The 72,089-nt window shown below is 41.5% G+C and overlaps 1 protein-coding gene across 1 annotated transcript; it reads left to right on the forward strand.

Annotated features, from left to right (window-relative positions):
* Positions 1-290: 290 nt before the first annotated feature.
* WDFY1 (WD repeat and FYVE domain containing 1) lies at positions 291-52,607 on the forward strand. Its single transcript, XM_069466875.1, has 12 exons — positions 291-450; positions 22,584-22,651; positions 27,519-27,592; positions 30,333-30,387; positions 33,451-33,601; positions 35,487-35,599; positions 37,529-37,655; positions 39,115-39,220; positions 45,295-45,396; positions 47,252-47,382; positions 48,380-48,488; positions 49,256-52,607. The coding sequence occupies exons 1-12, from the start codon at positions 314-316 to the stop codon at positions 49,313-49,315; spliced, it is 1,233 nt and encodes a 410-aa protein (XP_069322976.1). The 5' UTR covers positions 291-313; the 3' UTR covers positions 49,316-52,607.
* Positions 52,608-72,089: the final 19,482 nt, after the last annotated feature.

The raw sequence follows: 72,089 nt of genomic DNA on the forward strand, positions 1-72,089 counted from the left end.
ACTAACCCACCAACTGCTCTCCAACTGCTCAGTCCATTCCTGGGTGGAGGACTTTCCTTTTTGTCTTCATCCCCATTTCTGGGCGGGCGCCCTCTGTCGTCCTCTGCCGGCCGCAGAGTTTCAGCGTGCGCGGCTTCCCCAGGCAATACGGGCCGGGCGGCGGCAGCACTCGGGAGCTTACGGCGGCGCGGCGCCCACGCGGCCCCGGCGGCGGGGGGGAAACCGGCACGTCCCCGCCCGCCCGGCCGTCAGCTGATGGGCCTCCCGCCCGGGAGGCCGCCGCCGCCGCCGCCGCCGCCGCCGCCGCGCGAACATGGCGGCCGAGATCCACTCCAGGCCGCAGAGCAGCCGCCCGGTGCTGCTGAGCAAGATCGAGGGGCACCAGGACGCCGTCACTGCCGCGCTGCTCATTCCCAAGGAGGACGGAGTGATCACAGCCAGCGAGGACAGGTAGGGCCGGCAGGTCGGACGTGAGGCCGACGCACAGCGGGGGCGGCCCGCGTACGCAGTGATTGGGTCTGGGGGTGGTGGGGTCCGCGGCCCCGGCCCTTCCGCTTCGGGATGGGGGGGCCGGCGTCCCCGGGATGCGCGACCCGACGGCCCCGCCGCGCCCCTTGTGTCCGCTGGGCTCCCTGATCCCGCCCATGGGTCTTCCCGTCTCGATTCCAGCCGCACCTCTCCGACCCGGGACCCCGTCCCCGCCGCGCCCCTCTACCCCGGGATCATCGTCCCAGCCGCGTTCCTGCAGCCTGGGACCCCATCCCGCCGCTTCTTCCAGCCGGGGACCGTCGTCCCACCGCGCCCCTGCAGCCCGGGACCCCGTCCCCTCTGAGCCATTCCAGTCCGGGACCTTTGCCCCGGTCTGTCCTTTGCGGATTTCTTCTGGCGCTCAGGTGTTTCTTGGCCTTCCCTCCCGGGCCACTTCCCAAGTCGTCTTCTCTGGAAGCCCCTATGACTGGCGGCTGGTCACCGCGGGTCCTGGTACCCAGGATTTACCCCTTGCAGGGAACCTCCAGGGTCTTTCGCTCTCTTCCTTCCCGTTTATTCAGGGGTTTGCACCTCTCTTTCGCACAACACTGGGCCTCTAGATCAGTTATTTTTGCCACAGCTGTTAGAACCGCCTGAACTCTTATTTACTAGTTTTTTGGAAAAGCGATTGATTTTTAAAAAAGACTTAGATGCGTTTATTTTAAAAGGAAATTGTATTTGTGTCTCCACCATTAGGAAAACTAATATTACTTACCATAAACTAGTAACTAAAACATGTTTATCTGTATTCACATAAAGTCTTCTCTTGTACTAAGACGCCTGGCATTGGAAGGCCACTGAACTTTGGGAAACACCGATTTGGTCCAGTGTTCTCATTTTACCCAAGAGGAAACTGAGGCTCGTGGAGGTGAAGCTACTTACTTGAAGTCCCAGAGACACTGGTGAAGCCAGAAATGCAAACCGGGACTGCCCACCAGCTCTCTGGTCTTCCAGGGCTGTGTAATTGGATTGAAGCAATATTGTTTTAAAACTTTAGAATCTTTAAAATCCTGAAGGTTTAAAACTTAATGCCTTTCCAGTGGGAATTTGGAGGAAATGACTGATGTTTATTGAGTGGAACAGTGTTTTGTTGGGATCATGAGTAGTCTTAAATAGTGATATTCCAAAAGTCTAAAGGGTTTTTGGAAGTTGGAAGGTTCTGCTGTTCTCTTGAAGCTGAAGGCACGGTCCAGCCTTTTGTCGTCATGCCTTTTGAAGCAAGTAACACTGAGGGCCTGTCTTGAATGGGAAAAGAAAACCTGAAGCCCCCAGCGCCTGTTTGACCTTTGGATTTTACTTTTGAGTGAACTTATGCCTTTTCCCTCTATTAGGTAATGAGCTTACTGTGAGCAGCCAGTGGCCTGTCCCTGCTGCTTGACATGTAGGTGACCTCAAACTAGGTGGGGAGTGATGGGTAGGACCTGGGCCTGGGTGTGTGAAGCAGGAAGGGAGTGGGAGAGACAGGAGTGCCTGAGACTTAGGGAGAAGATGGGAGTGTCAAAAAGGCAAAGGACAGAATAACGATATGAACACAGATGGAGGCGACACTCTTTAAAAGTTAGCAGTCTTTATTCAGTAAAATATTTTGTTCATGACTCATGCGTGTTGGGTAAATTGCTGAATATCTGAGATTACTGGCCAGGAGCAGTGCTGATAAATGTTTTATGGAAAGTGATTACTAAGCTGCTCTGGGACTGAAACGTTCTGGGGAGCCTCGGATCAGCTTGTTTTTGCTCTTGTGCATCGCTGAGACTGCTGGCCGGGTGCATGACTGGAGTGGGTGAGGGTTGACACCTCAGGTTTCTAATTTGTGTTTCAGGCCCATGGAACTTCCTTGAAGGTAGGACTACCTTTTTAGTATGTGCCACACTTCATGAGATTTAATGAAAGCACATGGCTGTGGGGGTTTGTTTTCACACTGTCATAAATGATGTGTCATACTCATTCAGGCACTTGCTAATTCACTCATTTAGAAATACTGTATTTATGGAGAGCCAGGCCCTGAGAATACAAAAGGCATCAGAAGCCACAGTACCTGCCCTCATGTAACTTCTGATTCCTTGATTTTTATGGCCCGTGACCTGATGACACCAACATATATGTCTGAGGCAGTAGAACACTGACCTCCCTTATTCACTCAAGTATTTATCAGACACTTAACCATGTGCAGGGCCTTTGCTAGATCTGTTGGGTAGAAAGACAGCTGACACCTAAACCACCCTTTCCTGGGGGCTGGACAGTCTAGTGACGAGATGGCCTTATGCACTCAGCTTCCAGGGGTGCTGGGAAGACACAGGAGGAGGATTGGGCTGAGACCGGGGTTCAAGGACAGTTGCCTGGAGGAGGTCATTGGACCGTGTCTTTCTAGATACAGGAGTGGTCCGTAGAAGGAAGGAGGGATGCACATTCGTATTGCAGACAGAGGAAGAGATAGGGGATTTAAAGGGGTAAAGAACCATAAGTATTTGTAGGTGACGGGAGCAAAAGTTGTGTTTGTGGCCATGGCAGGGGAGAGGACTGACAGCTGGAAGGGCCAGTGTCCAGTTTTGGAAAGGCCTTCTCTGTGTGCCACTTTTAGGAATTTGGACTTTATTTTGTAGGCAATGAGGGACCATCAAAGAGTTCAAAGCAAGCAGATGACATGATCAGAATTTGTACTTTAGAAATAACAATAGCTGATCTCTTGAGAGCCCTTTCTTTCTACCAGTACAGTCTCGGACCTATGTGTGTTACTGCAACCAGTCCTTCCCTCCCCGCCATAGGTGGGTACATTCATCTTCCCTTATCAGCAGTTCCAAAATTCAGTACATTCTCAAAGTCAAAAGTGTGTGTGTGTGTGTGTGTGTGTGTGTGTAAATTGGACCTGCAAACTCATCTGGTGCTAAAATTTGACCTGAATGGATGAGACTATTTATAATCTTTATCACTTGCAGTGTGAGTATTCCTCTGTTTCACTGTAGAAATAATAGTGCATTTCATTGCAGATGCTGTCCTAGGTCTTGCTGGGGGTATTATGGAACAAATGGTATGTGCATCACATTGTAATGGCTGTTTGGCAGGTCAGAAAACGGATGCAAAAAAGATGAAGTAAGATCACATAGCCCAAGATCACATAGCTATTAAGTGATAGGACTGACATTTGAACCCAGGGCTGATTCTGAGGTCCTGGTTCTTTCTGCCATGCACCTGGTTTTTCTATACATTTAGAGAAACTGAGTCTGGGCAGTATCAGTCAATAGTTTACTCTGGCAGCAAGTGTAAAATGCTGGGATTCTACCTTTTGCCATGAATCAATTATCCTTCCTTTCTTTCTAGTAGTTTTTGGGGTTTAAAAAAAATGGCTTATACCTTCTCTGTATGATTTTTGCTTTAATGCTCAGAAAAATAATTTTTAACATTTAAAGTAGGGTCCCGCTGAAGTTAATTCATTTTGTAAAAGCCAAAAGCAGTGAAAACTAGCTGGGAGCATTTTCAGAGGAAAAGTGAAAGATATGAAGGTGTTCCTGACGTTAGTGTTCACTTAAGTTTAGGACAGTGATTCTTGACTGGGGGTGATTTTGCCCCCCAGGGGATATTTTGCAATATCTGGAGACAGTTTTGATTGTCACAAATGGGGAATGGGTGCCACTGGCATCTGGGTAGAGGCCAGGGATGCTGTTCAGCATCCTGTAATGCCCCCACAGCGGAGGATTATTGGGCCCCAAGTGTCAATAGTGCTGAGCTTGAAAAACCCCAGTCCAGGTGTAGTATTTGTTTATCTGGTCTCTCTAGAACATGGGTTCCCTGGGCATTCATCAGAATCACCTGGAGGTTTTGTTGAACCCAGGGATTGCTGGGCCCCACCTCCAGTGTTTCTGATTTGGAAGGACAGGTGGGGCCTGAGAGTATGCATTTTTGCCAAGTTTTCAGGTGACGTTGATGCCGATGCTGCAGGTCCGGGGACCACACTTTGCGAAGCCCTGCTCTGCAAGAAGGGAGGGGTATTTATCACTGTGCCTGCCTGTGTAGATCCACCGGGAAAGAATACTATTTATATTTTGTCCTCTTTTTGGTCAGCTTCTGGGATACATATACCTGGGGTCATTCACACATACCCACCTACTTCTGTATAAGCAAACTACATATGACAGAGCTAAATGCAGTCAAAGAGTGTTAAGCAATGTGAAATATCAAACCTTAATTTCGTTACACCTGGAGTCACAGTTAATTAGTGATTTGGGCAGTCTGCGTAGGGGACTGGTTAGAAACCTTCATGGGTTAATGTGTCACGAACGATTAATAGAGAATGATGTCACTCCTTGCACAAAGTCATTTGTATTTTGTTGGAGTAATGAATATCTTGGGCTTTTTAATTTAAACTTAAATTAGTGTTTAAGCGTGAACTAAAAGTACCATTTTTAACTTTAGTTTAAACTGCCTGAACTTTGGAACTAAGAATTTGAACTTTGGAATTTGAGCAAAGTATAAGAATGATAAATTCACGAAGTTCCTATAAAATTGTTGCATCCATAAAGTAGGACTATCTTTCTATTCAGGAAATTGTAAGAAAAAAAATGCCTCCAGTAGCAAGTTTAAGAATTTGAACTACACTGGGGACTTTTCTGGTGGGGGAAACAGAAAATGAGACTCCATTTTTAGAACCCAGCTGAAATGTGATTTGACAGCAGAAACTGACAGGTTTGCTTTTTGGACTCCTCTGCTGTGGACTGCACTGAGAATTTGGAGAGTTGATTGAATGACAGGATTTTTAAAAGGTAAAAACTTTATTAGAAACCCTTATAAATAAGTTAAGGCTGTAGGCCTACTGTCTTCATTTTTGAAAAATAGAGTTAGGAGATGAACATGCTTATACTGTTGCCTCAGGGGCCTGTAGGCCGAGATCGGTTACTGTAGGAAACTCAATTTTGTTTGGCCTAAGTCAAACAAAGACAGCGCTCATGTGTTTTAAACTATTTTAAGATGTTGTACTTAGGTTGGGAAGTAGTAAAGATATTAATAGAAAGCCAACTTTTAAATATTTTTTTAGCATCTTCCATTTTTTATTATGCCAGGTATTTAATATATTTGTTTCCTCTTAGACATTTCTAAGTATATTAATATGGTTTGGGGGAACATTTGTAGATTTACTAATTGTTCATGTGGAAAAAAATCCTAAATAAATGACTTGATTTTTAAGTGTTATGCTTAAGAGGAAACCTGGCATAGCTGAAAGTTGTTTATGCAGAAAACCAGGGTGTTAACTGTTGTATTTTAGTTGTCGTGCAGTGTCTAAAAGTAGATTCTTCAATTTGTGTTGTAAAGTAAACACAAAACTTTATAGGAGTTATAAAGAAGGGAGAAGGCAGGAAGCCTGGGTGGAAATGTGCTTATTCCTCTATTGTTAGATGGGCGCTTCGTTGATACAGTCATTTTCTGTTAATAGCATAGTTTTAAGAACAGAGACTTTGGAGCCAGAATGCCAGTCGTGTGACCTTGGACAAGTTACTTAACCTCTCTGAATCATAGTTTTCACATCCGAAAAATAGTGATAATAGTAGTACCTACCTCACAGGAGTCTTTGAGGTTTAGGTGAGTTAAAGCACATAGAACAGGCCAGGCGCGAGGTGGCTCACATCTATAATCCTAACAGTCTGGGAGGTCGAGGCGGGAGGATCGCTTGAGGTCAGGAGTTTGAGACCAGCCTGAGCAAGAATGAGACCCTGTCTCTACAAAAACTAGAAAAATTAGACCAGGAGCACACACCTGTAGTCCCAGCTACTCGGGAGGCTGAGGCAGGAGGATCTCTTGAGCCCAGGAGTTTGAGGTTGCAGTGAGCTATGGTGAAGCCACTGCAGTCTAGCCCATGCAACTGAGTGAAAGAAACTCTGTCTCAAAAAAAAAAAAAGCACATAGAAGTGTCTGGCACACAGAAAGCACTAAAGCACTATACAAGTGTCAGCTATTAATATTTGCAGTCCCATTTATTTCGCATTTAATTTCTTTAGTCTCATTAAAAGCTAAAGATGTTTCTACTTTATGTGCATGTGTGTGCATGCATATGCGTGTGCATGTGTGAGAATAAAATAAAAATTTTCCTGCTTAAAAATAGGGGAATACCAATTTGGGTGTTACTTACAATCCTGAATTCTTATAACTGTCTTTGAGTCATGCCTTTTCTCTATTTCCATATTTGGTTACTTACAAGTTATGTCAGTCATACTGGTTTCCCTTATAAATCTTTCCCCTGCTGTTTTAGGGGTCCTCAAGACCGGGTTCATTGATTCACTAGAAGGCCTGACACCATAGAGTCATGTGCATGACCGTGATGTATTGCTGCCAAAGGAAACAAAACAAAATCAGGATGTGAGGTGAAATCCAGAGGAAACCAGGCACAAGCTTCCAAGAATCCCGTCCATGTGGAGTCCCAGAGGATATGCCTACTTCAGATTGAATTATGACAGCCTGTGGGAGATTATATCAGGGAAGCCCATTAGAGACTCGTTATGTGAAGTTAGAGACTGGTCACGTAGGGACCCTCAGCCTAGCATGTGCCCAAATTCCAGACTCCCAGAGGAAGGTAGGTGGTCAGCCTTAACCGCATATTAAGCACAGGGAGCCATTAGCCATTCTTACTAGTTAGGGAATGGGGAAACCCTCCGGATGGCCAAGGTCCCAGGCACCAGCCAAGGGCCAACCTTGCAAGCAGGACTTTTTAAGGACAGTGTCAGGCCTGCCATGGTGACTCTTTTCTGCACACCTGCCCATAATTACCTTAGAGCTTGTCCTCATCTTTTAAATCTCGTCTTCTAACGCCTATTAACTGGCTTCCCTGAGTCTAGGCATGTCCTGCTTGACTCTGTCCTGCCAAGCTCATATCTTCAACACCGCTTTTATCGTGTCTTGCTACTGCTCGTGACCTTTCACTGACTGCTTATTTCATCATGTCTGTAAAAGGACTTTGGGGACCCTGTAACTGGTCCCTGGCCAGCTTTACTTCCACCTTTATTTTCAGTGGTTCTTTCATGTGCAGTAGAGCCAACATGCGCTCTGTCCTCTTCACACGTCATACATTTCCCATCTGGGCACCTTTGCTTCTGGGCCTCCCCTCACCAGGCACCTCCCTTCCCCTTTCTCCCAGAGAACCCTCCTTTGCCTTCTAGGTCCACTTCAGGTTCGACCTCCTCCATTGCATCATTCCTTCCCAGCCCGTGGTTCTCTGAGCTTCCTTCAGCACTTGTAGTGTCTTACTGATTATGCTTAGTTAATTACAATCAGGTATTAGTTACCATTGCTTCGTGTTTTTTTATTTCAGAGTATTAAAGGGGTACAAATGTTTTTGTTACATGGATAGCTTTTATAATGCCTAAGTCGGGACTGTAAGTGTGCCCATCATCTGAATAGTCTTCATTGTACCTGTTAGGTAGGTCTTCACCCTCCTGTCCTCTCCCACCCCCTTCTTGATTTCCAATGACTTTTACTCCTCTCTGTGTCCATGTGTGCCCGTCAATTAGTCCCGAATTACTAGAGAGTACATGTAGTGTTTGTTTTTCCATTCTTGAGATGCTTCACTTAGGATAATGGCCTCCAGTTCCATCCAAATTGCTGCAAAAGACATTAATTCATGTCTTTTTATGGCTGAGTGTACTCCATGGTGTGTGTAGTGTGTGTGTGTGTGTGTGTGTGTATAAATGTACACACATACACACACACACACCCCTCCCACACATTTTGTTAATTCACTCATGAAGTGATGGGCACTTGGGTTGATCCCACATCTTTGCAATTGTGAATTGTGCTGCAAAAAACATTTGAGTGCACGTGTCTTTTTGATAAAATGACTTCTTTTCCTTTGGATAGATACCCAGTAATGGGATTGCTGGATCGAATGGTAGGTCTACTTTTAGTTCTTCAAGAATTTTCTGTGTTGTTTTCCATGGAGGTTGTAGTAATTTGCAGTCCTACCAACAGTGTATAAGTGTTCCTTCCTCTCTGTACCCACACCAGCATCTATTGTTTTTGGACTTTTTAGTAATAGCCATTCTGACATGGGTAAGGTAATATCTCATTGTGGTTTTAATTTGCATTTCCCTGATGATTAGTGACATTGAGCATTTTTTCATATGTTTGTTGGCCATTTGTCTATCTTCTTTTGAAAAGCTTCTATTCATGCCTTTTGCCCACTTCTTAATGGGGTTGTTTGTTTTTTTCTTGATGATTGGTTTGAGTCCTTTGTAGATTCTGGATATTAGCCCCTTTTCAGATGATAGATTGCGACTAATCAGCCTAAGCAAAGAATTTGTGACTAAGACCCCAAAGGCAATTACAACAACAGCAAAAATAAATAAATGGGACTTGGTTAAATTTAAAACCTTCTGCACAGCGAAGGAAATAATCACCAGAGCAAATAGACAACCTACAGAATGGGAGAAAATATTTGCATACTGTTGCTTCATGTTTATTCATCTTATCTTTCTACATAGTTTGTACCCCCACGTGGTAGGTCACGTAGCACGTACTGCATAGCTACTAGCCCTGGTTGATTGATGAAGACGTAGCCCCTTCTGTGCAAGAGGTGTGCTGACCCCACATGGTTAGCTTTAATAATCTGTAGTTCTTTCATAGGAAGCAAGTTGTAATGTAATGAATCATCTGTTTCCAGAATTTAGGTATTCATCTTCCTTCTCTATAATATATGCTTAGCGGATCTGAGAGTGGTTAAGATACTGTGAACACATATATACCGATTTAATGATATCTTTTTGTCATACTTCATAGTGAAATAATCTTTTTAACTATTCATTTTTCTTTAACCACATACTATTTCATGCAGAACAGTTCCTTTTGAGGTCAACATGAATCTCTGGTAGACCATTCGCAGAGAAGTTTCAGGTACAAGGTCACCTGTCTGGATTTTTTCCTCTTTCCTTCTCATCCTCTTTATGTTTGATTTAACTTGTCTTTCATCAGTAGAGCCCAAATTGCAAAAGCTAATGGGGAGTTGGGATGCTTGGAGTGAAATCTGTGTTGATGGGGGCATGTTTGGTTTCTGGAAAATACCACGTAGTATGGAATTCCTGGGATAATTGCAGTACCCCAAAGAAGCTTCTCACTGCTGTGCTGTTCTCTCTCCTTGGAGCACTCTTCTGTGTATTGTGTGCTTGACTAACTCCTTTCCATCCATCGGGACTCGTTTGACATACCATCACTTCCTGAGCAGTCTTTGCCAACTCCTCCAATCCACCGTACCTCCATCACCACTTCCTAACGTGAACACACTCTTCTGCTGTTCCCACAGCTCTTACCACATTATCATTATCACTCGTTTACAGTTTGTCTTCATTAATTAAATAGTGACCCTTTAAAATTTTTCCAACACCTAAAACAATGTAAAGCTTTTAGTAGTGTCTCAATTGTTAGTTGATTGAATCTGCAAACGAAGCCTGTTAGGAATAACTAAGTATGGAACAAAATTTTAAAATAGGCTACTGTTCCTTACTACCTCAAACTCTGCTTCTTTTGGGTTTGTTTAACCTTGTGTTTTAAGACTTCTAGGCTATGGATAGAGTTGAGACTTTTTTTTAACATAAGAAAAAGTGTTGCCTGGACCCTCTGTGGACTGCGGCTCTAGTGAGCTGTCTGCTTTTCCATGGTTGGGATAGTGTTAGCCTTCTTGGTGGCACGGGGGCCACAAAAAATCATTTGGATGCTAACAGTGGAAAATTGCAGCAGGAATGCTTTCTTGAATCAAAAAGAAAACATCTGCAGGTAGAAGAGCAGCCATCTGGCTTCTGGAGAGGCGTTGCTCATTTAAGGGGTGGTGCAGGTGCCCGGGTCACCCGGTGGCCTTCCTGCCTGGATCAGTCAAGAGCTGCCGTGACGACATCAGCTCTGACTCATCTTGGTCACAGACCCCTGAAGCTGTCCGGGATTCCTTCCCTAGATTGTGGGAGGGGATGGAATTTTTATTTTTCTCAGCTAATCTAATTCTCCTCTATAAAAAAAGGCTGGTTTCTCTGGCTTTTAATTTAGAGAATCAATTCAGTAACAATCCAGTATTTCCCTCTCTGTTACCAAAGGACTTCTTGCTGCGGCAGGAACGAAGAGGGCAGAGTTCCGGAGATTTGATTGGAAGGAAATTGCTATTTATTTCATAAAAACAGATTGTACTGATGACCATATTGTTCCCTCTCCCTTTCAGGCAAACATCTTAATGTTATAGAAACCAACTAGGGTGTGAGAATTATACATTTTTGTCCTTATCCGCTGGAGGTACTGTCAGACTAAGAAAAAATGTCGTTTGCTTTAGGTGACAGAAATGTTTGGAGATTTACCAGAATATAAAATAGTATCAGCATCCCCAAGAGTGACCAGAAAATGAGATTTCCCCCAAATTATTATTTTCTCAGAGATTAAAAGAAATCAGGACCCTGGGCATAATTTATAACTGAGTATACTCTGAACTTCTCATTTTAATTGAATAATTTCTGCATATCAGTTTCAAATTTAAAGATGGTTAAATTGCATTACTTTAGCTGTTTTGGGGGTGATTGGGGTATTTTTTGAGAAAATTTTAAGAAGATAACTAAATTTTAGAAGTGCTGCTATTTCATAATAGGTGAAACTCGTCCTTGCGATCTTACAGAAATACTTGTGTGCTATTTGAGTCTATGTATCAAAGTGTAGGTATGATTTTCAAGGTAATTATACGGTAATACATAGTGGGAAATATGTATTGAACCTAAATGTGTGTCCTTGTGTAATTATAGGTTTAAAAATATTAATCACGATTTCTACAAGATGTCTCCTGGTTTGAGAGTTAGTGCTTTTTAGAAGAAAAATCATACTTTGAATCTGTCTTTGTTCCTACTGCATTGTAGCTTAAATAGATAAGGCTTTATAGACTTGCTGATTCCCTAAAGTATATTTTAACCTTGCTTTTAATTAGCTCGTTGAGAGAGTCCAACAAGGAGACTGGAAGAAATAAAAAGTCCCTCTACCTATTCTGATCATCAGGCATATGTTTCAGCAGATCAGAGATTAATCTCTCTGGAATAAAAACTTTATTCTTAATCAGTATGTGGTCTTAAATCTACTTTTCATATATCTACTGTAGGAAGGTAAAATATAAAGAATCATTACTCTTGGCAGACAGAAGACAAATATTTTTGTACAATATTTAAGAGTAATAACTTCATTTTTGCTTTTTTAGTGACTTCTTCAATTTCTAAGGATTCAAATTAGCACCTGTGCAAAATAGAGATCTTATATTTCAATTTAGAGTTGACGTGATTTGTACTAAGTGCTTTGAAATCTTTGGCACTCATTAAATGCCAAATGCTCTTTTTATTTTTAATTTTAACCTTAGATTCCTAAGCATTCTTGAAGATATCAGTTAGCTCCGGCTATATAACAAACCACCTCAAAGCTCAGTGGCTCGAAGCAGCAGGTTTTGGTCATCGTTCATGAGCCTTCCATCAGCTGGGCGGTCCTTCCGGCCTCCACCAGGCTCACGTCTGGGAGTGAGCTAGCTACAGGCTGGCCAAGGGTGGCTTCAGCTGGGACAGGTGGGCTGTCGTCAATCCTCCTGCACCCTGGCCCCTCTGGCCCGTGTGATGTGGCCTCCACGAGAGCGGGTAGAGCAGACAGGGCCTCTGGACTCAGCTGGTGCTCTGCCGAGCCAGCCGTGTTGTGTTGGAGAAATAGATTCCATCTCTTGACAGTAAGAACTTCAAAGTCGCATTGTAGAGGGCGTGGAGTCAGGGAGGGACAAAGAATTGGGCACTTTTTTTTTTTTTTTTTTGCAGTTTATCTGCCACAAGCATTTACATATTGTATTGCATGCTGTAGCTAGATTCAACTAAATATAAACCTTGAGGTAGTGAGAGATTCTGTTAGAATCACCATTCTTATTTAGCACAAAAGTCAGGATTTCTTTGAACTAGGTGAGAGCTTTAGAGTTAGACGTAGACTTTCCCATACTTTAGATTTATTTAGGGAAGAAAAGTTGGTGGGGAACCTTGGGGCCACATGTGGCCTTCTGGATTCATAAGTGTAGCCTTTGACTGCATCCAAATTTTACAGAGCATATTCATTTAATAAAGGGATTTGTTCTGTGAAGTTTGGATCTGGTTGAGGGGCCACACTTGGGAATCCAGAGGCCACATGTGGCCTTGAGGCTGCAGGTTCCTTATTACTTTGGAGGGTAAAGTGTGGATTTTTTTGAAAAGCCTTTTAAAAAAAAATTGTTATTATTTACTATATAAAGCTACCTTACTTTGAATTATTTACTTTTGTAATATTTTGAAAGGTGAATTTTCATCATCTTCTGGTAAGATAGAAATAAAGTTGGACAAAACAACTCCATGAAGTCGGGCAGTCTGACGCAGCACTGATGTTGGTTTGCATGATTTTAGGATTGCGTCTCTCCTTGCTTCTGCCTCCTTGAGTATTGGGTGGAGGCAGAAGTGTCAGTCATCTTTGCCGTGAGGATATGGCATCTCATTCTCAACAGACCGCAGACTTTTCCTGGGTCTTGATGTGTGTCCAGGAAGTAGCCTTGTGTGTGTCACTACAGTTCACTGCTGTGAACTTACCAGACGTTAAGCAGGACCCATGTGGATGAAAGAGGCACAGTTTGTTGCCTTGTAACTTTCAGGCCTGGGAGCCCCATGCCTTTCGGTGGCGACTTCTCCTTCCCTGCCTTTCCGCATCTGATTTCCTTGCCAGCTCTCCTGGCCCTGCCCTCTGCTCACTGTCCTTTGGGACTAGTACTGTCAAGGCCCCAGTCTACCCAGGCACCTCTAGCCTGATGTCCAGGCCTGTGTCTCCTTGTCGGCATGAGGGCTCCCTCACCCCCTGCACTGACCCCCATGGATGTACCAGATCCCCTCGGAGACTCGCAGGAGGCAGATCGTGTGCAGACTCTAAGCCCAACCCAAGGCACGAGTCCACACTGAAGGCCAGCACAGACCGCAGAGAGCATTCTCCATGATGAACAAACGAAGCCTCTAGAATCAGCCTTATTAAGAAAAGGAAAGTGGCTCCAACGTATTTGAAATCACCTCTGATTCTAGTGTCTCTGCTTATACAAGAGCTTAAGACTTGACTCATGGCTGGGCTTGGTAGCTCACATCTGTGATCCCAGCACTTTGGGAAATTGAGGCAGGAGGAGCGCTTGAGGCCAGGAGTTGGAGACCTCATCTCTACAAAAAGATGAGAAAAATTAGCTGGGTGTGGTGGCAAGTGTCTGTAGACCCAACTACTCAGAGGGCTGAGGCAGGAGGATCACTGGAGCCCAGGCATTTGAGGCTACAGTGAGCTGCGATGGGGCCACTGCACTCTAGCCTGGGTGACAGAGAGATTCTGTCTCTAAAAAAGTACTTGACTCCTGTTTTACTCCAGAGCCTCATTTGCTCTCAGTGGGGACAGTGACTTAATGGACACATTCTTAGGGAGTGGAACATTTTCACGTTTAGAATTTTAGGTAGCCATACTTGAAAACCAGACAAAGTAAGTCCCTGAGTGCCTGAGGGCTCATTTTGAGGTGTTTCATTGTTGGCTTGCTGGGGCGGTCGTTGGTCCCTGCTGTTCTCCATCCTTCAGCCGCCTCCTCTGTCCTCTGGGGCCCTCGGAGGAGCCCAGGTCATTGTCTCCCTTGCAGGTGTGTTCCCTTCTCACCTTCCTCCCGGCCCCTAACAGCCTCCCCACCTGCCCTGCCCAGCCTCATGCAGCGTTGTCACATAATCTAGTTATGTAATTTTATACAAGCGTAGCTTGTTTTATCGTGCTTTACTTTATTGTGCTTCACAGATGCGTTTTTTACACATTGAAGGTTTACGGCAACCCTTCTGTCAGTCGTCTCTCAGCGCTGTTTTTCCAACAGCATGTGCTCACTTCCCATGTCTGTGTCACGTTTTGGTAATTCTTGCACTATTTCAAACTTTTTCATTATTGTTATGTCTGTTACGGTGATCTGTGATCAGTGACGTTACTATTGTGTCATAGTTGTTTCAGGGTGCTACACACCGTGCCAGAATAAAATGGTCTACTTAAATTGATAAATGCGTGTGTGTTCTGGCTGCTCCACCAACTGGCCTTTCCCCCATCTCTCTCCATCTCCTTGGGCCTCCCTGGTCCCTGAGACACAATAATATTGAAATTAGGCCAGTTAGTGGCCCTACAGTGGCCTCTCAGTGTTCAGGTGAGAGGAAGAGTCACATGTCTTTCACTTTAAATCACAAGCTAGAAATGATTAAGCTTTGAACCTGAAGGCATGTTCAAAGCCGAGATAGGCTGAAAGCTGGGCCTCTTGTGCCAGACAGTTGGCCAAATTGTGAATGCAAAGGAAAAGTTCTTGAAAAAAATTAAAAGTGCTGCTCCAGCCATAAACATGCGAATAATAAGAAAGCAAAGCAGCCTTATTGCTGACATGGAGAAAGTTTTAGTGTCTTGGATAGAAGATCAAACCAGCCACAACATTGCCTTAAGCCAAACAGTAATCAAGAGCAAGGCCCTAGCTGTCTTCAGTTCTGTGAAGGCTGTGAGAGGTGAGGAGGCTGCAGAAGAAAAGTTTGAAAGTAGCAGAGGTTGGTTTATGAGGTTTAAGGAAAGAAGCCATCTCCATAACATAAAAGTGCGAGTTAAAGCAGCAGCAAGTTATGCAGAAGGTCTAGCTAAGATCATTGATGAAGGTAGCTAAACAACAGATGTTCAATGTAGATGAAACAGCCCTCTATTGGAAGAAGATGCCATCTAGAACTTTCATAGCTGGAGAGGAGAAGTCAATGCCTGACTTCAACGCACAGGCTGACTCTCTTATTAGGGGCTACTACAGCTGGCGACTTTAAGTTGAAGCCAGTGCTCACTTACCATTCCAAAAATCCTGGGACCCTTTGGAATGATGTTAAATCTACTCTGCCTGTGCTCAGTAAATGGAACAACAAAGCCTGGATGACAGCACATCTGTGTACAGCATGGTTTACTGAATATTTTAAGCCCACTGTTGAAACCTACTACTCACAAAAAGAGATTCCTTTCAAAATATTACTGATGAATGTGTTTTTCATGCCTAACACAACATCCATACCGCAGCTCATGGATCAAGGAGTCATTTCAACTTTCAAGTCTTATTATTTAAGAAATACATTTTGTAAGGCTATAGCTGCTGCCATAGATAGTGATTCCTCTGATGGATCTTGGCAAAGTAAATTGAAAATCTTCTGGAAAGGATTCACCATTTTAGAGGCCATTAAGAACATGCATGGGCCGGACGCGGTGGCTCACGCCTGTAATCCTAGCACTCTGGGAGGCCGAGGTGGGTGGATCGCTCGAGGTCAGGAGTTCGAGACCAGCCTGAGCAAGAGCGAGACCCCATCTCTACTAAAAATAGAAAGAAATTATCTGGCCAACTAAAATATACATAGAAAAAATTAGCCGGGCGTGGTGGCGCATGCCTGTAGTCCCAGCTACTCGGGAGGCTGAGGCAGTAGGATCGCTTAAGCCCAGGAGTTTGAGGTTGCTGTGAGCTAGGCTGACGCCATGGCACTCACTCTAGCCCGGGCAACAAAGCGAGACTTTGTCTCAAAAAAAAAAAAAGAACATGCATGATTTGTGGAAGGAGATCAAAATATCAACATTAACAGGAGTCTGGAAGAAGTTGATTCCCACCCTCATCAATGACATCGAGAGGGTCAAGACTTCAGTGGAGGAAGCCACTGCAGATGTGGTAGAAATAGCAAGAGAACTAGAATGAGAAGTGGAGCCTGAAGATGTGACTGAACTGCTACGATTTCCTGATAGAATTGAACAGATGTAGAGTTGCTTCTTATGGGTAAATGAAGAAAGTGGTCTCTTGAGATGGGATCTACTCCTGGTGAAGATGCTGTGAACATTGTTGAAATGACAACAAAGGATTTAAAATATTACATAACCTTAGTTGATAAAGCAGCAACAGGGTAAGAGTGGATTAACTCGAATTTTGAAAGAAGTTCTTCTCTGGGTAAAATGGTATCAGACAGCATTATATAATACAGAGAAATCTTTTGTGAAAGGAAGAGTCAATTGATGCAGCAAACTTCATTGTTGTCTTATTTTAAAAAATTGCCACAGCACCCGAACCTCTAGCAGCCACCACTGTGATCAGTCAGCACCATTACCATGGAGGCAAGACCCTCCAGCAGCCAAAAGATTAGGACTCGCTTAAGGCTCAGATGATTGTTAGCATTTTTTAGCAATGAGGTATTTTTAAACTAAGCTATGTACATTTCTTTAGACGTATACTACTGCACACTTAATAGACTGAAGCATAGTGTAAACATAACTTTAATATGCACTGGGAAACCAAAAAATTTATGTGATTTGCTTTATTGCAACATTCACATTATTGCAGTGGTCTGGAACCGGACCCACAATATGTCCGAGGAATCCCTATATTATACTTTAAAAATAAACAAACTGAGTATTTCATTTTCTCAGGGTTCCAGGTCTTAACTATTTTTAAGGACTATATAAGGTATTCAATTACTATATCATTAACCCATTTCATTATTTAACGTTTTTTCCTAATTCTTACTTCTTGGATAATGTTCATATGAACCTTTTAAATGTGTAGTTCTTATTTGCTTTCTATTAAATAATTTCTTTAGAACCAATTGCCAAGCCTGGAATTCCTGAATCGAGGTTTGTCATTATTATTTTTGCCATTACAGTTACACAAACATACAGGCAGGTATGTTTCTCACTATGTGGACCAAAATTCTCGTTAAATAGTTAGTACTAATTTACGGTGTTGACAGAAAATTTTGAGAGCCCTAGAAATGGCATTTTGTTATTGTTCTCACTTGTTCCTTTGCTTATCCCTGCATAGCAATACATTTTAAACACATTTTAATGAGAAATATTTGAAGAAATACCATCCAATTTTGGCATTTTATTTATTTGGAAAATAGGTGAATATTCTACAGTACTAAGAATGATAGACAAAGGTGATGATAGTGGTGTACGTACTGTAGTCATGTATATATAATGTTACAGGCATATGTAGATACCTTTTCTAATCTGTCCGTGGAATATATTGCAACTATATGTAAGTCCCTGCTTCTCTAACTAGAAGGGCAAAGGAGAGGTATTGTAGCAACCCTTCACAGGAATAGTAGCGTGGGGATGTTTGAAAAGCATTTATGTAGGCTCTGAAATAAATGACACATTTCCTTTGTAAGTACCTTTTTGGAAAAATATCAAACTATTGTTTTAAAACAATTTAAACATAGAACTTGGAAAAGAATGAGCATGTTTCCAAGGTTGTGGTTTTAAGGAAAGGTTTTTTTTTTTTTTCCAGATTGACATGGTCTTGGAATATAAAAGAAAACTCAGGCGCTAGAAGAATAGGTAGAATAAGCAGCAGAAAAACATAAAATGAGTTTAGGTATGTGGGTGTAAATTTGTCAAAATATTAAAGGGAAAATTAAGCTGTTTTATTTCATCTTCAGGGAGAGAGTGACTTAGACATTCATCTAGGCATAAAATATTGTGACTTATGTAAAAATAAAACCATCTGATCTTGACATGAGTGATTAGATGGTTTATTAATATCATTCTAGAGGTTTAGTTTGCTCCTATTAAATGTTATGAAACTGTATTATGATGTTGCTTTCAACTTACTGAATAGGAGATTTTACTTCCAATGTGCTGACTAGTAAATTTTTTAGTATGGAATTTGCTGATTTTTAAATAAGTAGCCCTACTTAAACCTATTTTTACAACCGTTTGTTAAATTAATAAGAAATATTTTGGACATAATACATATTGCTCATAGAAATTAGGCAACTCTGTTTAATACTTAGGTTCTTGGGAGTGCGAGAGCGTTAAGGGTTAAACTTAATATTGGTTTGATTTAATCTTAGAAGTGGAAGATTTTAGCAGTGTGTAAGGAAGGGGCAGGTTCTGGCTTGGAAAGAGAAGGAAGGGAATTCTGGATGGAGGTGTGAATACAGAGGTAGAGTCAGCTATCGAGGTGAAGTGCCTAATTTGGAAGCGGATGCCCAAACAAGGATGGCCTGGGTGTCATAAACAGTTTTCAAAGGAAACACCCTAAGAGATCAGTTAGTTAGTTGTGTCCTAGGATGGGTCCAATTTGTACAGACCAAATTGTTTGCTGATGTTTTAATACTGTGTTAGAAAATGCTGGAGTCTGGGTAGGTTCCATTTTGACCTTGAGCTAGTTTAAATTTCATTTTGAAGCTGTATGAAATTAGAGTTAGACTTTTCCAGGTTACATGATTGGTTGGAAGAGACAACCTTAAGATTTCCTTCTCATGACAGAGTTCTCTGATATCTGAATATTACCTCTCTTTTCAAGAGTACAGAGGGAAGAGCATGTGCCACAAATCCTCTGAGCCACCTGTACAGTCATGACCCCAAGACATTTGGGATTGATTGGAAGAGTTTTAGAATGCATCAGCATTCTGTACTTCCTTAGACCTAAAAGCCCTGACATCTAGGTAGCTGGCAGATTTAATCCCGTTGTGATCCCATACAAATGAAACCAGTAAGCCTGAAGTGGCCCTGCGTCAAGCTGTGATCTTCATGTGCCTTGGCCTTTGTTACGTGCATTTGGAAGTGTAGGAGAACTTTTAGACAGATTAATACTTAGCTGGGAGTTGCCCTTTCACTTATTGCAGCTCTTTTGGTTTCATTCCCTATGTTGGAATATATCCGTAAGCATTCTGATTTAAGTAAGGTGGAATATAGTCAACATACTAATAACATATTAAGAGTTCAAGCCCAAGGATCACCGTATAAGCTTCCATTGACTCTTTCGGATGAAGGAATTGTGCTGAAATGTAATCTGCACAGAAAACTTCTGTCTAGACAGAAGAGTTCTTGGTAGGGTGGGGAGGGAGGGAGGCTTAGGGCATAACCTGCACTGGGCATATTTGGGGACATGAGGATGACGGCTCGCTGGGACGTAGGGTTGGGGTTGGGGAGTCATAGGGAATAAGTGTCGGTTGAACCCGGATTTGAGGTAACCACTGGCAGATTCTGAGCACAGGAACAGTGTGATGCAAGTGGCTGGTGGGAGCTGTAGCTGACGGTTGACATGCTGGAGGTGGGGCCAGAGGGAGGAAAGACTCCACTAGGCACCGTGAGAGGAGGCTGACTGCGGTGGGAGTGATGAGGACCGGAACCATGCTGGTCATGCTAACGATGACAAATGAGGGCCACTGTGGCATTTAGAAATTAGTGTTTACTACTTAGAAATAAACAGCAGTGCCATTATCACACCTAAAGAAATAAACAATAACTTTCTAATCAGTGTTCATATTTCCAATTGTTTTCTAATGATACACCTATATTTCATAGCTTGAATTAGGATCTAAATAAGTCAACACATTGTAATTGCCTGATACTGCCCTAAAACCTTTTTCACCGGGGGCTTGTCCTTCATCTCTATTTTTTCCCTTGCAAATTATTTGTAGAAGAAACTGAGTCGTTTATCTATGGACTTCCGTACAGTCTTAATTTTGCTGAACGTACTCCTGTGGTAGTGTTTAATATGTTTCTCTGTATTTTCTGTAAATCAGTAGGTGGATCTAGAGGCCTGATGAAGTTGTATTAGCCCTAAGGCTTGTATCCAATTCACACACAAAATAGCATTAATCTCACTGTGATGCTAGATCAAGATCATCTTATTTATTTGAATGAATGAAGGTCAACTATTAGTTTTAATTTTCTTTTAATCATGAACAGTAATCCATATGGATCTTAGGTAGAGTTGGACAAGTTCTAACAGATGCATACACCCATGGTGACCAACTCCCAGAGCCTTGCCATTCCCCTAGAAAGTTCCCTTACATCCCTTTACGTCCTGTCCTCTGTCCTCAGAAACAACCACTGTTCTGATTTTTATCCCTGGTCTTTGACCGGTTTTACTTGTCTTTTTTTTTTTTTTTTTTTATTTCTGCATCAGTGATTTTAATAAAGGAAAATATGCTTCTGAGAGAAAATAGCTAAGCTCACTGGTCTGTGGTCATTTAAACAAAGCAAAGTGATGTTTAGTTGAGGGTGAGTATTCCAAGTTTTGAGAGCATCTCCTCGTCCGTGCAGCTCAGCGACTCTCTGTTTTAGGCAGAGATAAGCCTTGCTCTTCTTGTTTCCTGTGAGGAGAGACATATCCACCGAGGCAAGAGGCCAAACTTCCTTTTTTCACAAGATGGTTTTACTTGGAGCTTCGTTTTCTTCTTGTTAGGAGCATGCACAACCGTGCCTAGTGAGACTGTTTCATTGCAGAGATTTTGCTGCGGCCAGTGTGTGCACACACAGAAGGGTGCTTTTCATCTTGAAAAGAAAGAATGTGGCCCTGGAGATTAACACAGTTGTGTAGGTTCTACCACATCCTTCTCTTGGACATTGACATACATCCGTCCCTTCCTGGGACGTGAGTTCTTACGTGTTGCTTAAGATAGTCTCTCCGTGTGCATGTCTTCTGGAATGCCTCACGTGTTACTCCCCCCCTTAGGGGTTTCTCTCACATGTTTCAGAAATTCCGTCCATGTTTTTGCCGCAAAGGAACATCTCCTTTGACATGTACTGTGTAGCCCTCGTGGGCCTTGCCGAGTCGCTCCAGCCTGCTGGAGGTCGGGAGGGCAGAGTGCTTCCCACGTCCTTCCTGACACCGGGTTAGTGGTTCCTCGGTGCGCTGGCACTGGTGGATTTGCAGCTGCTGCTGTTTCTTAAGGCCTCTTATAACCTTCAAATTGCACACGTACTGTTTTTGCTGATTTTCATGTTTGCATTCACAATGTCTCTTCAGGTTTGATTTTGTATTGAATTTTTGATCATAGCCACTAGCTGCACAAAGAAATGGCTTTTCTCTGGTGTGAATAGGGATGTAGAGACTCAAGTCAGGCAGTCCCTGGTGAAGGCAGTGCCACACCCTTGAGAGTCACAAACAAACGGGCTCTCTCCCTTGGGCTTGCCCAGGTGTGCATCTAGCTTCCAGGCCTTGGACTTGTGTGTGGGGAGGTGGTTACCTCCTCCATGAAGGCCACGATGGTCGGGGCGACAGGGAGGACACAGCCAGGGTGCCCAGGTGCAGAGCCACAGCCTCGAGGCCCACCAACCAGCTTTACTTGTTTTGACCTTCAAAAAAAAAATGGAAATGTGTAATATCAACATGTCTTGTATGTATTTTAAAGTCTTCATGTATTTTAAAGTTGTAAACAATTATGCAGCACCTACCATGTGCCAGAATCTGTGTTGCCATTAACAACATAAAAACACGACCGAGTTGCCGGTGGGGATGACAAGCTAGTTGTGAGGATCTTCGGGGGCTGAGCGGGGCAAGTCCCAGGGAAGTCCGTGCACATCCTGGGGGTGCAGGGGGGGAAGAGGCCGGGCTCAGAGTGGCCTGTAGCGCTCAGGGGTGGGCGGCATAGTGCTCCCATTGTCCTTCCAACGTAGTAAACCCAGAGATTAAACTCTGGCTATTTTGATCGCTTGTCATTTTCCTGCACATGCACAGGATTTCCTCATCGCCCTGTGCGTGTTCTGATGAAAGAGGGGCCCCGGGACCTGGTGTGGAATGATTTCCTCCCGCGGGTGGAAGACTGAGACCGGGGTCGAGCCGTGCCGTGTGCTCGCTTCCTTGCGGACGCCCCTCTGCATCAGCAGATTCTTTCCACTTACAGCCGCTGCCGTCCTCGGTGGGCTCAGGTCAAACGACCAAGCTCACGCAATTTGTCTTTACGAAAAAAAGCAATTAATGGTCCTCAGTTTTCTTTGTATGTCATTATATAATGAGCATTTCCATCTTATTAAAATTATTTGAAATCTTGACTCCTAGGTACTATATAACTTACCATATACCATTATGCTGTATGTAACTATATGTGTTTATATAGTATATATTATATGCTATATACTGTATATATATGTGTACACATACATGTATTTGTCCAATTGATTAACTTTTTAAGGTCAGCTAGGAAATAGTATTGAAAGTTTTTTTTAAAAATTCAGTTTTCCTGGAACACAAAAGAAGATAAAATTGCTATCAACTACTCTTTTCTTCTTTTCAGAACCATCCGAGTCTGGCTGAAAAGAGACAGCGGTCAGTACTGGCCCAGCATCTACCACACCATGGCCTGTAAGTAGCTGAGCTGCTCCACGTGAAGAAGATGCCCCAGTGTTGCTGATGATTTCCTCACCAAAGTGTCTGGTTAAAATCGCCACTGGATTTCAAAATGAGCATCTCAGTTGCCCAATACCCCGACAGGCTCTAATACGCTGCAGGAAAACTCCTTTTCTTTTGCACAGGAAGTTGGGTCTACTGGCTTAACTGTAGCCGACTTGAGCAAAACTAAGGAAAAAAATAAAAAAGGAAGAGGCACGTTCCTCCCTGGTTTTCCTTTGTCCATTTGGCTGACTTACGTTAGTAGTAAGTTTGTAGTTAGCAGCGGCTGATGTTAACACTGAAAAGGGACCCTGTACCCTCCATAGCTTTGACCAGGCCCTTGCCCAGCGTTTTCAGAGAGCTCCGAATCCTGCTGAGAGATGTGCTCTAAGGTACGACACATTCTAAATAGAGAATTTCTCACTCCGGTATGTTCTAAAAATAAATCTGGACAATAAAGCTTCACATTGAGACTTTAAAACAGCCCTGGGTTGTAGTGACATAAGATTACACATAAATTCTAGCACTTCCTGCACATCTAAGTGGCGTTACCGTCCTTCTCTCTTCTCTTCTTTAGCTTTTCTTGAAAAGAAAGCCCTGCAGAGAATGCCTGGGTATCTCGCAAGCCTGAACGGGGGTTGAATGCTGCCATCCCAGGCAGCCATGCTGAAGGTCCGTAGCTGCTAGTTTCCTGGAGCTTTTGTTCCTTAATGAGGGATTTTCCTCAGTTTAGTGTTTCAATGCTCAGAGGACTCCCTAGGAAAAGAAAAAAGGCTTTGGTGTGCGCTTGATGGTTTGTTACTGAAGACCATTATAAAGTTTTCCAAAGAAGAGCTCCTGACAGTTGTTTCAGATGCTGTTGCCACTGTTCCCAGCTTTCTTACAGATATTCCAGAGCTTAATCAGTCTGCGTGTTTCTTCTAAGCACCGCTCTTGTCGGTTAGCGCTTCCTCATTTGCGCATATGTTCCATTATGTATGCGGCGTTTAGCTTCTGTAATAATTTTCACAAAACATTAGTACTTTATTAGGAATTTTTATTTGTTCTACTTTCTACCAACAGCATAGGCAGGCTAGTCAACTTCTCTGTCTTGCTAATCATTCAATGAAAATGAATGATTTTTGGAGCACTGGTGTGAAGATAACTAACTATTATAAAAGGAACAATAAAACTTCACAATACATAGCACATTTGACGATTACTTAAAAACCTGACCATAATTCACTGTGCCAAGCAGAAGCATCTCCTTGTTGCCCATGTTGGCACGTACTGTGAGTGTATAACCTTGGTTCCTCATACTGAATTCTCACCTTGAAATATGAAGTGGCTGATCTGATGTCTTAGTAAAGGTGCTTGCGGAGCCTGTCTGACATTTACTTAGGGAATTTGGAGAGCAGGGCAGAGGTGGGTGGGACACCCTGGGCCTCTGCCCACCCTTCCCCTCCCCCCACCAAATAAAGGCTTCTGTTAGTCTGATAACTCCTTACTTCCCAGTGGCCCAGTGATAGGTAAGATAGCTAGAAGTAGCAACAGCCTAAGGAACTCATACCAGTGCTGGGGCAAGTTGTGCTGTCATTGTGGAAAATCTCGTTAATGCTATTTCTGTTATTCCTCCCACCCCTCCCTTCCTCCATAGTTAATATTTTGGTCATAGCTTAATCCTTGAGTCCTCAACCTTGGGGTTCATGCTCATTAGAATAGAGACAGAGACTGGGATGGATTCTGTCCTATATTTAGTTCAGTTACTTCTTGGCTTGTATTTTCCCTAGATATTTAGTACAGCTTTGCAATTAATTTCTCTCCTACCAAAACCCTAGCAGCAGAAATGTGCACTCTCTGTTGCCCACTAGATCTTGGGCTGTGGCTGTGGCTCTCTCTGTCCTCATCCCTCCCTAAGTTGGCTTAACTGTGCGAAGGATTCCCGGCCTAGCAAGGAGGGACGTGAAGGAACTGCTGCTCTGCAGTGGGCGGCCGGCACCTGCTTGTTTGTATCTACGCATTTGCAGCGTGTTGCTCCCAGATGCTGCTTCTTTACTGTCTCCGTTTGGACCTGGATCTGCCGATGAAGCTGCAAGAACACCACAAAGAGAAAACAGTGAATGAATTATGAGAAATAACTGCTTGTCTGTTTTAGAATGGCTTTTATTTCAAAGTGAAATTCAAAATATGAGAAGCAAAGTACCATATTGGTCCTAGAACCTACTGGCAGATTACCTAATTTAGGATGTTTTAGTGGTTACACACCAATTTAAACTTTTTCCTGTGACCTGACAGAGTGACCAATCAGCCAAACAGTGTATTGCTCTATGTAGTCCAATTATGTTCCATACCATTACCTCACATACCAAAATAATTTGCAGAATCTATGTCTACTACGTGCTTCATGCCGTTTTTGATAATAGGGTTTTATGAAATCATCCTAAAAGCTATGCAGGGTAGATGAGATTTTTATTTGTGAATGCAGAAGCTGAGGCCAGAGCGGCTAAGTTGATTGCTCGTGGTTGGAATTCCGATCCATGCCTGCCTATGACCCTGAAGCTGTGCTACCCACCACTGTTACGGGGCAGGGCCACAAACCTTTGTTGCAAAGGGCCGGACAGGAAACATTTGGACTGCATGGGCCAACAGTCTCTGTGGCAACGACTCAACTCTGCCATGTAGCATGAGCAGTCATAAACAATACATACATGTAGCGTGAAAACAGTCATAAGCGATGTATAAATGAAAGAGCCTGGCTGTGTTCCAAAAAAACAAAAAGACTTTATTTATTAACAAAACATGCAGCAGGCTGGGATTTGGCCCTCTGGTCTGATCCAGAGTTTTAAGCATTTGATTTTGTACTACACTGATGCCTTTTTAATAGTTCAGCGGTTTGAAAGATGATTTGTGTTTTGCTTATTTATAAAACTAAGTGAATATCCAACCCCTCCCCTTCTATTTTAAATTTATATTGCTTATCTCAATGGAAACTTCCCTTCTAGGAAGAAATCCAGGACATCATTATATACAAAAAAAACTAGGGAATTTTTTTTTTTTAAGTATGTGAAAATTCTCTCGCCTTATAAAATTATCCAGTACATTGTAATTTTTACACGAAAGAGGGATTTTACATTTTTATGTAGTTTGTTGTAAGGTCAGGCATAAAAAGAATTGCAGTTTAAAACTAATGCATTAAGATTTGGTACCAATGCAAAAGCAAGCAAAAATGATGACAATGAATTTTGAAATCAAAGCATGATTTGATTTGTCAAAAATAATTTTATGCATGATTATTAAAGAGCATTTTGATTGTATGAGGATATGTATATCTTTGTGGTTGTAATTCTTTTAATCTGAAACATCAATATTATGGATAAGGGTATATGGGTTTATTGTCAATTCTAATTGTGCACAATTTCAATACCTGCCTTTTAGCTGCGTAGTTCTTGAATGCAACTGCAACAGTCTCTTTCTATAGTCTGATCATGCAGTTAGCTGTGCTTTAGCTTTTGAGTACAATCCAGTATTATAGTTTACTTTCTTCCTTTGTTGGAGAATATTGGCCCATTGTAGAGAGAGAACTTTATATTCAGATGGTGCAGATGGTGACTTCATTTAGAAGATTTTTTTTCTTTGACTTTTTTTTTTCTTTTTAAGGGACAGTCTCTCTCTGTTACTCATGCTGGAGTGCAGTGGTACAATCATAGCTCACTACAACTTCGAACTCCCGAGCTCAAGCAATCCCCCTGCCTTAGCCTCCTGAGTAGCGAGGACTACAGGCATATGCCACCATGCCTGGCTAATGTTTTTAATTTTTTGTAGAGATGGGGTCTTGCTATGTTTCCCAGGCTGGTCTGGAACTCCTGGCCTCAAGTGATCTACCTTCCTTGGCCTCCCAAAGTGCTGGGATTACAGACATGAGCCACCATGCCTGGTTCTTTTACTTTTTTTATGAGCAGTTTTATTTCAAAGTAAACTCAAGTTCATTTGTTTTGTTTTGTTTTGTTTTTTTCCTGGCATGCATTTCCTTGTTGTGATTCTTTCCTTGTTAACTAAAATTCTTTAGGCCAAAGTGAACCCAAACATTTCTTTTTCCAAATGTTCTATTTCATAAATCACTTTAATTCTGATTTTTAGCAGAGGAAGACAATTTAGAGTTTCTTCTCTCAGAAACTCATTCTCTGGCCCATGATTTCTGGAAGGGTAGGTAGAACATGGCAGCGAGGTGTATTTCTGAGAAGAGGCAGGTGTTGTCCCAGGCACATAACAATGCTGTGGATAAAGAAACCTCTCTACACCTCAGAACTGCAATCACTGCAAACTGAGTTGTGTGTGTCATTGCAAAAGGGAGCATTGTTTGACCATTGAGGACAAAAGTAATCCCAAGGTGGCTTCCCCAGCTTGCTCACATTTGCCACGGAACAGGCAATCCAGTGCAGGGAACCCGTCTCTGCACACGTTCCAGCTACTCTTTGGCCTTTGATGGGGACGGGTGGCAGGGGCAGTGTGAGCGCCTGGGTGTTGGGGTATCAGATCACCCTTGGTCCTCAGCCTTGCCGGGCACAGGTAGGAGTTTCAGTCAATGAAAGTTCATGCGGACTCGTTTCACCCAAAATTATAGAAATAATTGAGAATGTTTGTAAAATTAGTATTTTAAACTAAAAGAACAGAGAGAACTTAAATAACATTTTAAATTTACATGCTTTTTTAACAAAACATTTCTGCCCTTAGCAGAAATGTGCACCCTCTTTTAACTCAATTTTAACCAAAATTGTATAGTTCTTCTTAATGATAATATACTTTGAACAATGACTTAAAATGCTCTGCTTTGCATGTAACATGGTCTTTGTTTTTCCGGCAGCTCCTTGCTCCTCCATGGCTTACCATCACGACAGCAGACGGATATTTGTGGGCCAGGATAATGGCGCCGTAATGGTAGGTAGCTTCCAGAACACATTCACTATATTCTTTACATTGTCCTCCCTAGGTTCACTTATGTCGGACAGTTTAAATAAAGCTGACAATGGATGTCTGATTGTTTGGCATCAAAAATGTTTAATTCAGTGTAGATGTTAGGTTAAACAATGGGTTAATTTAAATTAGTGCTTAATTTTGAACTCTTGCCATGGAGCTCAGAATGCTGTCATGATTGACGGCTGGCTGCTCTGGCTAGCCCACAGAGCACAGCCTTTGTGCAGTGAATGTGACCTTAGCAGCTCTGTCCCTAAACCATGGTGGTGGAGAGCCCCTGTCACTGGTGTGTGTGTGTGTGTGTGTGTGTGTGTGTGAGAGAGAGAGCGAGAGAGACATACACACACACACACACACACACACACACACAGAGGGAGGAGCGAGCAAGGTTAGGGGCTAGCCCGTCAGCCAACAACTCATAGAACTGGTTAAGGAGTGATTCTCAACCATCTTTGGTGAAGGACCAGATATTTAAATTTCCAACCTATTACAGACTGGTATTTTTATGGATCTAATTGTGTGCATATATATTTATTTTTTCCTTAATTGAGATACAATTCATATACCATATTTACCATTTTAAAGTATACGATACAGTGGTTTTGTAGTACGTTCCTAAGATTGTATGACCATTACCACTCCATAATTCCAGAACATTTTCATTACCCCTCCCACACCCCACCAAGAAACCCCACACACATTAGCAGTCACTCTCCATGCCTCCTTCCCCCAGCCCCTGGCAATCATTAATCTACTCTCTGAGTCTAGGAATTTGCCTATTCCAGACCTTTCATGTAAATAAAATCATGCAATATACATGGCCTTTTATGTCTGCCTTCTTTCACTTAGCATGTTTTCAAGGTTCATGCATGTTGTAGCTTGAATTAGTTCATTCCTTTTTGTGGTGGAATAGTATTTCATTATATAGATATACACACTTTGTTTATCCATTCATTAGTTGATGGACATTTGGCTTGTTTCCACTTTTTGTCTATTATGAATAATGCTGCTATGAACATTCATGTACAAGTTTTTGTGTGAACATATGTTTTCAGTTCTCTTGGGTATTATATACCTAGGAGTGGAATTGCTGTGTCATATGGTAACTATTTAACTTTTGAGGAACCACCAAACTGTTTTCTAAAGTGGCCATACCATTTTACACCCCTACCAGCAATGTATGAGGGTTCCAGTTTCTCTACATCATTGCCCACACTTGTTATTTTCCACTTGTTTTGTTTTGCTTTTTTTTTTTTTATTATGGCCATCCTACTGGGTGTGAAATGGTACCTCATTGTGCTTTTGTGTTTCCCTAATGACTAGTGATGTTGAGCATCTTTGCATGTACTTACTGGTCATTTGTGTATGTTCTTTGGAAAAGTATTTAATTCCTTTTTCAGTTTTTATTTGGGTAATTGCTTTTTTAATTGTTGAGTTGTAAAAGTTTTTTCTATATGTTAGATACTGGACCCTTATCAAATATATGATTTGCAAATATTTGCAACTCCCAGTAAAGCTTGATGAAGTCCAATTTGTCTGTTATTTTTGTTACTTGTGCTTTAGATGTATCTAAGAAACTATTGCGTAATAATCTAAAGTCATTTATACCTATAAAGAGAGCTCTCCTTTTTCTCTTTCTCATAAAAATTTTATAGAACATCATGGTGATGTGCATGCACATATATAATAAGAAGCCACAGAGTGGCTTCTTCAAATAGTTCTTCAAATATTCTTCAAATAGCTCAGTGGTGGCAGTTTTTGTGTATTATCTCTCTAGGGACCCTTCTTATGGCTCTTGGTTCAAGGGGAGACTCTGTGGTTATATATAGATGGCACATAAGGACTCTTACAGCTCCCTAGTGGAAAGGGGCAATGTAAATCCAATTTAGCCTTAGCTAGCAATTGATCTATTGATCCTCCCCGTCCCGTGCAGATTAATATATATGATGCCGAGACACTTTTGTACTTTGCCACAACAAGATGGAGAACAAGAAATCCATATTCCTTTGTGTGCTTTTTTTCTCTCAGGTCAATGAACAATTCATAATGTCCATGTCAGTTTAGCATTGATCAAAAGAATTCTTAGTGATTTTACTGTAAAGTTTAATTTTCTCACTTTTATGCTGAGGCTTATTGTTTCATTAAGAAATTTAATTGTTTCCAAGTTATAAAGTATTACATAGTCTATAGAAAATTTGGAAAATACAGGGGCATAAAAAGAAGATGAAAACCAATCTGTAAATTTCTCTTTTTTGATGAGTTTTGTATATTAAATATGTATAATTTCCCCATTAAATTGCTGAGATACTCAATGCCTTATTTTTGCTGTAGCTGAGATCTCTGTTAGTGATGGTATGTGCAGTTTTGATGCATCATCTTGAGGGACTTTGTTTATAGCCAAGAGAGCAAAATTTTGCAGTTATCGGGAGAGGGAATACAAAGTGCTCACTTTTGGAGGAAGAGGTAGACAACAGTGCTGTGCTGGTCAGTGGCATTTTCTTCATTGGACTTAGTCTGCTCCCCCATAGAAATGATGGCCTGAGGACAGGTCTGATGAAAGAAGCAATTCATAATCACCCTTAAATAGCAAACACTAAGTCCCTGATCTTGTGATAGTCATCTTTGCATTTTACCTCATTTTAAAAGTTATGTTCCTGTTGTTTTTAAAACCATAACTTTTTTTTGTTTATGTGTTTCCTTTTAGGAATTTCACGTGTCTGAAGATTTTAATAAAATGAACTTTATCAAGACCTACCCAGGTAATGGTAACACACACACGCTCTCACACACATACACATGTAGATATACACAAAACTAGGACAGCATCTCTTGTGTTGAAAATTAGGTTTTCACATTAACGTTTTAGTTTTGTTACCCCGATTATGTGAGAGATAATTAGTTCTTTAGAGTTTTATCATCTTTTTCCTGCTCATTAACGTTTAAAATTTTGTATATTGGATATGTGTATCAGATTTAATTTAACCATTCTTCTACTATAATATTTTAAAAAAGCTTTTTAATGCTCTAGGTTTATTTTGCAAACTGCTCTCCATCGATACTGTAAGTTTTTACAATCCCATGAGAAGTGGCTAAGAGTATCTGCTCATTAAGTCTTCACAACATTGCTACTTCATAAAGTTGTTTTTTTTTTGCCAGTTTAAAGTATAAAAATTTCTCAATTTGAAAATTATTTAAGTTTTATTTAATGTTGACCATTTGTCATCTTTGTGAATGTCTGTTCATGATTTTGCCCATATTTTCAGGGAAGAGTTTTCTAATTAAAGTGTAGTGTTTTCTAATTAAAGTGTAAGCACCTTTTACTACAAAGCTTTTATAGCTTTGTAACATCTGTGGCATATACAGTTTTCTCAGTTTTTACTTTGTCTTGTAAATTTAGATATTTTAATGACAGAAGCAAGTTCCCAATGGTAACTTGAAATTGAAACTGCAAAGCCAGAGCAATTTGATTAAGTTGTGGGTTCCCAGCAGACCAATTAGCTGATTCCCAGAAACTTCGCCTGAAGGCATAACAATTAGCCTCATTTTATTCACCCTATATTTCTAAAATTTTATATTTCATGCTTGTGGATAAGGGTGAAAATTAGAGGCTGGATGTTTTATGTATACATTGTTCAACTTAGTGAAATTTGGTCTAATAATAGGGTACAGGAAAGAGATTTTTGAACTTTAATAAAAAGGCCAAATTGCTTTTCCATAGATATCCTTTCACCTGTTCCAAATTAAAACAGGAGAAAAGTGATGCAACGATGCCCATACATTTGAACTTGGCATATGTTGGTGGGGGAAACTGTTTTGTGACAAAGAATGACTACACTTTACAATCTTGCATTGTTGAATAATGTACAAGCATTACAGTGTTATTACAACATCAGAAACAATTATGAATTATCAGCTATCACTTGAAGGTTTGTTTTTAAAATAGTCAAGAATCTGTAAGTCTCTTTTATGAAGTGTATACCTAGAAGTTTGGAGACCTTTTTTTAAAATATGCCTGATCAATGTTTTTGTCAAAAGGCAAATTCCTTAATAAATTATTTTATCAGTTCAGTTTTGTACCAAATCATTTAATATTTATGTCTCATGTTATTTTTATCTATATTTTGGTTGTCAGAGTTCATTGTGGGTTATAAGGCAGCATAGTTTTTGTAGTGGTTTCCAGACCTTTATATTTTTCATTGACTAATAATGATTTTAAAAACATTTGAAGGACTAATACAGGGATTGCCAGATTTTTTATTTTGCCAAGTTAGGGAATTTAAAAAATACAAATGAAGCAAAATAAGCATCATTATATTTCACCAATTTTATAAAAGAACATCTAAAAAACAAAACAGCAGAAAGGATATAATCTTAGAAATAGGACACTTCTTCCCAAGAAAAAATCCAACATCTTTACCACAAACTAGTGTAAACCTTGTCACTGTTTGAGGTTTAGTGGAAAAAGTGTTTGGGGTCAGACAGACCAAGTTAATCTATAACTCCTTAGACTTTGGGCATGCATTAAATGTTGGCTTCTCAGTTTTCTTATCTGAAAATGGGCATAATACACACCTTGTAAGTGTTTACATTAAAGCAGAAAAAGCACTAAGCCTGACATCCATCACTGAGTCAGGTCTCAGCTAATGGCAGTTGTCATTTGCTGAGAGTTGCTTTCCTCAAATCTAAGACGAATAGGTATCGGGCTACCCTTTAGGTTTCAGGAGCCTTCATGAGTATGTAGTTGTTCATTGTAACCTTTTAGCAGTGGGTGAATCTGACCTTCACAGAGACTTTTGGGGAGAGTCCCTCAGTTCTTCTGAAGCAATCCAGACAGCTGAGAGCAAGGTCAGTGGTTTCTCCGTCTGGCTTCTGACTTCATTCATCATATTTGGCATTTATTAAACACCTACTACATATAAGGTTCTATACCAGAGAAGTAGAGGGCAGGTCACTGCCTGGGTGTGGCTTATAATTAACCTAGAATTATTTCAAAGCCAGATAATGGACAGAATGCCTTCCTCATTCTCAGCTATTATTTTAGAATGGAGAACTTTACAAATTCTCTGTCTTTATAAATAACAAAAGCTTGCACACAAACAAAAATTATTCCAGAGACAAAATAATTTTTTTTCTTTTCATTCTTTGTGTGTGTGTGTGTGTGTGTGTGTGTGTGAAACGGGGTCTTGCTTTGTTGCCCAGGCTGGTCTCCAGCTCCTGGGCTCCAGTGTATCTTCTGCCTCAGTCTCTCAAGTAGTCCCATACCTGGCTCAAAAACAAAATGTTTCACACAATGTTTTAATTTTAGAAAATTGTGGTTACTCTTCTTTACAGTGCCAGTGTTTTCTAAAGGGTGAAAACACTAAAGTTATAGACGATAAAAAACATTGCTCTGTTAAGAAAAGACTGCTGCTTTAATGTAGAATTTGTTGACAGTTAAGGTTTTTTAGAAGAAAGTAAAAATGTTTTTCTGAGCATAGAAAAAAATATATTCTCTAATCTATTATTTGAATCCCTCTTGGGCATTCCTCGAATGAATTGCAGCTTCTGGTGGCCTCCCGTGCGTGGGGTGGAGGGCAGGGCCTTAGAGAAAGCAGTGCTGGGGCACTGAGTGGGGCAGATTGTCTGACATCTCCTCGCAGAGGGTGGGGTTCATACCTGCCTGGGTGGGAAGTGCCTACGCGGGCGTTTCCAGGGTGTGACTGTGGAGACGTGTACAAGAGTGTCCCGGCAGAGCAGATTGAGAAGTTGGGCTTCAGTTCTTCCCCACACGGAGAGCTGTTTCTGAAGATGACATGTCTTCACCCGCCTTTCTGTTCTTGCAGCTCATCAGAACCGGGTGTCTGCAATTATCTTCAGCTTGGCGGCCGAGTGGGTGATCAGCACCGGCCACGACAAGTGTGTCAGCTGGATGTGCACCCGCAGCGGGAACATGCTGGGGCGGCACTTCTTCACCTCCTGGGCTTCGTGTCTGCAGTATCCTTCAGCCGCCCGACCTCTCCTTCCCTGGCCTCTGTTTCTCTGTAAATTGTTAATTGAGATCGAAAGCCTGAATGAAGTCTACATATTTCATCTAATATTCAAGAATTTCTGTATCTGCTTTTCCTTGGTATAAATTGGGCTTATTAAAACTAGTGACGGAATCGCTGGTTTTTGCTGGGAAGTACAAAATTGTGGAAAACCCAAGCCCATTAATGCAAACCCTTCCCCTCATTTCTTTGCATTCGAATTGTAAGACTTTTTCTGGTATGAAGAAAGTAAAAAAGGAATTGAGCTTTTAGTAATTGGTCATTTGCAGACCCTGCAAGAAAAGTTATGGTGTAATGAGAGCCCAAACCCTCAAAGCTGCCTCAGCTTCCCCCCAAATGCTAAAAATTACTGCCTTAAAAATTTCCCACCACTACATGGAATTTGCTTTACCTGGAACTCACCTTGCTTAAGGTGACTTTCTGGTGCTGTGTATCTTAGTGATGGCAAGGCCAAGACTGCCAAATACAGGCAGATACCCATGGTAGTTTCTTTCTCAGAGTTGAGTGTCTGACACAGTAAAATCCTTTCTTGAAAGCTTTTATTTAAAATGTTTGCTACAAATGAATGCACAGCATGTGATATTTAAAATAGCACCATATACTTTAGGATCAGACTAGGGAAAAATGCTCAGATATATTGTGTGCCAACGAAGTGTTTCTGTTTTGTGCTAGACCTCTCAGTGGATTTACAGAAAATGGCTCAGAATCACATGGTCATGGCCTGGCATGTGGCGCTCCGTGTGATCTGTGCTTTGGGATAGCAGTGTTTCTCCTGTTATAAATACTAGTTATCCTATTATGTATAAATTACTGGTTTTCCATGAATTTCTATGACCACAAACTGAGAAGGTAATGAGTTGTTACCAATAGTTAATATATTTTTTAAATTTAAATTTACTACTGTCACAAGTAACTTTTGGATTATTAAACTATCCACAGTAACTTAAAATAAAAAAACATCTAGGCCAAAAAAAAGATAGGTTCATGTCCTGCGTTTGCTGTCAGTTTTATATTAATATTATTTTTGGAGATACTTCATAAATAGTCACTTTGTTCCAGTGCTTTCTTGCTGTTTTCATTACTTGGCAACTTTTATTCTTTTATACTTTGTTATACCTTGATTCTAACTACTAGTTTTCAAGTCTCTCTGCTCTACCAGCTCCTGTCTTTTTGTTGCCTGTTCCTAAGATACTGCTTGGTATAATAATAGGCACTCGATTAATTCTTGTTGAAGGAATGATTGAGTATTAACTTTCCAAGTAATCACTATTTTATCTTTTTTCCTTCAATATTTACATGTTGCATGATTTCCATTTGAGTTTTTCCTTTCTTGTTAGAGTTTTGGGGTTGTGCTTATTCTCTTTAAAATGCATGTTTCCTGATTTTGAAAACCAACTTTGGGCCGGGCGCGGTGGCTCACGCCTGTAATCCTAGCACTCTGGGAGGCCGAGGTGGGTGGATCGTTTGAGCTCAGGAGTTCGAGACCAGCCTGAGCAAGAGCGAGACCCCATCTCTACTAAAAAAATAGAAAGAAATGATATGGACAGCTAAAAATATATATATAGAAAAAATTAGCCGGGCATAGTGGTGCATGCCTGTAGTCCCAGCTACTCGGGAGGCTGAGACAGGAGGATCGCTTGAGCTCAGGAGTTTGAGGTTGCTGTGAGCTAGGCTGACGCCACGGCACTCATTCTAGCCTGGGCAACAGAGTAAGACTCTGTCTCAAAAAAAAAAAAAAAAAAAAAAAAGAAAACCAACTTTGACTAAAGCCGATCTCTCTTTTATGGCTCTTGAGGTGGATTTTGTTACATATCCTTGACTGTTCTCCTCAGATACGACTTTGATACTCAGTATGCTTTTGTTGGCGATTATTCTGGACAGATCACCCTGCTGAAGCTGGAACAGAACACGTGTTCGGTCATTACCACTCTCAAAGGACACGAAGGTGGGCTGTAAACACCCAGTGGTTCCTCGCCGAGTTCTGGCGTCCAAATTCAGTTCTTAGCTCTGTGGTTTCTGGTTTCATGAATGATCAACTCCTCCTGGTCGGTCAGATTTCAATTTGACTGGCCAGATACGGGATTTAGAGTGAAAACTAAGTGAATGTTTCATGTTGTCAAAACCCATTCTAAATTGCTTATGTGAATAATACTTTCTATACGGTTTACCTTTTTAAATTGAGTTATTGTTTTTAGGGGACCTTTAAAATTTCATGTAAGTGGTAAGACCTTTGGAAGAATTATTATTTTCAAATGTGCCAGTTTCTGAGACCCTGAGGAAGACCTGATAGATCAGTACCATTAGAAGAAATGTATGGGCTGGTTCAGCCTCTGCTTGGGATACGTACCCCGGGCAGAGACTGAGGGAAAAGCATTGCTGGGTGGAATTTCATTGTTTCTGTAACGTAGTGAGCTGGCAAAGCTCTGTGGCGGGGCTTTAAAATTCCATGTGTGTATTGTGTAACTCGCCACGAACACGTGTGTAAATAAAGGGGTTTCATTGAAAACTAAGCTATAATGTAATGCAGTTTTTACACAGATCACAGGTCAAATTCTGGTGTGAGTCACAAATCACAAGCTTTGAAGCCCTCTGGTTTAGACTGAAAAATTGGATGTCTGTTGAACTTAGTTATGATAGTCGTGTTTTAGGTGTAACCAGTTAAATGTATTCTATGCTTTTTAGATAATCTATTTAGGTGACATAGAGTCTATCAGAGCAGGTACCTTGTTGGGGAGAAGGAAGAAAGGAGAACAGCAAGTTAGAGTAGATTAGGGCAGGAAAGCAGAGGCCTCTGAGGAAACCACTTTCTGTTCGTGACTAATTCTCTCATGATCCCCAGGCTCTCAAGAAGTTTCTGGTTTGCCAGGGCACAGTGGGTTCTGGTAACGACTTAAGCAGTTTTCACCTTGAAAGACCATGTTGGCTGCTCTGCGGCCTCTCTCTGAAGTGCGTGGGGCTCAGGATTCCACAGGGTCCGGATTCATGCAGAACCGACCCCTGGAGCCGGTTTTGCAGAATACCTTTTTTTGCTTTTGTTTTTGGAAAGTTTATGTGCAAAACTGGTTTCTGTTGTTTGCTTTTCAATGTGGCTTGATTAAGTTTCTGTATCTACCAAAAGTATTATTGGCTTGTGTGACTGGTTCAGTTTTATTAAGTTTATTAATAATTTTTTTCTAGGCACCTAGCAGTCAATGAACAATGAGGGAAGGGATCTATTAAAAGAAATCTGCAGAAATAAAGATTTCCCCAAGGGTATCGAATTTGATAAGTAAGCCAATGTAGAGTGTGAAATGTAAGGTTTAGATTTTTTACCTAAATTCTTTGGCATAATTGTGTAGTATACCTACAGACTTTTATTTATTAATTTTTTTTTTTGAAGCACTTAATTTTCTTAAACACAGTCATCTTGGGGTAAAATGTCTACAGGGTCCCAGAGACCTGGAATAATCTAGATTTGTACCTTGTATAAGATGACCACAGTAAACGTCACTGGCGTTTCTCATTAAATATTAGTAGCAATGTTTTTTCTTCAAAAACTTTTTTTGAACTAACATTTCATATATAGCTACTTTATAATTTTTTAAATATGAGACAAGGAAAATCATCTTTAAAAATTTCTGTATTCAAAGTAGTTTGCCCAACTGAGAATTCTAATCTCACAACTTTGGGTGATGGGGCAACTGTGTCTTCTCTGTGACTCATGATGATGTGGTTGAATGACCCATTGTACACGATGAAGACGCATTTTTACTTGAAGGCTGAGCTGGTCCTAGTTAGGTTTTTCAGCTGTCAAATGTGTATGTCCTGATGCAGTTATATTTTACCTCTCCCTCCCTCCCCTCTGCCCACCCCCCTGTCTCTCCCAAACCCGTAGGTGGTATCGCCTGCCTCTGGTGGGACCCTATTCAACGGTTACTCTTCTCAGGAGCATCTGACAACAGCATCATCATGTGGGACATCGGAGGAAGGAAAGGCCGGACGCTCTTACTGCAGGGCCATCAGTGCGTGACTGCCCGTGGGGGTGGGGAAAGGATCTGGGTTTGCTGGGAGCCCCGGGGACAGCATTAGTATTCTGATACCACTCTCCCCAAATGCCAGCTTTTAAGATGGCAATTTGATAGGGCTCAGTCTGCTTTTAGCTGCTTTCTGTCCTTCCTGAGTGTCTGGTGTTCCGTAGCAAAAGAAAAAAGTCCAGGGTTGTCTTCCTTCTTAGTCCAAAGAGCTCTTGCCACTTTTCTCTCTCAAGGAATTGCCCTGTCAAAATATCTGCTTCCGACAGGTGTGGGTTAGAGACTGCAGGTGAAGATTTTGACCACCAAAGTTCACCTGTAATGCATTATTAAGCTCTTCTTGAGATGGTTGCTTAACTTTTTTTTTTTTATTCTAAAAGGTATTTCATTAAGAAGTAATGTCTGGTTTGACAGTTATATTCACCTAACCAATGGCCTTGTAATATTTAGGCTCTTGCTTTCTAGTCTTGAAAAGAAGAGGAACACCTCCTTTTCGCCCTTTCCCCTTCTACTTTGCTGTTGGTTAGGCTGTAGCTATTTACTGTAATCACAGTCAAGTGGAAAATTAGCCAAGGGAAGGTCCTGTATAAAAATAGGCCAAGTTGGAGTGCAGTGGTTCACACCTGTAATGCCAGTGCTTTGAGAGGCTGAGGCACGAGATTGAGACTAGCCTGAGCAACATAGCAAGACCCCATCTCTACAAAAAATAGAAAAATTAGCCAGGTGTGGTGGCACGCACCTTTAGTCCCAGCTACTAGGGAGGCTGAGGCAGGAGGATTGCTTGAGCCCTGGAGTTTGAGGTTGCAGTGAGCTATGACCCCACTGAATTCCAGCCTGGGCGACAGAGTGAGACCCTGTCTCAAAAAAAAAAAAAAAAAAAATGGCCAAGAGGTTGTTTCCTTGGGCATCCAGGGGGTAAGCTGACAAGCATGTAGTAAGGGACAGAATTCTTTACCTCATCTGTGTGTGTGTGCACCTGTGTGCACGTGTGTATATGCTACTAGTGATCTCCGTGGTTTTTGACTACCTGTTCATGAGAATTGTGTTCCAGTAAGAGACACAATTCCTTTGTTCCTTTGTTTCTGAACACGCAGATAAATCTCAAAGGGAGTCATGGTGATTGGTCCAGAAAACCAAACCATAGTCCTCCATCTCGAACTTGCAATTTTTTTTGGCCACCATAGCATCTCATTCATGATAACTTGCAATTCCTGATGGCTGACTTGGAAGTATAATAGTAGTGTTTATTTTATGGAAAGTATGATTCTGTATTATGAGTCGTAAAATGCCAAGTGAAGTTTATACTAAAATCCATGTTACTATACCAAATAGTCAGTGATGAAATGCCACCTGCTGATTTGAATGAGGGGAGAGATTGGAGCCCAAATGAAGACAATTTCTGTGTTTGTCCGCATTGAGACGAGTGACTGTTGCTGTGTGCCGTTTGCAGCGACAGGGTGCAGTCGCTGTGTTACCTGCAGCTCACGCGCCAGCTCGTCTCCTGCTCCTCGGATGGTGGAATCGCGGTGTGGAACATGGACGTTAGCAGGGAAGAGGTAAGAGGCAAGAGCAGGGCGGGGTGATCAGCAGAGATCCCAGGAACCTGGCTTCTCGGTCTTGCCCCCTGTTTGTAAATGCCAGCCAGAAGGCAGTCCCAGCATCTCACTCTTCTGCTGATGGGATATTGTCTGACAAGGTCCTGCATGTCACTTCGCACGGCATCCTCTACTCACTTGAGGGTTTCTATCAGTGACAAGCAACATATACAATCAGCCTTGAGAAACACACTGAGAGAACACTCTAAGTCAGTCTTCTGCCCCATCCAGGGATTTGGACTGCGTGGACCCCCTCCAAAACATTATTGTGGTCTCGTAGCATTCCTGTACAGAAAGGAAACCCTGCAAGATGTGTCAGTAGCAACTGTCAGGGACATGGCTAGGTGCTTAACATTTTTTTTTCTGGGAAAATACATTTGTTTCTTTTCTTTTGCTTCCCATTGAGTCCATGTTGCCATAGTGTTCTTTTCGGGTGACCTGATTTCTAAATTGGTTGGGCCACTAACTAGTTGTGAGACCTTGTGTAGGTAAGTGCCTTAATTTCTCTGAGTGTCAGTTCTTTCATCCATAAAGTGAAATCACTGAATGAAGTGACTTCTGAGTCTTCTAAAGAACCCTTTCAGTTCTTTAGATTGACGCTTTAATTGTCTAAACAATCTCTCTTTTTAAAAAATATTTCAAGTAGTGTTACAGTGAATATTCTTGACCTTGTGGCTGTGTGATTGTTCAGTTATTTATTTCAAACAACTTTATGAAAATAGACATTCTGGGTCCAGGGACATGTACATTCTTAAGGATTTTTGTAGATGTTGTCAGGTGATTTCTGGACAAGGTTTCCATACTCATCTCTGCCAACACTGTCTTCTCTCAGTGGCATCTACAACCTATGAAATCAGTAGCAATAGAGTTGATTGCAGAGAAGATTTAAGAGTACGAGGAATGTTCATAATTCACAGTTTAACTTTAGAAATATTTGTTGAGCATTTACAGATTCATCACACAGTGTGGAAACTTAGGCAAATATACATAATAAATGGCTTGTTGATATTGCATTGTAACATCACCGTGTGGAGTGACATCACGCAGTCTGTTCAGTGTGCTGTCCTTTATAGCAACGTACATTTCAATATGGTGTGCACCATTGCAAGGGACATGATGCATTAATGCCGAGTTCCCACCAACTCCTGCGCGGGTGCCTACTTGGTGTTGTCTCCCACTATTTGTGACTCTGATTCTCACTGAATAAACCCTTGTTTTTAGCAGACCCCAGAAGTAATCGATCTGTTAAAAACAATAATGACATTACTCATTTCCCGACTTGATGGCTACCATGTTCCATATACAAAGATTCTTGCCCACAAGAAGCTTATAATCTTAAAATGCTGTCCATAATGCAGAGATGTACTGATTGCTAGGATTTTAAATAACCTTGTAAGATAAACCAAAGAGGAAATTCTGATTACATGTCTACTGGTTAATTTTTCTTTTTGAATTTTTCAGAAATCTTTTGGTAAGACTTAGAGTAACTCATTATTAAACACAGATAACACTAGCTCATTATTGTAGAATACATAGTACTTTCTTTAGGAAGATTTATTTGAACTGTGTTTTCTGTTTATCAGCTACTAGTTACGTGCACCAAGAACGGCTCGTACACTGTTCTGTTTCCTGGGCTCTTGGCCCATCGGTTTTCTTAAGAGAGCAGAAAACTGTGTTCCCTGGATAATGAAAGAGGGAGACTGTTGGGGCCCAGTGCTGCTGGTGGCTCTCCCAAGGATTTTGCAACTCGAATTTCAACCTGTTCTTAACCTTGGTAAATTCTTTGAGAAAAAGTACTTAGAAAGTAGAAGCAGGATTCCTACTTTCAAAGTTGCATCATGGTGGAGTGTGTTTGTATGTGTGGGGAAGGGAAAAAATAGTCCCATTAGTCAAGGTGCTTCCTGTGTGGGCAGTTGAGTGCATGTGTGGGAGAGGTGGGAAAGCGAATGTGTCAGAACGATGCGTTATTCTTAGTAACCCGACAGCCTGGTGGTTGACAGATGTAGGAAAAGTGAAACAATCATGACACTTGATTAACATTCTCTTTTGCTCTTCTCAGCACAGAACTTTTTTTCCTTAGATAGTAAGTACATAGCAGGATGGCTCATGGTAGCTTGCTTATAGGATAACACTAAATTCTGAGTATTAAAAGAAATAAAGTTATAAGTATTTCTTGTACTAAAATAAGTTTCAAAAAGATTATTATTTTTTTTTCTTTTATTTTTGCAGACATATTATTATTATTTTTTTTTTAAATAGCTGAGTAAATGTAGTACGGAGGCAAGCAGCCTGTGATGTGTACGGTTCTGACCCTGAGTTAGGGTGTCATGCAGTTTCTAGGACTTCCTTAGACAAGGGCACAGACAGTTGATCCCAGGCTCCCCAGCTCCGCAGTGCTGGCCTGGAGTTTCTTTCTAAGTCCCCTGTCGATACCGACTGGAGCGTTTCCCACCCACTGTGGCTGTCAACCGCCACACTGTCAGGTTAGAAACAAACTTGCCTCCCTGCCTGGTCATAATTAGAAGGGCTCCTTTTTGGAAGTAGGCACAACCTGTAAGTGAGCAAGTCACAGTAATTAGAGAACTACTGATTCGTGAAAAGAGATCTTTGTTTTAAATTAGCAAATTACAGACTATATAATATTTTGTACATCAGTGCAATGAGTGCAGCAATTAGTGGTAATAGTGCAATGGAATTATTCTTGTCATGTCATCTTTGTTCAGATTAGGCAGATGGAACAAGATACAGAAAAGAAAGTGAAGTAGTCTGTAACGATTAACATTCTCTTTTGCTCTTCTCAACACAAAATGTTTTTTCCTTAGATGGTAAGTACATAGCAGGATGGCTCATGGTAGCTTATAGGAGAGCACTAAATTCTGAGTATTAAGAGAAATAAAGTTATATTTCTTATACTAAAATATGTTCCAAAAAGCCTGTTGATTTCTGATTTTTAGTTTGTTATCTCAAGTTACTTTAAGCATATTTTTTCTTCCCTTTGGCCCTTCTACCTTTCAGCTCAGCAAATATTCTTTCTTAAACCCTTTAAACAGAATTATGGTCCCTGAGGCAAGAGCTCAGTTCTGTGGGCTGCGATACCTTAGAATCATGCTTAGAGACCCCCACGTGTTGAAGTGACTGGGCCCCATTTACAGAGGCTGTGTGGAGTGCAGTGGACAGACAGGGACACGGGCTGGCCACTCACTGGCCACGGACAGGTGCTTCAGTCTCTGAGCCAGTGTCTTTGCCTGTACAATAGGGATAATGTCGCTCTGTATCTCTTAGGGTTGTGATGAAAATTAAGTGGAACAAAGAATATAAAATACTCGTCAAACTGCCTGAGCTTATGTGGCGCTTACTATATACTGGGCACTACTCAGAACACTTCAGAAATATTAACTCATTTAATCCTCACAAGCTTATGAGAGGTGACTGCTGTCATCTCATCTTACTGATGAGGAAACCTGGGCACAGAGAGTTAAGAATCGCGCCTGAGGACACGGCTGGCAAATGCAGAGCCAGGATTCGAATGCAAGAAATCTGGTCCTGAGTCTCGGCTGTTAGAGCCACTTGCTGTGACCATTAGAAAGGAATTAAGAATTTAAAGATGACTTATCTATATATTTTAAAAAATCCTTGCTTGAAATGGAGTCATTTGAAAACATTAAAATGTTAGGAAATCGGTTGATGTATCACTTAATGCATTGCTGGCATTAGAGGCCTTTTGTGTTAAAGAAGTGCTCTAGGTAATTGAAATGTAGTTCTTCAAATGCCACCCTCTTATAAAGATAACCATTTTTATGAAAATGTCTAAATCTGATATCATTTGCTCATTTCTTGATGATGCGGTTTCCCCCTTGTGACCATGAGTCATTGTGTGTTGTGTGGTGATACAATTTTGTATTTGCATGCATCATTCTTTCATGGAGGACTGACAGTTAAAGTCGTTCCGGAAACTGTGTTCTTGCCTCCAGTTCTACCCACCTTAGTCTCTTCTGGGACAGATTTTAATCTGTTGTGAACCTGGAAACAGATTTTTAGAACCCATGGATAAAAACAGGCCAATAATACCATAAATGAAAGGCTAAGGAGAAAAAAAATACAGAATTTTCCTTCTGGGATTTCCTTTTTCTTTTTCGTTTTTAAACCAAACTTGGAAGTATTTGATCCCTCTTCTGTTTTGGTTGAGGACCAGCCTTCTGAATTCCAGGCAGCTAAAGTTTGTTTTGTTAAGGCTTTTATTATAAAGTAATATCTGATGGATATTGTGTGGTCAAGAAAAATAGAAAATTCAGCATATTAACTGTGTATGAAAAAAAGTAAATTTCTGGAGCACTGAGGAATAATTGGCAAGTTTGCAAATCAGTGTTCTTTTTATGCTTAACATTTTGGTGCAGTAAAGTGAACACTGCGTTCCCTGCTGCCTAGTATGGGAAATATAAAATGGAACATACTTTCATTTATTCTATGTCCATTAAAGCCTTCATTGTGTCCCGAAAACACATTCGCCCTTCCTAGAGATGTTTGGAGATGGTTGCAGTGAACACGTTTTTGTGCCGGTTTCTTTGTTCCATGTTACTGGTTTTGTAGCAGTTACACTTGGGTGTGTCCCGAACATGAGACTGGGAGGCTGCACCTGCTTCCCCCCATCCCCCCCCCCCGCCCCCCGCAATTAAATATCCCTGCACTGTTGGCTGTGTCTCTCGTAGGGACAGTGTCCCCAGGCAGTATTCCCAAGCATCACCAGCCTTCATCTCTCTTCTGTTGATCACAGAAACAAAGAAGTAATTCTACATCGAGATAATTGTCCCCACATAAGAGCGTCTCTATATCATGCTTTCTTCCCTTCTCATTGCCAGCATGTCCCCAGTTATTTAAAGAAACCTCTCTTCTATCTCAGCCCACTTCAGTCTACTTGTGAGTGCCTTCTGTCCCCCTCCCCCAGGAAAAAAAAGAACTTTCTAATGGCTGTTAGGTTAGAAATATTTCTAGTGACAGCTAAAATAAGAACTAGGATGCAATAGGAAACAAAGAACTGAGGGCACCCCTCCTTCAAGCCACCAAAACTCCCTTTAAATTCTCTATAAAACTCCCGTCTTCCCAGAATATTTTCTTAGGGTCAATGTAATTCAGAAATTCGATGACTCCACAATCATTATCTCCTCTTATCATAGTTTTCTTGCGTGTTAACTTTCAAGATGGAGAAAAAATGATTTCTTCATAGTATTTGGATTAATTTATAGAAAATATTTTCTACTATTTTTATTGCGGCTATATAATGTTAAGTGATTGAAGTTAAATAGGTTTTGAACAGATTTGTCTTGCAATAGAGTACAGTTTGTAAATTTTTTATTTAAATTTTTTATTTACTAAGTTCTTAATAAAGCAATTTTGAGAGTTTGATTCTTCTGTTATGACAAAATTGTATTGGGAATCTACTGTATGACGGGCTGTGGATATGTCAAGATGAATAAAACCAACAAATAACTCACTGGCTAGTAGGGGGAAAGCAATGTGCACCGAGACTCACAGTCAGAGCTCACTGCTCAGAGGAGGCTGCAGGATGGCTATGCGGCTCCCAGGAGGGACCCGCTGCTGAGAGCTGGGACAGGCAGGGGGAGGGTGGCAAAGCTGCCTGGTGTGATGCCCACCAGAGCAACTAGGCTGCTATTAGTCACCTGGGACCCTGTTCACCTGCTTCTGCAAGCAGTGAGTTTGTACCCAACTGGATGGAGATTTCAGACAACTTTGGTATAAAAAGAAATATATAAAGACAACCCTTAAGAGTTTGCAATAAAAAATTGCATTACTCCTCATCTATAGATTACAAATTGAGCAACCCTGTAAACATTGATAAAATTGTCACAATTACTCAAAACACAGTTAAACTAATATTGAATATGACAACCAGCTAAAATATATTGCAGAATTAAAAAATATATACTAACACCAGCAAGATCTAGAACTGTTCATTTCCGAAATGTCAGTGTAAACATACTGATGCGCTGACGTCGGCTTTCACCCTCTGTTGCCCCCAGGCTCCTCAGTGGCTAGAAAGTGATTCTTGTCAGAAATGTGAGCAGCCCTTTTTCTGGAACATAAAGCAGATGTGGGACACAAAGACGCTGGGGCTGAGGCAGGTGAGTAGCCGACATTGTATTGCTACTGGGCTGATTGTGTGTTTTGCTGTCTACATTAATTAATCTGGTTTTTTTTTTTTTTTTTTGGAATGACACTTTTTTCCTGCAAATGCTATTAATTCCTGTACATTTTTTTTTTTTTATCATTATCATTGTGTGACTAATGCTGAGCAAGACCTTTGTTGGGGCCAGCAAGACCATTACTTCACTGTTCCATTGCTTGTCCTGCATTGGAAGAGCAGGGATGTATAGGAAATCCTGAGAGCCTGTTTTTAAATAGATAAAAGATCTTTCAGTTTAGGACCATTGCTTACTAAAGGCAGTGTTTCATACTAGCCCAGCACAAAATTAGAATAAATTAGGGCATACAATTATATACCTTGTGCTGTCACAAACAGGTAAAAAGTAACAATTTACTCTTTACTGGAATTCTCTGACCCTATGAATTTTAAATTATTCTGAGTTGTTCCAGTATAAGTATACCTGGAATGTTTTTATTAAGCATATTTATTTTTTTAATTAAAGAAACCTGTCCCAAATAGCCTGTAGATTTCAAAGATGATCTTAGCACTAGGTATTCTTGTAATACTAAAGTTCTACAAAAAAAATACATTTCTACAGCAGCCTTGAAGGTAGCCACTCATTCAGGTGAACATGAATTTTGTGCAAGTAAGTAAAAAGGAATGCTGATTTTATTCCTTTTTTTTTTTTTTTTACTGGTCACATCGCTGTGGGGAATTAGCCTAAAGTTTACATGTATTGATAAAAGTTCTTTGATTTTACTCACAAAACTGTCTACAGAAAGGTATAATATGAGACTGGCAACACAGGAATTTTTTCAGCTATTATAACATTTTAAAGCTCTGAAATAGCCTCTGAATTCTATTGCTGCATGGCTGTTGGTAACTAGTGGATTGTAATTGATGGGTGAAGTATTCCCTACCTCTAAAATATGGGGAAGTGAATTTTACTTTTTTCCATTAACAGCTAATACAAAAGAGAGAAAAGGTGCTGGTCACTAAACTTTTAGTGGCAAAATAATATGTCAAAATTAGTAATAAAAATTGGATTATTTTGGAATGTTATTGAGGCTCATTTCCAGAATGACAATTCGAGAGATTAAAAGAAATAGCAAATGGCTGGGTATGGTGGTCACACTTGTAATCCTAGCACTTTGGGAGGCCAAGGCAGGAGGATCATTTGAGGCCAGGAGTTTGAGACCATCCTAGGCAGCATAGTGAGACGCTGTCTCTGCAAAAAAATTTAAAAATTAGCTGAATGAGGTGGCATGCACCTGTAGTCCCAGCTACTTGAGAGACTGAGGTGGGAGGATGCTTGAGCCCAGGAGTTCGAGGCTGCAATGAATTATGATTGTGCCACTGCATTCCTGCCTGGGTGTCAGAGCAACACCCTGTCTCAAAAAGAAGAAAGAAAGAAAAGAAAAAAAGAAATAGGAAAACACATGATTATGGATATTGATTTCTTAATGAGGGCATAGTATGTTTAAAACTTATTTTTAAACCTTTCTGTGATGTAGGAATAGATATTTTTCCTTCCCCAAATCTGCAGTGGTTAGGCTCCTAAATCTTGAATTGATTTTAATGACGTTGTTAACAGGTAGACAGATAATATGAGTGAATGAAAAGCAATATTTGACCAATAAACCAAAGCTGTTTGGAAATCCTTGAGTAGGGTTATAATTGTCTATCTTTTGCATGTTAATTGATACATTGAATTGGGGCGATTATAATTCAGGGCATGTCTTCCCCACTCCTTTTCCCCTACTCTAAAGGGAAACCATGTGTGTTAAGACAAAGGCTAAAATCCTGTTTTCCTCCTCCCGGTCGCCCCGCAGCATCACTGCAGGAAGTGCGGCCAGGCTGTCTGCGGGAAGTGCAGCAGCAAGCGCTCGAGTTACCCGGTCATGGGCTTCGAGTTCCAAGTCCGGGTGTGTGATTCCTGCTATGACTCAATCAAAGACGAAGAGTGAGTGTCTCAAACCATTTCTTAAGAGAGGATTCTGCCCTAGCTTTGTGACTCAGGACAGCCAGTGTTTACCTCAGGCTGCTCCACTGGCCGGGGCAGATTGCTCTGGAACACGGTGAGGAATGCTAAGGCCAGTCCAGCAAATGAGTGGACGTTCCTGAGCCCCCAAGTCCCACTGCGTGCTGTGCAGGGACAAGCGCACGTGTGCGTGGATGGCAGTGGTTGAGCTGGCTCTCCACAGGAACACCCAGTGCCCAGAGCTTTGCTCACGCATGTATGGAAATTTAACGACTGGAAAAACTGTAGTGACCAATGTTTGTCCGTCCACAAAAACCTGACCTAGCAGTCTGTTCTTAACTCTCTGTGTGTAAGACACATCTGTCTGTATACCCCGTGTTCTGCCCCAACTCAAACAGATCCATTAGGACAGAACCACCATTTTCTTCCCCTTCCCTTTGAATCATCTTTTAAGTGGTGGCCTGGCAAACCCTTGCAGAGGCGCAAGTGGGAAAGTTGGCGCGTCACCACTGGTATTAGTGCTAGTGACGGAAGTCGGGGCTGCTGGGCTTCAGGGCAGAGCGAGAGCCAACGCCGTAGGAAGCGCTGCTCCTGGGGACAGCTGGGAGGTTTCGGGGAGTCCCGCAGCCGTCCCGGGAATGATCAGCCTGTGCCACGTGATCTCACTCAGTGCAGTTCCACTCCTGTGGAAGGTTCTTGTTTTTATGTCTAGGCATGTTTCAGCCTTTCCAGTCAACAACATAAACTTCAGTTATTTTAGGAGCTTTATAAAACCTTTTATAAAATAATCTTGCAGTTTATCATGCTTTCTGTCATTTTTTCATTATAAGGTTAGTTTTCAAAACCATAAGCACATTTTTAGGAGCAAATTTTAACCCTATGGTTGTTAAGTCTTTACTTCTTTTATACGGCTAAAAACGTACCCCTTAGCTACGGTGTAGTCAGGTGAGCTGTCAGTGATCTCTCTCTCCTTTGTCAGTCGGACTTCTCTAGCAACCTTTCATGAAGGAAAACATAACATTTCCCACATGTCCATGGACGTTGCCAGGGGACTGATGGTGACCTGTGGGACCGATCGTGTTGTAAAGGTAAGCTGCGTGATCGTCTCAATTAGCATCTCCGTTCAGATTGCCCCATCATCGTGCTGCAAAGGGGACAGAGACATTTCCAGCCCTTTCTGATTGGCAAGCTTGCCTTTCCTTTCCATAAGCAACCAACTGCCAGTCTGAAACCCTGAGTGACAAAATGCCTGCTTGTGAGTTTCCATACCCTCAGTGGCGGTCAATCCCGGTGGCATTTCCCTCTGCCCTGCCAATCTGGCAGAGTAAACTGGGGAGGGCCTGGCAGCCCTGTGGGTGCCCACCTGGCCTCAGAGTTTCTCCTCCCTGGCTGGCCTGGATCTTGGCCCACCCAAGTCTATGTGTTCCTTCCCCTGCTAACATGCCTTTTCACCCTGGGCAGAAGGCCTCCTCATTGCTAAGTTAAATCCCTGGCTCACTAACACAGGAATCGAAAGTGAGTGTTTTATACTTAGTATCACTCTTGAGTTGGGGAACTGAAATATTTTATATTCCCAGTGGGCTTTTCAAAAAATTAGATTTATAGTAAAACATGATGATGATGTACTTTTTATGCATCAAGATACTATTTATAAGCTTTCTTCACATTCTGGTGAACTACTTTGTTTTATCTCTACATAAATCTTAAGGAGATTTTGTAGAGAAAGAAGAAAATGAGAGAATTTGTTATTTTGACACCTTTTCAAGTTTAACAGCAGTTTGTTTGTCAGTGTTGATTTCTGCTGTGAGACCACATGCTCAGCGTTGCCTTTTCCTCGTTTCTGATTCCCTTGTAGATATGGGACATGACGCCTGTGGTGGGCTGCAGCCTGGCCACCGGGTTTTCTCCGCACTGATCCGGGAGCCGGGCGATGTCCACACCTACAAACAGCAACTCCACCAAATGAAGCCCTTCCCACGTAGCTCCACGGTCACTGTCTCGTACGTGGACGGACAGTAGCCACTTACAAACAAATCGCATTTTTATAAAGAAAAAAAAGTAAAGGTGTGTCTTGGGGCATTTGTGGAACTTACCTGTGGGGACTCATGTGGAAAAGGTCTATCAGTAGTGGCTCCCTGAGGAATGGATTACTTAAACGAAACTTCCTCATGAACTCATGTGTAATGGGAGCTAGTGTGTAATGAAAGAATAATCTAGTAAACGAGAGCTCTAGCGGGGAAAAAGTTGAACAAAAACATTAACGCTTAGAACTTTCTTAAAGCAGTCCCAAGTGCAGACACACTTCACTCGGACCAGGGGCCTCCCAGGGCTCCTGTGGCTCTGCCGTCAGAGCAGGAGTTGGGGGGAAGGGGGACTTGTTCTCCCTTTCTTGAGGGGTGGCAATGGGAACCGAAGCAACCAGACACCACTGCTTATGTGCTGGCAGTTTGTGAATATCCTCTACACCTGGCTATTGGTGACCTTGTTAAAGATACCTGTTCTTTTTCGGTAGTGCCATAATCTGCACTTAGCATTCGGCTCACTTCAGTTTCCCTCCCCACCCAGCGTGCCGCGGGGGAGCCTGTGCAGTGGCTTCTAAGTAAGTTGTGAACTTTCTGTAATAACCAAGGCAGTCTGCATTCTTCCTTTTCTCCCAAACATGCTCTGAGGACCCAACTTTTTTATGGTGCTGTTAACATGGAAGTCACACGAGCCGCCTGACTTTTTCTCACTGCAGTTAGTAAGCGACTAATGGAAAACCCAGCAAGCAGCGTGGTTGTGGTGGGGGTGATCAGCCTGTTCCCTGGGGCAGCCCCGCCCTCCTCCCTGACGCATTCTGTCTAGTTCCAAGATGAACCTCTGCGATGCTGTGGCAGTTAATATCCTCCTCAGAAAAGTGCTCCATAGCTTTTTGACTATATTGACTTTCAGTTGTAGCTAGTGTTATTCATATTTCAGAGAAGGAAGTTGGTGACCCAGAGCTGTAACAGTCTTGTGCTGTCATTTTCCACCTTGTAAATTGCTTTCATAACAACTATCAAAGGTTGTTGCTGTTGTTCATAATGGCATTTCTAAGGCTTTTGGACACTGAGTACTAGGATGAGAAAGAGATAGGGAATGGGGGCCGATCTTTTCATATTCCAGTATTTATGTTTTTTGGGTTTTTTTTTTTTAACAATAGTACATGTATCTGTTACTTTAGGGCCAAGGAATTGAGTGGAGAAGGGCCAACTTTTTTAAAGAACAAATATTAAAATAGCAACAGTATCTTTGTTAGTCTTACTAATGGATACTGATTTTAAAATCTCAGTACTGCACCCCTCCGTGTTTTGGGATCATGTTGAGACAACATAGTCATTTTGTATGATCAAACTAAGGGACTGAGTCTGTTTTGTAACAGCATCTTAGAGGGACTAAGAAGTTTAAGACAAGCAATTAAAATAAGATGTCTTAATAGCTGTGTGACACAGATAATAAGGAAAGGAAAGCAGGTCAGGCAGATCGTGTGCTGGAATGATCTGCATGAAAAGTTGACTTGTCTTCAGAAATAAGACCGAAATGTTTTGTTGCTCCTTGTAATTTTTGTGTTACGTCACCTGAAAAAGGTAAACTTTCTTAGATCCTATTATATTGCTAACCCATAGTACGGTAAAATTAAGTGGTGGCAACTTTTCAACCGCAATGTTAAATGTAAGCTTCCTGTATTCACTTTGGTTCAGTTAATGGTTCAGCCCATACAATGGTGCTATCCTGGGGGTTTTATTAAGTCCTGAAAGGAAAATAGAGCATGAGCGATTCCTTGCCCTGTGGAAGAGTGCTGAACTGTGGTTTTGTTTTCTTCTAACTTCTGTAAAATGTGACTTTTTAACATCTGTGGTAGATTAAACAGAGTATCACAGCTGCTCAGAATACTCCATAGCTTTCACACTTTTTTACTTTAAGAAATTCTTAACGGAAAACCCTATGTTCCATAGAGAACATAAAGTTGTTATAGTGCCTCCTAAGGGGTTAAGTTAATGTAAACCAAGGAGGGAATTTATATTTAAGGAAGAATTGGAGTGAGGTATCTTAGGAAAGGAAAGGAGACTGTTTCAAGATAGCTTGCTCTTCACCCTGGCCTGTGACCATTTTTCTGTTTAAAGACACACATGCCAGGCTTGTCTTGTCTGTCATGGTCTAGGTAGCAAATGGGGTAATATTTTTTTATAGAGGTGGGCAAAAATTATTTTCTGAATTTTCCTGACTAGACACACAAGGTACAGATAGGCTTATAGTTATTGCCTTATTTTGACTGCATTTCTCTTAAATGGGTCATGTAAATTAGTTCTTTAAGTGACAGTTTACTGGTCTTTCCATTGCTGAATATGCAAGCTAATTTGTACATACAGGGGTTAGGGGTATGGAATATTAGAGAAGATCCTTATATTTAGATCTAGTATTATGTGATAAGGAAATGCCAATTCTTCATTTTAAACATGTTTTTAAATTGCTCTTTATTAGTCCGAGCGATAGCAATAGCCCTATAGCGTTAGTGGAAACAAATTATTCCTTACATTGTCAATCTCTATTTACTATGTCCTAGCTGGGTCCTGCTACCTAGAGAATATGAACAAAAATATTGCTCTAGAATATATCACTTTGTTCTCCCCCTAAATAATTCAGTTTGTTAGTATCTACATTTTTAAGCTGTTGAAACTGACCCAAATATGTAATAAATACCCATAGTAGCTCTGACCCAAGGAGATATTTTTCTAAAATCAGTTTTCATTAAAGTACTTTCTACTTCTGTTACTGGATCTGGTGTCTCCTAAAATGTAAGAAACCAGTTGCTATAATGATAAACCATCTGCTCATTATAAATGTGAGGTTTAACAAATAAGTAATACATGCTATATTTATTCAAGTGTCTATTGCTTAATTGTTAATTGTGAGCAGATTATTGAATGCCTACTCTATTTTCTGCAGTTTACAATACAATAACTCTTTGAGTAAGTTGAAGTTTAACTGTGCAACAAATTTGTATTAGAGTACAATTTAAAGTGTTTTTCTCTATAGCCTTTTTTGACTGGGGAAGCAAAAGGTAATGTTAATTAGTGCATTCTTTTCTTGTACTAGCTATGTTTCTATAAGATACAGTACCATGTGTATCCCAGAGATGCTAGAAAACTTTGTTCTTTGCTCCTATTTGTGGGTTCTGTTTTTGTGAGGTTTTTTCTTTTTCTTTTTTTTGAGAATATGCATACAATAAAATACTCCCTGCTTGTTACTATGTTTGCTTAATTTAGCTTTTGTTGTCTTTGTTATAGACATAAGGCAATAATAGTAGCAAACATTTAATTAGCACCTACTGTATGCTGGGTGCTATACCTACATTATCTCATTCAGTCCTGGCAACACTTCTGCAAGGCATTATTTCTCCATTTTACGGGTGAGAAAACCAAGAGGACTCTGTCTGTCTGACTTGAAAGCACAGGCCTTTTCCCTACCTCCCACCTTAATGTACTGGCATGTCCTGAGTGTTGTGTGTAAGGGAGGTGGGTATTTGTATCTCTACTGAAGTTTCCGAAGGCTGCTTGAATCAGCGGTCAGCCTGGCTGAGGATATCTGGGCTGTCTGACGACGGAGCCACGGAGACAGAGCTACACCACGACTGCGCTCTGCTTCTCCACCTCAGCAGCTCAGTCTTGTGAGCACACACGTGGCAGTTCAGACCCAGGAGAACCGATTCCTCAACTAAACCCGTAAGAGATCGATTTAGAAACCAGAAAGGCAGTGTATTTTGTTTTTCTGAATAGATACAGCTTTACTTTCTCTCATCATCAAAATAGTATTTTTATTATGAAAAAAGAAAAGAAAAAGATACAACTACCAAATATAAAACAGGATATTTTTTAAAACCCTCTAATCCTACCCCACCCAGAGAGAACACTATTAAACTTACACTGTGTACCTTTCCAGTGATTTTTATAAATGCCTCTATCCCCTTGTATCAGACACATACAGATATATTTTTAATGGGACCGTACTTTTTTTTCCCACTTGATATATGATGGATAGTTTGCCCATGTCAAAAACCAGAGCTTCGTATTAGTATTTTTAATTGCTACGTGGCTGCAGTAGACATTCGCTCTTGCTGTCGTCTAGGCACATGCTGGGATCACCTGTCTCCAATTGTTGCAGGTTAGGGAAGGCCTTGACTTGCTTTATTGAATGGAATGTGGGCAGAAGTATTTCACTGCTGGTAGGAGGCTCTCTCCCAGGACAGCTTCTTCCCTGGCAGTCTTGTGTTGATGAGAAGTGTGATGCCAAGTCATCCCACGGAACACAACTGCCCTGGACCTGAATGGACTTCGTGTGAGCAAGAAATAGATCTTCATTGCTTTAGTCCACTGAGGTAGGGTGTGTGTGTGTGTCAGGAGTGGGAGGGTGGCTGGGGGCAGGGGGAGAGAGTGTGCGTTTTTAGACTTTATTGAGAGAGAGAGAATGTTTAGACTTTATTGTTATTATGAGAACAGAGGGCCGAAAACCAGCTGCCCCCAGCCAATGCCCCCCAGGAGTGGTTGGCCGCAGGAGCATCTGCAGTTTGTAGATTATAGAGCAAGGGGTGAGCCCTGCTCCCTGCTCCTTTGCCAAAACCCCAGACGAGGCAGGACTGTGTGGGACTTACGCTGAGGAGAGGGGCGTCATGAACTTGAATGTTAGCAGTCACACTAAGGATTCTGCTCACAAAAATGTAAGGTCATCACAGTGCAGCCTATGGGAAGTTTACTGAGTCTTCAAGACACGACGATGCGGACTCCTCTCCCAGAGAAGGGTCTTTCAGAGACAGGGACTATCATTGTTTTCATGGGCATCTGGATTCTTCCTCTTGGGTTTCTCAGACTCCTGGCTCCCTGACATGTAGACAAGATGAAATACTAGAAAGGGTGGCACCATGCGAGGGAAGGCACGCTGCTCCAAGGTGACAGCTGTGGGCAATCACGTGCCTCCTCCACTGGGACCTCCTTGCCCTCCACCATCATGCACCCACCGGCCTCCTTCGTCACTTGTGGCCAGGATAAATTTTTAAACATGGTAGTTGCCACATCAAAGAATATGCATATTGTGTCAGTTTTTTATTCTTATTGCTAATATCTCACATGATTGCCAACCCTTGAATTTGTTTCTTTGAATAGGCAATAAAAAGGTATTATCTTAGTGCCTTTAATTATGGAATTGCAGTTAATTCACAGTGAACATTATATCAGTTTCTCGAGTGGAAAACTGGAAATTCTGAGGTCAAAGCCCATGCTGCTTTTCTAGTAGTACCCCTTCTTGACTCCATATTTGAAGAAATTTTAGATCCCAAATTTTACATGCCAGAGACAGATAAAGCAACAGGAATTTCTTCACACCATTAGCAAGGGCAGTGTGGCTTTGTACGGCAGCATATTTTCTCCTACCGTGGAGTCTAAGGTCAAGAGCCACATGAGAACTCTGTTCACCATTCGTTTTTTTCCTTCTAGAATCATGAATCAGTGGTAGCACTAATAGATGGCTTCTATCATGACATTGATAATATAAGTTTAGTACAAGCCAATTATTTATTTCCTATATTCTCTATAAAGAGCAGTGGTTATTAACTGGTGTTTTATGATACTCTCCTATTTCTAAATTATTTTCTAGAAAGCTACTTTCTTCTGGAAAGTAAATTTTATTTTTATTTGAAATAGATCAACATTAATGCACAGCAAAGAATGTAGGGGTATTGTAAAATCAAGCTAATGATTTTTTAAATTTTTTTGTTTTGGAGACACGGTCTTGCTCTGTCACCCATGCTAGAGTGCAGGGGCCCAATTATAGCTCACTGAAGCCTTGAACTCCTGGGCTCAAGAGATCCTCCTGCCTTAGTCCCCCAAGTAGCTAGGACTACAGATGCATACCACCATGCCTGGCTAATTAAAAAAAAAAAAAATTTATTTTTGTAGAGACAGACTTTTGCTATGTTGCCCAGCTGGTCTCCAACTCCTGGCCTCAAGCGATCCTCCTGCCTTGTCCTCCCAAAGTGCTGGGATTACAGGCATGAGCCACGACGCCTAAACTTGGGAATCACTGTTCTAAAGTGTGACTGTTAAACCCATGGCACTCTAAAAGGACTTTTACTTAAATCTGCTCTCATAACAGGGATTATCATCTGTTCCTATAATATGAGAATAACCAATACCTTGCAGACTCTACCTTGAAAATCAAACCCAAGTAATAAAAGTTACAAAATAATAACATGATTTTAGTATTTCAGAATTCCAGGTATCATTCTTTTATTGAATGAATATGATACAGAGTTTTAACAAGATACTAATGGTCAACAACCAGGTATTTTAATAGCTGTAGATTTTTTTTGTTATGTGACATCAGGATTTATGTGATTGCACAATTTGTTAAATTCAAAATACCTTAGAGAAAGGAAAATTATTTTTGAACAATTGAAAGTTTATTTGAATCATTCTTCTAGACCTACCATGAGCTTTAACTCATGTCCTGAGACTTGACACACCCATGGTACTGGCCTGTAATGTGTTCCTGCTCTCGCCTGGAAGCCTCTAGAAGGCAGGGACTGGTCCTTATGTTTATATCCTCAGTGCCCCTCACACAAGACCGGCTCTGTCCTTGAAGTCTTTAGACCTTTGATTGAGATCTTTTCTGTGTTTCATTCCTTTATTCAGCAGATTAGAGAGCAAAACTAGGTGTGTTTCTTCCCATACTCTGAAAATAACCACATTGGGCTGAATATGTAGAAAGTTCCGTTGTGTGCTTTTCCTTGAGCTGTTGGAGTTAGAGGAACTAATGAGAGAGCAACTTCAATAAGTGGGAACATCTGGTTGAATTAGCCTAGTGTGGTATTAAAAAGAGAAAGAAAGAAGAAAAAGAAAGCATATGGTCAAGCAGACATTTGTTCGTTTCTGAATTTACCTGTGTAAAAATAAACAATTCTTTACTAAAGTGATTTGGGGACTTTATTTCTAAGTCATTCATGTACTTTCAATAATTCTTGTATTTTTTTGGTCAGATGTGACATCTAATAACTTTTGCTACAGGAGCCCCACGACTGTGGATCTAGCGAGCTAATGGATCCCAAGTCGCAGACGTGTGCTGCCACTCAGGCAAGCTGGCAGGCACACACCTCCGCACGGGCCTATGGACTGTCCCTTCCCAGTAGAGCCCAGTAACGGCCACTTCTCACCATTTGGTTGCTGTTAACCATGATCCAGTCTGTCGTCATCTGCATTATTCCAGTAGCCTCCTACCTGGTTTCCCTGTTCCTGCCCCTGTCTGCCTGTTCTCAACGCAGCTCTTAAAACATGAGTCAAATCATGCCATTCCTCTACACAAACCCTCACAGCTCCCATCTCATGTTCAGTAGAAGCTCAAGTTCTAAAATGGTCCCTTATTATCTCCCGACATCTCCTACTATGGTCCCGTATAGACACCTGGTTCTCCTTGTTATCCTCTCTCTAGCTTTTTGGGAATTTGTGCATACAACAACAAGAGCACAGTGTCAGCACATAGTAGGTGCTTACTGAACAATGATGCTTGTGTGTGTACAATTTGGGTGCTAGGTGCATAAATGAAAAGGAAATGATGTGATTTTCTTGGGAGTGAGCCTGTAGTGCAGCAGTTTTGAGTGGCTGTTCCCCCATCACCGTCATTCTTACCCATCCCATTTTACCTGCCCAACTGTTCTCACGATTTCCAAAGGCTGAAAGGAGCAGTTAGAGGGAAGTGCAGGAGAGATTATAAAGGATAAGTACATGAGTGACTCGAGAAGATGTTTCTTGTCTTTCCAAAACATCAAACTCTAGTTCTGGGGTTCTGATCGTCATGAGACTTACTTTAAGACAACTCCACTTTGCAGCTCATGTTTGTGTTGTGGTGGTTTGAAAATATTTCTGTAAACTTTTATACCTTCCTCTTATTGAGTGGTGGGCTCTAGGTTTCCTCCCCTTGAATCTGGGCCACCTTAGGGACTCACTAATAGAATATGACAGAAATGACACTGTGCATTGTCTGAGGCTAGATCAGAAAATGCCATGCAGTTTACACCTGGTTCTCCACGGGAAGCCAGCCATCTGAGACCACCGGGTGTCCGGTCAGTGGCTGAGCTGAGTTCCCAGCTGACAGCCACCAGCAGCTACCAGCCATGTGAGTGTGTCGTCTTGGACGTCCAGCCGAGGGGAGCTTTCGGATGGTGACAGATCCAGCTGACAACTGACTGCCGTAGCACAAGAGGCCTCAAAGGAGGGCAGCCCAGGTAAACGCTTCCTGAATTCCTGACCCACGAAACTGTGAACAAAATAAAGTGATTGTTTTAAATCGCTGAGCTTTGGAGTGATTTGTTACACAGCAATAGTAACCTGAACAATGGGCCACTGGTCTCTCAATTCCTCATCCCGGGGCCAGAGTGCAGTGTGGTCTCCCAAGCAAAGGAAGTGATGTGGACTCAAAGTAATAAAGTATAGATGAAGACCTTCAGAAGAAACAAATTACTTTTCCTTAAGGGCACTCTAGAAGCCTAAAGCTAATAGATCATGGTCCTCGTTAAATTTTTCTTGAGACTCTGTCCATGTTCCTGCCCAATAACACATCCCCCCACCTCTGCTCCAAAATTTTGAGGGATTTTTTTTTTTTTTTTTGGCCATGTTAAATTCAGTTTTGAACTAACCCAGTCTGGGCTAAGCACATTCAGATTTTTATATTGGCCATATTTAAGGGTACTAAATTTTTTCAATGTTTTTGCCCATTATGTAATTCGAGTTATGCACCATAATTAGGACATGGAAGATTCTGAAGTACTAAATTTTCAATTTTTCAAGTACATGTGCTAACACTTAACTGTGTACTATATATGATGGTGTTGTATTCTATGTATTGTGCTTTTATGGACAACATAATTCAGTCCTTGAAAAAATATTGAGTGCCTACCACATATAGGTGCTATTCTAGATTCTTGAAAAAACATCAGTGAACAAAACAAAGATTACTGCTCTTGTGGAGTTTATGTTCTTGCAGAGGGAGACAAACAATAAACCTAATAAACAGATAAATTATACAGTGTCCTGGAAGGTGATCCATGCTATGGAGAAAGGAACGAGTGGATGACGGGACACAGAGAATGCAGGTGGGGTGGTGGTGGCAGGCAGGCAACTTGCCAAATTAGACTGAGCGATGAGGGTGATACATATACAAAGAATTTGAGGGAGGTGAAGGAGATAGCTAAGTTGAAATCAAGGAAGCAGGTCCCAAGCAGAGAGAAAATGGCTACGACAAGGGCCCCAAGAAAACAGTGAGCTCGATGTGTCTGGGAAGAGCAAGAAGACCAGAGTGGCTGCAGCGGGGTGGGTGGAGGGGAGCGCAGTGGCAGAGGAGGTGGGGGCGGAGGGGGCCGTTCGTGTAGGGTGAGCCATTGCAAGGAGGTTGGTGGTCACTGAGAGTGAGAGAGGGGTCATCAGAAGGCCTGGAGTGTAGGAGTGACGTGATCTGACCTGCGTGGTGTTGGGGTCACTCTGGCTGCTCTGGTGTATCGTCTTTTGGGGCAGGTGTCCAAGCGGGGCGACCACTGGAAAGGCTGAGGTAACTCAGGTGAGAAATATGGGAGCTCTGTCAAGGGCAGTGTTGGCAGACGGGTGAGAGGTCATCGTGTTCGGGATAAATTTTGATGGAAGAGCCAGCATGATTTCCTGATGCCTTGGACATGAGATGCAGGGAAAGTCAATGGAAGCAAAGAAGACTCCAAGGTTGGCCTGAGCCATGGAAAGGCAGAGCTGCTGTAAGCTCAGAATTATGATGATGATCAATTTTTTTTTTTATTTCAGCATATTATGGGGATACAAAAGTTTAGGTTAGCTATATTGCCCTTGCCCCCCGCCTCCCGCCCCGAGTCAGAGCTTCAAGCGTGTCCATCCCCCAGACAGTGCACATCGCACTCATTATGTATGTGTACACCCATCCCCTCCCCCACCCATCTGCCGGATACCCGATAAATGTTATTCCTAAATGTGCTCTTAGGTGATGATCAGGGAAACCAATTTGATGGTGAGTACATGTGGTGCTTATTTTTCCATTCTTGGGATACTTCACTTAGTAGAATGGGTTCCAGCTCTATCCAGGATAATACAAAGAGGTGCTATATCACCATTGTTTCTTATAGCTGAGTAGTACTCCATGGTATACATATACCACATTTTGTTAAGCCACTCATATATTGATGGGCACTTGGGTTGTTTCCACGTCTTTGCAATTGTGAATTGTGCTGCTGTAAACATTCGAGTGCAGATGTCTTTTTTATAGAATGTCTTTTGTTCTTTTGGGTAGATGCCCAATAATGGGATTGCTGAATCAAATGGTAGGTCTACTTGTATCTGTTTAAGGTATCTCCATATTGCTTTCCACACAAGTTGCACTAGTTTGCAGTCCCACCAGCAGTGTATGAGTGTTCCTGTCTCTCCGCATCCATGCCAACATTTATTGTTTTGGGACTTTTTGATAAAGGCCATTCTCACTGGAGATAAGTGATATCTCATTGTGGTTTTGATTTGCATTTCCCTGATGATTAGAGATGTTGAGCATTTTTCCATATGTTTGTTGGCCATTGTTCTGTCTTCTTTTGAAAAGTTTCTATTCATGTCCTTTGCCCACTTTTTGATAGGGTTGTTTGATTTTTTTCTTGCTGATTTTCCTGAGTTCTAAATAGATTCTAGTTATCAGCCCTTTATTGGATGTGTAGCATGCAAAATTTTTTTCGCATTCTGTAGGTTGTCTGTTGCTCGCATGACAGTTTCTTTAGCTGTGCAGAAGCTTTTTAATTTGAATGATCAATTGTTAAGCTGAAAAAGAGATGTTGTAGAACCCTGGTCTAAATGTGTGCCAGGAAAAAACTGAACATATTCAGAACTGACCATACACCAAGCGTATACTCCATATGCATTTTTTTATTTCACATGACGTCCATGAATGAGGATGGATCCCCGTTTTACATACATGGAAACTAAAATTCTGTGAAGTGAAGGCTTGTTCAGCCTTAGTAAATGGAAAGCCAGGATTCAATTCTAGCCCTTGTTGGCTCCAATGTCTGTTTATTCTTTCTGCGACAGCACTCTAGAAACATCGTTTTTCAACTTGTAGCTTATGAGCTGGCATTCCTAATTTTATTTGCTTCTTTCTCATACTATGTTACTTTACTGCTCGCTCTACAAGACAAAATTAATTATTGATTAAAGGATGTCAATACCTTCTGAATTTCCCCTCTCCTATGTCAACCCAGTTGATTTCATTTACCCCATTTGTTCAGTTTGAATGGTCTCTGTTCTTATTGTTTATTATCCAGTAAATTATAGCTTGAACACATTGCTGCTAAAGGCTGTTAAAGCCAAGTTGCTTTTGATGCTAAGTATAATTTTGTAATTGTAGATACATAATTTCCAACTGTAAATATTTAAAAATCTATGATTTCCAAGTACTGGTTGGTATGTGAGTGACCTGTAGTCTCTCTGTGTTTTTGCTGTGCTGACTTCTGAATCATTTTATGTGTTTTTGACATCTGGATTTACCGTGGTGCCAGATGATCTGTTAATCAGGAATGCCAGATAAACCATGTTTTTACATCTTGCTGGTCTTCTAATACATGGAGATATTTAATAGAAGGGAGATATTGATGAAATGTGGAAATGCCAGCAGCTTAGTTACTGACATCTTCAGCCCTGGGGATGTGGGTGGGGGGGTGACAGAACTCTTCTGGAATACTTGGTTAGATATACCTATATTGTTGATTGAGCAGAGGGGGCTGCAGACATTTTATCATCCCAGTGTGGAACAGCCATTCCAAATATATTATTTTAGAAGGGTGAAAGGTGTCCACTGATATCTTTATCATTACAAAAGCCAGAAAGTAGCACACGCTTTGGCATGTGGGCTGCACACAAACTACAACTGCTTCAGAACAACTCAAGGCTTTTCACTCTTGGCTTCCTAGTTTCAACTGTAACTTAAACTACATGGAATCTTGTTCCCCTTCAGTCACTCTGGTTTGTCTAATGGTGCAAAATTGAAGGAGGCTCAATTCTCAGGGGCCTGTGGCAGAGTTGACATTGCTCAGCCTTGACTCCTTACATTTCTGGCCCTAATAGCCTCGCCCGCCTCCCCCTAATCCCAGCCCTGAGTAACATCACTGCAGTCTACTTTGTATTAGTCACAATCTGAATCCATCCAATTCATCTTCATATTTACTTTTCTAACAAACTAGGAGCACTATGAGAATATAAACTCTGTCACAAGGGGGAGCCTCTGTATCCAGTGGGTACAGGACGCCCAGTGCCTGGGGCCCATGATAACTTTTAGGGGCCCACAAAAGTATCTCAATTTTAATTTCATTTAAAAGCAGAAGAAAAAAATGAATATATAATAATGAATCCAAGCTGGATTTATTTACTTTATACCAACATAGTCATAAAATATAATTTTTAATATGTTTTTATGGAGGAAAGGGACCAGGAAGGCAAAAGTGGCCTAGGGCTCACAGAAGTCATAATGCATCCCTGGTCACACACTGGAACTGTGCCTGGCATTTGGCAGGTGCTCAGGGAATCACTGTCACATGAATGTGCTAGTGAAAGGAACATTCAACCAAAGAGAGATTGGAGTTTAGCTCAGGAGACACTGGGCAATAACTTTGTTCCTGGAGGTCTTCCATTTCTATAATATTGCTTCTAATTCCAAGTTTTAATCTGGGTTGAAAGAAATGCCCAAAGACTCTAATCCAGGCCATGTTCCTATGTGGACTTCACAAAACCACCGTCTGTGACTCACGAAGACTGCAAGGGTTATAAGAAATCCTTAGTAGACCAGACCAGCATTCTTGCTGAAATGGAAGCCCTTTTTTTCTGCTCTTGGTGAACGTATTGGTTATTTTTCTCCCATCCCTGGCCTTTGGTTTATCCAAAAAGTTGCCTATTGTCTTCTCTTGTCAATTCAAGTTCCCCAAGTTTTAATTTAAACTCTTTATACTTTTCTGGAAGAGTTATTGATGAATCTCGGTGAATTCTATAACGCCATGCAGGAGTGTTAAATAGATCACAGAGTTTCACATTTCAAGTCCCAACAGTAGAAAATCACATAGCTTGTTTCAAAGTTTGCGCAGAGTAACTTCTTGGGACTGATGATAAAAACAAGTTTTGATAAATTTTTAAAATTTAGTTTTTGTTGTTACTGGTAACAGCCCTTTTCTTTCTTTCTTTCTTTCTTTTTTGAGACAGGAACTTGCTCTGTCGCCCCAGCTAGAGTGTAGTGGTGTCATCCTAGCTGAGTGCAAGCTCAAACTCCTGGGTTCAAGCAATCCTCTTGCCTCAACCTTCTGAGTAGCTGGGACTACAGACGCGAATCACTGTGCCCAGCTAATTTTTCTATTTTTTGTCGAGATGGGGTCCTGCTTTTCTCAGGCTGGTCTCGAACTCCTGAGCTCAAGCAATACTCCTGGCCTCCCAGAGTGCTAGGATTACAGGCATGAGCCACCGCGCCCGACCCACCATTAGCTTTTTTTGCTGAATATTCAGTTTTGGACTGTGTTCCAGCACTTCATCTTTATCCAACCATTGTGCCAAACACTTACAATTGTCAAAAAGGATCCATGTTTCATGGACAGCAAAGAAAGGCAAGCTTCGAGACGATTTCTGTTCTGATGCTCATTTAATTCACGTGGAACCCATCTATCCAGTGTCTTTACTTGCCAATTTGTTTCAAATGGTCCAATATTGTTGGAATAGGAACGTCAAACCTTGCTGCAAATTCATGCCTAGGTTAACATGGATTGACTTCCACTACAGCTTTCAGCTCATCATTATCCACCTTGGTCTCAGGTTGCCCACGTGGCTCATTTCAAGATTAAAATCATCAGAATGGAATTTCTCAAACTACCAATGTACTGTGCGGTCATTAGCCACATCCTTCCCAAACACTTTATTTCAAGCTGTCTGTACCGCATTGGTTCCACGATGGAACTCATATTTGAAAATAACACGAATTTTTTGACTTACCCATGGTTTCACAAAAATTGCTCTAAAAATTTTTGAAAGATAATCACAAGCCAAAATGTGGGTTTGAAAGACTGAGGTTGTACCTTCACAATAAAAGTAATACAAGAAGTGTCAAAGTGAAATGTCAGAGAGATCAACTGTCAAACTTAGCACTTAAGGAAATCAGACATTTCATACTTAATAACCTAATAGTTTCAGAATTCCTAACCCATACTTCCAAGAACAAGAAGAGGAGGAGGAGGAGGAGAAACAAGAAGTTGTTTCTTAATTAGAGTTCAATATTTAAGAGTTCTTCATCTTTAGACTAAGGGGATATAATCTAAAAATTGTTCAAAGGTACTTAGATTAATTCTCTTCCCCCACCCCACTGAGTGGGGGTTTTGGTATTCATGTGAGATACAGTTTGGTGTATTTGTATTCCATTTTAGGTGCCCCCCCCACACACAATCCTTATTTATTTCTGTTTCTTTTCTGAAGGATGTTCTTTTGGACTTTGCTTTTTTCATTGAATACATCCTGGAAACCACTTTACATCAGTTCCCAGAGGTCCTTTTCATGTGTTTTCCTGCATAGTGTGGCTAGACCACTTCCTATACATAACACATAAGTGGTCTCCAATATTTTTTAATTGCTAGTAATACTGCAGTGATTAAGTTTGTACATGTGTATTTTTGTATGGTTGGTGGTATATCTTCATGTAAGTTCTTAGAAATGGAATTACTGTGTTGAAAGGTACACACATGTTTTGTTTTGTTAGATGTTGCCAAATTACCCTGCATAAGGGTTGAACCCGTTTGCATTCCCACAGCAATGCATGCGAGAGCCCGTTCCCCACAGCCTGCCAACCCAATGGATTGTTATACTTTGTGAATTTCTATGCCGTCAAATTTATCAGTCTTTATTATTTTTTCAATTGATTTTGGCCCCTGTTAGAAAAACCTTCCCTATGCACAGGTTAAATAGGATTTTGTGTTTTCTTCTAGTGTTTGTATGGTTTATTCTTTTTTTTTTTCTTTTCTTTTTCTTTTTTTTTTTGTGTGTGTGTTTACATTGAGATCTGTGAGTCATGTGGAGTTTATTCTCAAGTGTCTTGTGAGGAATGGATCTAATTTTATCTTTTTCCAAAGGGTAAATCATTGTCCCAACACCATGTATTAAAAGGTCCATCTTTGCCTCAGGCATTTGAAATGCCACCTTTGTTATAAAGTTCCAAATGTACTTGGGTCTATTTGTGGACTTTATATGCCGTTCCACTGGTCTGTTTATTCATGCAACAGTGCTTCTCTGCTTTAGTTATGAAGGCTGTCTAGGATGTTTTAATGTCCAAAAGGGCTGGTCTGTATTGGAACTCTTCTTTTTAATTGTTTCTTGATGGTTTTTGCATGTTTGTTTTTCCATATGAACTTTGTTTCTACTTGTCTACCTCCATAAACAAATGGCTTGATATTTTTATTAGGATTACATTAAATTTGTAAATTTAAATTTAGAGAGAATTGATGTCTTTGTAGTGTTGAGCAATTTTATGTAAACAGAGAATGTGTTTCATTTTTTAAAAATCTTCTTTTGTAGATTTGTAGAATGTCTTTCAGGAATACTTTGGTTTTCCTCCAATAAGGTTTTGCATATTTTGTATTAAATTTATTCCCAAGTGTTTTTTTTCATCTTTGTTGATATGATAAATGGGATTTTGCTAGTACTATATTCTCTAACTGGTAATTATTTGTGTATATGAAGGCTATTTATGTTTTTGTCTATTAATAGTTATCCCCTGCTTCCCAAAGTTATTCAAGAGAAACCAAGCAAAGTGATGAGATGAGCCAACTGTTGAGGTAGGGTCCATGTGGTTTATACAGGAGGGAAGAGGAGAGGACTTTCTCTGTCCTATAGGCCTTTTGACTAAAGAGACAATGTGATTGAAGAAGTCATCACTGTCCTAAGTGGGGAGGACAGTGAGTTCTGCTGGCTGTGGTTTCATTTGGGTTGGATTGTCTGTTCCCTCTCCTCCCCTCCTTTCCCCTCTCCTCCCCTTTCCTTCCCTTCCCGCCTTCCTTTTCTCTCTACTTCATTTTGGTAGAACACTTCTAAGCTTCTTAAAGGATGGGAACTGATGACTTTTTTAGTCTTTGTGTGTCAGAAACATTTCCCATTGCACATTGCGGAATACTCGACTAACGGCAGCTTAAATAGAGATGCACTTTGTTTTTCACATGACACAAAGCCTGAGATGGGCAATTCAGCTGTTCAACAGTGCAATGAAGGACCCTGGCTCTTTCTGTCCTTGTCCTTCACCATCTTTAACATGTTGAGTATTTTTGGTCTTTTGGCTCGTCGGTTGATGTTGTAAGAGGCCCAGCATCACATCCTTACATGACATTCTAACGTTCTAACATGGAAGAAAAGGTCCAGGTACAAAAAGCTTTCTCTTCATAAGCCTCTGTCCTTTTTGTCCTTTTTTTATTTCCAGGAAAAAAAAGATGTTTTCCCAGAATTGTCCAAATAGCTTTTTGCTTGCAGCTCATTGGCCAGAATTGGGTTACACGCCCAGCCCTAGCTGCAACAAAGTTGGGGGTTCCCTCCCCTGAAATCAAGTGATCGTCACCCACCACCTGAACAGAAAACTGGGGTCCTATTAGCAGGACTGAGGCAGGATTCCTTGAGGCCAGGAGTTTGAGACCAGCCTGAGCAACATAGTGAGATTCCATCTCTAAAAAAAAAAAAAAAATTAGCTGGACATCGGGGCACATACCTTTAGTCCCAGCTACTTGGGAGGCTGAGGTGGGAGGATCACTTGAGCCCAGAAGTTCAAGATTATGGTGAGCTATGGCCATTGCACTTTAGCCTGGGTGACAGAGCGAGACCAAAAAAAAAAAAAAAATGTGGAAGGGATTTCTACATTCCCTACTAGGTTCTCATGTTGTGATAGAAACTTAATCCATTTTGATTCTCCCCTCCCCTTTTTTTGTAGATCAACTTCTTTTATTCTCTTAAAGATTTAGGGTCTTTTCTTTATCCCTGATGTTCTGAAATATCCAAATGAAGTGCCTTACTGTGGATCGCCTTTTACTCGTTAGGTAGGACACTTAGTGGGCCCCTATAACCTGGCAATTGTGTCTCTCACTTCTGGGAAATTTTCCTGAATCCTGTCCTTCATGATTTTCTCCCATTTTGTGTGTTCTTTCTGGAACTTGTGCTGTTCAGACTTAGGAGATCTTGTATTGGTCCTCTCGTCTTCCTGTTCTTTCTCTCCTGTTTTCCATCTCCTTGTCATTGGTTCTATTTTCTGGATGATTTCCTCAATTTATCTTACAACTTCTCTATTGAACATTTCATTTCAGCTTTTAGATGTTTAATTTCCGTCTAAATTGTTCTCTGAATTTTTAAAACGCCATCTGGTTCCAGTTCAGCGAATGCAAACGCTTGTATCTTTCTGCAGATTTTGAGGGCAGTTTCTCATCATGTTGTCTCTGCTTCTCTTTAGCTCCCCTCCCCTGTTTATTCCTGTTTGTTTCAGTCTCTCATTCAGGACAGGAGCTTTCCTGGGGTGTTTGGGGACCCCTGGATGACTGCTCATATTTAAGGACAGAGCACTGAGAACCTGATGTCACTGCTTTGACAGCACAGGTGGGGCTGGCCGGCCCGAGGGTCTCTCTGGAGAGACCTGCCTGGGCTGCTTCCCTGGGGAGTTCCCACGGTCATGGTCTGGAGGTCATTACTCTGTCTGGGGGTGTAAGACTCAGCTTTCTGGGGGCAGAGTTGGGGAAGGGAGTGGCAGGCATGGTGTTTCTACATTTCAGGATGTAGAATTTCACGGAATCCCTGTTTTCAGAGTGCCGAGGCAGGGAGGGATCTGGGAGGGGCCCACTACTTCCCCTCCAAACCCCCAGTGAACCTTATTGTAGTGAGTCTCACCTGTACCCCCACCTTCAGAGATCCCTGTGCCTTGAATTCCCGGATTCTTTCAGGGTTCTGTGGTACAGATCAGGTGGGCCTTGTCTTCCCCCACTGCTGGCTGAGGTTTCATCCTTCTCTGATCTGCTAAGTCACTTACCCCACAGCTTCCAAATTTTGTTGGGGACGTCGGCTCTCTTTTTCTTTTCATACTTGTAAATGTAAGCCTTATTTTTTTTAAAATACCATGTTTGAAATTTTAGAAAAATTTTCAAGAGGAAGTGAAGGAAAACAAATGATTATTTCATCATATCCGACTCTGAGAGTCATCATTTTTATATATATATGCACACACACATATATATAAACCACTTTATTAAAGATAAACAGATATAAGACTGTGAATAGAAAGTTATTAGGCCCAAGATACTGTACAGTAAAGATTTTTTTTAGAAATGCATAGGTAAATGCAGTTTCATCTCTTTATCTTTAATCTATAATTTTTCTCCTGTTGGTTCCATCTAACTGTAACCTTAAAAAGACTTTCCTAAGAATGTTCCTTCTCAATTTACTATATTTTTATAGAAATAAATTTGAAAATATCTGCCTTCCTAGAATAGCCTATTGTATGCTGAAAAAAGAAAAGAAAAAAGGGCACAGAATACATATTTTATTGCATTTTGTTTTTTTAATCCAATGTTTATAGCTTAGCATGAGAGGAATTCTGTTACGGCAAGTGTTACAAGTGGTCCCAAGGACAAACCGAGCGGCACACGGAGAGTGGGAGAATCAACGTTTATTCGCCGGCGGGCTCAGAGGGGTCTCGCCACCAAATTCTGAGCCCCGTCTACCTAATTTTTCCCGTTTTTATTAAGTTGGGGTGATCCAAGGGGAGGGGGGTCTCAGGTGACAATGCCCGCCAGGTAATAAGTTTAGTGTCTGCACTAGGCAATAGGATTAGTGTTATGCTGATGTGCCAAATGTTAGGTTAGTGATATGTTAATGTACCAGGTGTTAGGTTAGTGATATGCTAATGTGGGTCCTCCGTGAGAGGTGGGAGTCTCAGGTGGCTGCTGTGCCAAATAACAGATGGGAGTTTTCCTTATCAATTCAGCCCATTTACTTCAGCACATGATGTCTTCAAGTGCTCCGTATTCTTGTTATTTGTTGATTTCTCTTTGCATTTGTGCAATTTCTCTATGTGATTTTAGGCAATTCACTTAAAAATCTGAATCAGCGTTTAACTAATCTCTCTGTGCAAAAAATATTTGCTGTTGCAAATGATTTTAGATTGTGTTTCTTTGAGGTTGAGCCTGTCTGGATGCGAAGTTAGGCACCTTTCTTTACTCCCATGTTGCTGCTGCTTCCTCTTCCGAAGGGCCTGGTGTTATTGCTTCTGTGGTGTGAGGCCCAGGTGGGATCACCTGAACCCAGAGAGGGCAGAGGAGGTGAAGGTGGAGGGGGAAGAGGAGGAGGAGCAGGGGATGAAGAATTGCTAATATGCTTTGTTATTCTTTTCCAATCACAGTGCTAAATTCTTTACCTGGATTATTTTATTTAATCCTTTTAAGAACTTAAGGTAGGAATTTTTATTACCATTTTACAGGTAAAAAAGATATGGTCTTTGAATTTCATTTTTTCTGCTTCCAAAATACACCCTCTTATTACCTGCCCAGTGGTCCTGGGATCCCAGAAGAGGCCAACAGGAGGGGCTAAGGAACACCTGCAAGACAGCCTAGGGTAGCAAGAGCTTGGACTTTGGCCCCAGACTTATCTTGGTTTGCATTCCAGTGCTGCTACTCACTGGCTTTGTTCACAGTTGCAAATTATGCAAACATTGTGAGCATTCACTAGTTTCATTATCTGTAAAACGTGTACAATAATATCATGAGATTAAAACATGTAGAGTAGCCAGCCTAGTACCATGGTGGATAATAAATATTATTTCCCTTCTTCTCCCCTCCTTCAATTGGAAATGATGCAGATGAATTGGGGCTTGAACATGCCTTGAGGAAGGAGGAGATGGAGAAGAAAGCCCTGTGTAGGAAGTGCCCTGCGGAGCAAAGCTCACTCCGTGGTAGAGAGTTGCTATGTGCAGCCTGGTCCCATCCTGAGTTCCTGGTTCATGGCCTAAAAAGAACATACGGTGCTTTCATAAAAGGCTGATTACTAGGCAGTGTCATTTAAGAGCTCCCTGACCCAGCCCCAGGGATGCTTATTACCCAGTTTCTTGAAAGAGGGAATCTATACAGACTGAATGAGCAGGGTTGGAGGTGTGGGTGACGCCATTCTCCAAGGGTGGCTGCGAGAGTCCAGCAGGGGAGACACCCGCCAAGGACAGGAATAGACCTGTGGGGCTGAGAAGCCTCAGGGCCCAGAAAAGAAGGGAAGGCTCTGGCATAATCTGGAGCTCTGGAACATTCCTCAGGGGGATCTCACAGTGAGTTCCAGTTTAATTAGTTCAACATGTATTCATTGAGGACACACTCTTGGGCTGGGGTGCTGGGAGCAGGGGTTGGAGGGTGTTAGGAGCAGGGCTACAGAGCTGAATGCCACATGCCCCTCAGGAGCCTGTGGGCTCCGGCCAATTATTTAACCTCTGTTCTCTGATTTCCTGACTTGTAAGGTGGGGAGAATAATTACCCCCAGAAAGTGTTGTAGTGAAGATTAAATGATAATACATACAAGGTTTTTTGAACAGTGCTTGTCCACATACACAATGCCCAGTGAATTTTAGCTATTTTTATGTGCCAGACAGGGCTAGAAGATCAGAAACTTAAAGACTAATATGTCTCAGGGGCCTCATCTCTGGTTGCTGCTAGTGTCTGGATATCCTCTTAAGATAAGAATAGTATTGAGTGAATCTCAGTTTCCGACTTGGCCTTGTGGGGTGGTGTCTGAAGAGCTCAGGTTATATGCCATAGTCTCATGTTAGGATCTTTCTTCTCTGGTCCCTCACTGGCCTTTATGCTCTTTCTCTCGGGGACAGAGACCACAAGGTAATGGAGCAGCCCCTGCCCGAGAGTCAAGCTTGGGCACAGCCATGGACTTGGACAAGTTGTGGTGGTGACTCTTTCAAGCCCGGGAACTTGGGTGGAAATTTTGAAGTTATAAATTTGAAGTAGCTGCAAAAGTGCCCAGGGGAACACTTACTCCAATCCCCAATCTTTGCATTTAAGGACCCTGAGAGCTAGTGAGGGGCAGTGACTTGACTACTCAAATCAAAGGCAAGACTAGAATCCAGGTCTCCAATTCTCATCACAGACTCCTGGGATTTTGAATCGAAAAGGCCTCTGGACAGCACATGGTCCAAAACTTACTGACTTTACAGATGATGACACTGAAGTCCAGTGAACAGATTCCCTTGCCTATTAAGTTATATTTGAAAAGGTGTCAACAAAATATACTTATTGAATGAATAAGTATATTCATTCAATAAGTATATTCATTCAAATATACTTATTGAATGAATGGAGTTCCTAAGAATGGCCCTGGTGCATGAAGAACATTTTCCTATGGCATACCATTAATTTTCTTCAGATCAGAGGGGGAAAAAAGGTTCTTATGAGCAGCTATTACTCAAAATGAACACAGGAGGTCTCCATTGCCATGTCATGGACTAAAATGACCTTGGTTATTCTTGAAAGTCGTCTGCACTTAACTCTCAAGAGGACAGTTAGAATCTAGTCTTTAAAGTCCAGGACAAAAAGAGAAAATGTTTATGTACTGCTTTGGGAAATTCATTTAGATGTCCAACTCCAAATATTCAGACTTTCATTTTGCCTGGAAGTATAGGTTTTATGCACGAGAACTATCTAGGCAAATGCTCAATGATTACTAAATGGGAGAAGTGAAAAAATGTGGGACCCTCCCAAAAAAATGATTTCCTGTGTTGCAGAGGGAGGCTTGGGTAAGCAAACACCCTGCTGCCAAGGCCTGGGAGAGGTGACACCCTTTGGAAAAGGATTCAAAGAGAAGGGACTGGGGGAGTATAGAACAGGGCTCAGTTCACGAATTCTTTAATGACGAGAACTAATGAGATTGGGACGGCCTTCTGCACAGTAAGCTAAAAGAAAGAGGTTCTTTTTCTAATTAAATCCCAGCTCTTTGCCAGAGCCCACCAGGCCTGCCTTACCTGGGACCAGGATCTTCTCGTACCACCTGCTCCTGCCTTCACTCAGCTCCTCAGGCGCTCACCTGTCCTCCCCGCCATCCCCTTCACCTGGCTGGTCCACGTTCAAGCTTCAGGTTAAATGTCTCTTCCCAGAATTCCCCCATCTAAGTAAATTCTCCATTTTTCTCTATCACTGGCCCCTCGTTTTCTCCATCATAGAACTTATCCAATCTGCAATTATATTATTTTTGTTTGTGTGCAGGTTTATTGTTGATCCCTCTATTAGATTATAAACTCGCCCAGGGCAGGAGAACCATCTGTTTCATTTCCTGGCGCCTACGTGCCTAGCACAGTGCCCCGCACTTAGGCACTTAATTTAGAATTGCTGAATTGGTCTTAATAATGAAATAGATAATGAGAAATGGATGAGGTGCTTGTGAATAAGGAAAGTGGCTCTAGGAGTCTCTAATCATTTAATGATTACTAATAAATTAATTGATAATTAATACAAGTTTTCCAGTCATTTGTGCTAGAAAGTGAGGTAAACTCTCTGCCTTGAATCTGGTATTCTCTACCTAGGCAGCCCTCAGGGGTTCACTTCTTATCAGGGAACTGACTTGTTACGT

Source organism: Eulemur rufifrons, chromosome 1, assembly GCF_041146395.1.
Source record: "Eulemur rufifrons isolate Redbay chromosome 1, OSU_ERuf_1, whole genome shotgun sequence".
NCBI classification, from domain to species: domain Eukaryota; kingdom Metazoa; phylum Chordata; class Mammalia; order Primates; family Lemuridae; genus Eulemur; species Eulemur rufifrons.

Bases quoted from the DNA above. Each gene is read 5' to 3' on its own strand.
- WDFY1 (XM_069466875.1), top strand. From the start codon at position 314: ATGGCGGCCGAGATCCACTCCAGGCCGCAGAGCAGCCGCCCGGTGCTG. The intron at 451-22,583 runs GTAGGGCCGGCA...TCTTCTTTTCAG, and splicing joins ATCACAGCCAGCGAGGACAG to AACCATCCGAGTCTGGCTGA. The intron at 35,600-37,528 runs GTGGGCTGTAAA...CCAAACCCGTAG, and splicing joins CACTCTCAAAGGACACGAAG to GTGGTATCGCCTGCCTCTGG.